General features: G+C 46.7%; 3 protein-coding genes and 1 pseudogene across 5 annotated transcripts; 3 read left to right on the top strand and 1 right to left on the bottom strand.

Annotated features, from left to right (window-relative positions):
• Positions 1-20,876: 20,876 nt before the first annotated feature.
• Positions 20,877-23,520, top strand: LOC125510969 (putative inactive purple acid phosphatase 2). Its single transcript, XM_048676254.2, has 2 exons — positions 20,877-21,623; positions 21,990-23,520. The coding sequence occupies exons 1-2, from the start codon at positions 20,919-20,921 to the stop codon at positions 23,238-23,240; spliced, it is 1,956 nt and encodes a 651-aa protein (XP_048532211.1). The 5' UTR covers positions 20,877-20,918; the 3' UTR covers positions 23,241-23,520.
• Positions 23,521-23,779: 259 nt separating this feature from the next.
• On the bottom strand, positions 23,780-30,514 carry LOC125510968 (DNA-binding protein). 3 transcript variants are annotated; one of them, XM_048676252.2, is made up of 15 exons: positions 30,336-30,514; positions 30,151-30,243; positions 29,975-30,043; positions 29,527-29,616; positions 29,353-29,436; positions 29,037-29,201; positions 27,958-28,145; positions 27,716-27,788; positions 27,210-27,263; positions 26,717-26,974; positions 26,048-26,254; positions 25,847-25,950; positions 25,263-25,407; positions 24,581-24,715; positions 23,780-24,235 (listed from the first exon to the last, which is right to left on the bottom strand). In XM_048676252.2, the coding sequence occupies exons 1-15, from the start codon at positions 30,456-30,458 to the stop codon at positions 24,059-24,061; spliced, it is 1,965 nt and encodes a 654-aa protein (XP_048532209.2). In that variant the 5' UTR covers positions 30,459-30,514; the 3' UTR covers positions 23,780-24,058. The 3 variants fall into 3 exon arrangements, with proteins under 3 accessions (XP_048532209.2, XP_087378121.1, XP_048532210.2); XM_087521995.1 differs by having other exon boundaries at positions 29,353-29,616; XM_048676253.2 differs by lacking the exon at positions 30,336-30,514 and having other exon boundaries at positions 29,975-30,048.
• Positions 30,515-30,663: 149 nt separating this feature from the next.
• Positions 30,664-36,396, top strand: ATKRS-1 (lysyl-tRNA synthetase 1). The gene is made up of 17 exons (XM_048676255.2): positions 30,664-30,867; positions 30,989-31,064; positions 31,198-31,275; positions 31,375-31,540; positions 31,620-31,713; positions 31,832-31,917; positions 32,332-32,414; positions 32,572-32,652; positions 33,470-33,595; positions 33,669-33,951; positions 34,038-34,134; positions 34,358-34,514; positions 34,814-34,957; positions 35,041-35,109; positions 35,421-35,564; positions 35,655-35,715; positions 36,091-36,396. The coding sequence occupies exons 1-16, from the start codon at positions 30,764-30,766 to the stop codon at positions 35,691-35,693; spliced, it is 1,827 nt and encodes a 608-aa protein (XP_048532212.2). The 5' UTR covers positions 30,664-30,763; the 3' UTR covers positions 35,694-35,715; positions 36,091-36,396.
• A 748-nt stretch (positions 36,397-37,144) lies between these two features.
• On the top strand, positions 37,145-39,874 carry LOC147973245 (uncharacterized; annotated as a pseudogene).
• Positions 39,875-71,275: the final 31,401 nt, after the last annotated feature.

Below are 71,275 nucleotides of genomic sequence, written 5' to 3'. Positions count from 1 at the left end.
ATGGACAAGACCCAATCTTAAGCGTAGCACAAGATCGTGAAGTTCGTTCGCTAAAGCTTTTCTAATGTCAAGTATCATTTCCTTAGACCATGAGATTGTGAAACTCCCGGATACCGTAGGAATGCTTTGGGTGTACCAAACGTCACAACGTAACTGGGTGGCTATAAAGGTGCATTACAGGTATCTCTGGAAGTGTCTGTTGGGTTGGCATGAATCGAGACTGGGATTTGTCACTCCGTATGACGGAGAGGTATCTCTGGGCCCACTCGGTAATGCATCATCATAATAAGCTCAATGTGACTAAGGAGTTGGTCACGGGATCATGCGTTACGGAATGAGTAAAGAGACTTGTCGGTAACAAGATTGAACGAGGTATGGGGATACCGACGATCGAATCTTGGGCAAGTAACATACCGATTGACAAAGGGAATTGTATACAGGATTGATTGAATCCCCGACATCGTGGTTCATCCGATGAGATCATCGTGGAACATGTGGGAGCCAATATGGGTATCCAGATCCCGCTATTGGTTATTGGCCGGAGAGATGTCTCGATCATGTCTGCATGGTTCCCGAACACGTAGGGTCTACACACTTAAGGTTCGATGACGCTAGAGTTGTTATGGGAAATAGTATGTGGTTACCGAAGGTTGTTCAAAGTCCCGGATGAGATCCCGGACATGACGAGGAGTTCTGAAATGGTCCGCAGGTGAAGATCGATATATTGGACGAAGGGTATTGGAGTCCGTAATTGTTTCGGGGGTACCGGGTGACGACCAGCGTGTCCGAAAGGGGTTTCGGAGGCCCCGGCAAGCGTTGGGGGCCTTATGGGCCAAGGGAAGGGGGCACATCAGCCCACTAAGGGGCTGAGCGCCCTCCCACCCCATATCACGTAACTTGGAGAGGTGGGGCGCCTCCCCTAGGGCAGCAACCCCTCCCGGCTTGGGGGGCAAGTTTCCTAGGGGTGGGGGCGCCCAAACCCATCTAGGGTTTCCCCTGTGGCCACCGCCCTCCCCTAGGGAACCCTAGGGCGCCTCCTCCACCCCCTTCCCCCTATATATAGTGAGGGAGAGAGAGGGCAGCCGCACCCTTCCCCTGGCGCAGCCCCTCCCCTCTCCTACACTTCCTCCTCCGTAGCGCTTGGCGAAGTCCTGCCGGAGAACCACGAGCTCCATCACCACCACGTCGTCGTGCTGTCGGAGTTCTCCCTCAACTTCTCCTCTCCCCTTGCTGGATCAAGAAGGAGGAGACATCCCCGGGCTGTACGTGTGTTGAACGTGGAGGCGCCGTTGTTCGGCGCTTAAATCAGAATCGACCGCGATCTAAATCGCTGCGTGTACGACTCCACCAACCGCGTTCTTGCAACGCTTCCGCTTAGAGATCTTCAAGGGTGTGAAGATGCACTCCCTCTCTCTTGTTGCTAGCATCTCCTAGATTGATCTTGGTGACACGTAGGAATTTTTTTGAATTATTGCTAAGTTCCCCAACAGTGGCATCATGAGCTAGGTCTATGCGTAGATTCTATGCACGAGTAGAACACAGAGCAATTGTGGGTGTTGCTTTTTTCAATTTTCTTACGTTACTAGTCTTATCTTGATCCGGCGGCGTTGTGGGATGAAGCGGCCCGGACCGACCTTACACGCACGCTTACGTGAGACTGGTTCCACCGACTGACATGCACTTGATGCATAAGGTGGCTGGCGGGCGTCTGTCTCTCCCACTTTAGTCGGATCGGATTCGATGAAAAGGGTCCTTATGAAGGGTAAATAGCAATTGGCATATCACCATTGTGGTTTTGCGTAGGTAAGAAACGTTCTTGCTAGAAACCCATAGCAGCCACGTAAAATATGCAACAACAATTAGAGGACGTCTAACTTGTTTTTGCAGGGTATGCTATGTGATGTGATATGGCCAAAAGGATGTGATGAATGATATATGTGATGTATGAGATTGATCATGTTCTTGTAATAGGAATCATGACTTGCATGTCGATGAGTATGACAACCGGCAGGAGCCATAGGAGTTGTCTTAATTTATTTATGACCTGCATGTCAATGAAAACACCATGTAATTATTTTACTTTATTGCTAACCATTAGCCATAGTAGTAGAAGTAATAGTTGGCGAGGCAACTTCATGAAGACACGATGATGGAGATCATGGTGACATGCCGGTGACGATGGTGTTCATGCCGCGCCTCGAAGATGGAGATCAAAGGCGCAAGATGATATTGGCCATATCATGTCAATTTATGATTTGCATGTGATGTTTGTCATGTTTACATCTTATTTGCTTAGAATGACGGTAGCATAAATAAGATGATCCCTCACTAAAATTTTGAGAAAGTGTTCCCCCTAACTGTGCACCGTTGTGAAGGCTCGTTGTTTCGAAGCACCATGTGATGATCGGGTGTGATAGATTCTAACGTTCGAATACAACGGGTGTAAGCCAGATTTACACATACAAAACACTTAGGTTGACTTGACGAGCCTAGCATGTACAGACATGGCCTCGGAAGACGAGAGACCGAAAGGTCGAACATGAGTCGTATAGTAGATACGATCAACATGGAGATGTTCACCGTTGATGACTAGTCCGTCTCACGTGATGATCGGACACGGCCTAGTCGATTCGGATCGTGTATCACTTAGATGACTAGAGGGATGTCTATCTGAGTGGGAGTTCATTGAATAATTTGATTAGATGAACTTAATTATCATGAACATAGTCTAAATTGTCTTTGCAAATTAAGTCATGGATTAATAGCTCGCGCTTTAGCTCTTTGTTTTAATACGTTCCTAGAGAAAGACTAAGTTGAAATATATTGTAAGCAATTGTGCGGACTAGGGCCGTAGTCTGAGGATTGTCCTCACTGCTACACAGAAGGCTTCTGTCCTTGATGCACCGCTCGGTTTGCCAACCCCTCTGGCGTCGTCTGTGGATGTTGTGAACATCTGGTAGACACGTTCTGATGACTACCTGATAGTTTAGTGCGCCATGCTTTACGGCTTAGAGTCGGGGCTCCAAAAGCGTTTTGAACGCCATAGAACATATGAGATGTTTGAAGAGCTAAAATTGGTATTTCAGGCTCATGCCCGTGTTGAGAGGTTGAGACCTCTGACAAGACCTTTGCCTACAAGATGGAGGAGAATAGCTTAGCTAGTGAGCATGTGACGCCCCCGATTCAATCGTACACTAATCATACACGCAAACGTGTACGATCAAGATCAGAGACTCACGGGAAGACATACAAGCATCATAATACAAGCCAGGGTCCTCGAGGGCTCGAATACAAGTGCTCGATCATAGACTAGTAAGCGGAAGCAACAATATCTAAGTACAGACATAAGTCAAACAAGTTGCCTTAAGAAGGCTAGCACAAACTGGGATACAGATCGAAAGAGGCGCAGGCCTCCTGCCTGGGATCCTCCTAAACTACTCCTGGTCGTCGTCAGCGGGCTGCACGTAGTAGTAGGCACCTCCCGAGTAGTAGTAGTCGTCATCGACAGTGGCGTCTGGCTCCTGGGCTCCATCGTCTGGTCGCAGCAATCGAGTATAGAAAGGGGGAAAAGAGGGAGCAAAGCAACCGTGAGTACTCATCCAAATTACTCGCAAGCAAGGAGCTACACTACATATGTATGCATTGGTATCAAATGGAATAAGGGTATCATATGTGGACTGAACTGCAGAAAGCCGGAATAAGAGGGGGATAGCTAGTCCTATCGAAGACTACGCTTCTGGTAACCTCCATCTTGCAGCATGTAGAAGAGAGTAGATAGTAAGTTCACCAAGTATCATCGCATAGCATAATCCTAACCGATGATCCTCCCCTCGTCGCCCTGTGAGAGAGCGATCACCGGTTGTATCTGGCACTTGGAATGGTGTGTTTTATTAAGTATCCGATTCTGGTTGTCATAAGGTCAAGGTACAACTCCAAGTCGTCATGTTACCGAAGATCACGGCTATTCGAATAGATTAACTTCCCTGCAGGGGTGCACCACATAACCCAACACGCTCGATCCCATTTGGCCGGACACACTTTTCTTGGTCATGCCCGGCCTCGGAAGATCAACACGTCGCAGCCCTACCTAGGCACAACAGAGAGGTCAGCACGCCGGTCTAAATCCTATGGCGCAGGGGTCTGGGCCCATCGCCCATTGCACACCTGCACGTTGCGAACGTGGCCGGTGAGCAGACCTAGCAACCTCCATTACAAAGGAAGTTGCGTTACGCGGTCCAACCCGGCGCGCGCCGCTCAGTCGCTGACGTCACGAAGGCTTCGGCTGAACCATGACGTCGAGTGCCCATAACTGTCCCCGCGTAGATGGTTAGTGCGTATAGGCCAGTAGCCAGACTCAGATCAAATACCAATAACTCGTTAGGTGTGTTAAGTATCCGCGAACGCCGACCAGGGCCAGGCCCACCTCTCTCCTAGGTGGTCTCAACCTGCCCTGTCGCTCCGCCACAAAGTAACAGTCGGGGGCCGTCGGGAACCCAGGCCCACCTCTACCGGGATGGAGCCACCTGCCCCTTCAGCCCCCATCTCCGAACAGTATCACAGGTAATGTAACAGCGTAATGTATATAGCATGCCCGTGATCACCTCCCGAAGTGATCACGGCCCAGTAGTATAGCATGGCAGACGGACAAGAGTGTAGGGCCACTGATGGAACACTAGCATCCTATACTAAGCAGTAGGATAGCAGGTAAGGGTAACAACTGTAGCAACAATGACAGGCTATGCATCAGAATAGGATTAACAGAAAGCAGTAACATGCTACACTACTCTAATGCAAGCAGTATAGAGGAGAGTAGGCGATATCTGGTGATCAAGGGGGGGGCTTGCCTGGTTGCTCTGGCAAGAGAGAGTGGTCGTCAACATCGTAGTCGATCAGGGCAGCAGCGACGTCAGTCTCGTAGTCTACCGGAGAGAAGAGGGGGGAGAAACAGTAAATACATAGCAAGCAAGTGCATAATAGGACAACAGGCAGAGCTAGACGTGTTCTAACGCGGTATGAGGTGATACCGGCGAAGGGGGGAAACATCCAAGAAAGTATCCCCGGTGTTGCGCGTTTTCGGGCAGAGGAGCCGGAGGGGGAAAGTTGCATGTTTGCTATGCTAGGGATGTGTGGCGGACGAACGGCCAGTTGCGAAGACGAGCGAGGCGAGCGGCGGGGCTGCACCGCGGGCGTGGAAGAGGGCGTGGCGGCATGGGGGCGCGGGTTAGGCGTGGCCAGTACGGGGAGGGCGCACGGCGACGGGCAGGGGGTGCGGGCTAAGCAGAGCAGTGGGGGCAGCGGTCCGGGTCGCGAGCGGGGCGAGGTTTGCAGGGGCGGGCACGGACGGCGCGGGGATGGCGCGGTTGCACGCGTGGGACGAGCGAAGCAGCAGGACGGCGCGTCCACGAGCATGTATGAGGCGCATGTGTGCGGTGGCCGCGGCGACGAGCGCGCGCAGAGGGAGGAGGAGAGGTCGGTGCCTCACCGTGGGTTGCAGGGAACGAGGCAACGGGGGGGCGAGGAGAAGGACGGAGATGACGGGGACGGAGAGGAAGCAGTCCGGCGGGGAGGCCTTCGGGCGACGACGAGGTCCAGTGGCGTCGGGGGCGGTCCAGCGGGATCTGGCGAGGCAGCAGGTGACGGTTGTGGTGCTCTAGTGAGGGGCGTCGAGGCGATGGGGTCGGGGTTCGGTTCCCCTCCTCGTTCCAGATCGGATCGGGGGGGTGGGGGCTGATGAGGGGGAGTGGGGGGAGTGAGGTGGGTCGTGGGTTAGGGTTTCCCCCTGGTGGGGATATGGAGAGAGTGGAGGGGCCAGCTGGGCCAAATGGGTCAGCCAGCTGGGCCTTCTGGCCCAGTTGGCCAGGGGGCCTTTTCTTCTTTCTTTTTTTTGTTCTGTTTTCTTTCCTTCTTTTTTTTTATTACTTTTCTGTTTTCTTTTATTTTAGTTTTATAAAATATATTATTAGTTTTACTAATTACACCATGACCACAAAAGTTTAAACCCCAATTAAAATAGTTTATTATTTATAACTAATGAAGGGCATTTATTTAATTGTTCAAGTTGTTGTTTACAATTTTATCCTAGCCTCTGATTTATCTACTATTTATTGAACATTTTAGTTTAATATTTTGAAAACTTTTGTCGTTTGACTTATTTAGGATTTAAATTTGAAACGGTTTCGAATTAACCCGAGATTAACTATAGTGACAGAGGTGACGTGTCACCATTAACGTGAGATTACTATAGCGTGATTATCCGGGCGTTACAGAGCATGTGCTCAGAATGTCTGGGTACTTCCATCACTTGAATCAAGTGGGAGTTAATCTTCCAGATAAGAGAGTGATTGACAAAAGTTCTCCAGTCACTATCACCAAGCTACTAGAGTTTCCTGATGAACTATAACATGCAAGGGAAGATAATCCCAGAGCTGTTCATCGTGCTTAAAACCGTAAAGGTAGAAATCAAGAAGGGGCATCAAGTGTTGATGGTTAACAAGAGCACTAGTTTCAAAGAAGGGCAAGGACAAGAAGGGAAACTTCTTGAATGGCAAGCCAGTTGCCGCTCCAGTGAAGAAACCCAAGAACCCAAACCCGAGACAAAGTGCTTCTATTAGGGGAACGGTCACTGGTAGCGGAACTGCCTCAAATACTTGGTAGATAAGAAGGCTGTCAACTTCAACAAAAGTATATTTGATATATGTGTGTTATTGATGTGTACCTTACTAGTACTCCTAGTAGCACCTGGGTATTAGATACCTGTTCAGTTGCTAATATTGGTAACTCGAAACAAAAGCTACGGAATTAATGGAGACTAGCTAAGGGCGATGTCGGTGTCAAAACCGGCGGATCTCGGGTAGGGGGTCCCGAACTATGCGTCTAGGATCAATGGTAACAGGAGGCAGGGACACGATGTTTTACCCAGGTTCGGGCCCTCTTGATGGAGGTAAAACCCTACGTCCTGCTTGATTTATTCTTGATGATATGAGTATTACAAGAGTTGATCTACCACGAGATCGGAGAGGCTAAACCCTAGAAGCTAGCCTATGGTATGATGTATGTATCTTATCTATTGACTAGCCTGGCCTCGGTTTATTTAATGCACCAGAGGCCTAGGATAACAAGATTCCTAGCCGAATACGCCGGTGGGGGAGGAGTCCTTGTCTTGATCACCAAGTCTTGTGGAATCTTCCTTGTATGCGGCAGCTGTCCGAACCGGCCCATGAGTATACGGCCATGGGGGTCCTCGGCCCAATCTAACAGATTGGGAGATGACGTGGTGAGTACCCCCTAGTCCAGGACACCGTCAGTAGCCCCCTGAACCAGTATTCAAGTTAGGGACGCTCCTCGATTCTTCCGAACTATTCTTCATCTTCGGTTGTCGGTCTTGAAAACTGGTTCAACAAATCTTCTCATCTTCGATCTTGAGGATCGCCGAAATGCATTCGACAAGTTTATACGTCGGGTATCTGAGGAGCCCCTTTAAGTTTTCGGCCTTTATCAATGCCTTGTTATTTTTATGCCACACCTTGGGTTTGAAGTTGTTCCCGGGAGGCAGTGTCCTCTTGCGTCCGAGCTCCAATGCTGGACTGCATTCGAGGTATCTTTTGCAGCCGAGCACCAATGTCGGACTGCTTCTGAGCTCCAACGCCGGACTGTGTCCAAGCTCCAACGCCGGACTATATCCAAGATGTCATAGATCATCTTGGTCCAAAAAAGTTGAAGGAGTTTAGCCGAGCTTAATGTCGGAAATGCCCTCTATGGAGCCAACCACTAGCGCCCGAGCTTTATGCCGGACTGCTTCCGAGGTGGTGCACCACCCCGACTCTGGGCCGATTTTTTGTCAATATTTTTTATTGGTGCAAGTTATTCTCTGCCGAGATATACAACCAGTAGCCCTCAAGGTGTGTATCGTTCTAAAACCCGAGATGCACCTGAAGGATGACATAAGACCGCTGATCCCAGTAGCCGCTGAGACTCAGGTTGATTTGAAAAATCGGCCTGAGGATCAAGTCCTAGCTCGGCAGAATACTTCGGGACACAAAAGCGGCGTGCTCAGTCCTCGAGACTCAGGTTGGGTGCGGCCGACCAACCTGAGGATCAAAATCTCCTCGGAAACTATATTGCACATAAAATTTTCTGCATTGGACAGGCAATGCAGTAGCCCCCGAGACACTGGTCGGGTGGCAACACCAGATCAGGGGATCGATGTGCCCCTTGAATATTTGTAAATAATAAGCCCAAAGCCCAGTAGCCCCCGAGCCTTAATGCAGGCACGGGTGGCCGAATTAAGGATCGATATCCATAGTAAAATCACAAATTATGTGTAATGACTATGTATCCAAGTACTTTACATCATTAATGCTCGGATCCGCATTGCACAAAACTTTGTTGACCGACCATCGGCTTCCACCTCCTCGGCTAGTAGCCGAGGAGTGTTTGTCCTACTTTATAAAGCCTTTATGAAGGCAAAGACTTATGACAAACAAGGCAATCTGGCCATACAGTTTTATAAACAAAGGTACGCAGAGAGATATGTTATATTACTGTTTAACATAAGAAATGTCTTCCAAAGAAAATAGTCCCGCTACCGGTTCCTTTCTTTGGGTTGTCATGCTAAGCATGATCATGAAACCTCAGCTCTAATGTAAGAGAAAAATATTGAGGATTTAGTTTGGGAGGCCAGTTAATAGCCGCCGGTAGTGTTCGGCGACAGTCGAGGTCAAGCCGTAAACACTTCAGCCATTGTTATGAATGGCCCGTCATTTAACACAATCATCGGATCGCTGACCACTTTACACTTATTGTGACAGTCAGTTTTCGGCTTTCTCCACTGAGATGCTTAACCATGTGAGCTGGAAGCACAATCGCAGTGGTTCTCCCTTTGTACACCTAGCCGAACAAAGCGGAACGTAGGAAGCAAGTGCAGGAGCCGGGCAACCCAACTATTAACTGAAGACACAATTCGAAACCGATGCATATATAGCAATATCTGAGAATGTTTTTGCCGAATCTCTAAAGGTCTCCGGCGTTGCACTGCGAGACTTCTGCTGAAAACACACAAATAGTTTAAAAGTGCCAAAAGCTTGGAAAACCAAAAAACGTCAGTAAAAACTAGACGTATGAACAAGATCAAGTGTTCGGTGCCAATCCGAAAATTGGTCTTTAGAAAAAAAAAGTGCTTCTGTCGTGCTTTAACATGACACATCCTATCTCAAGACTTCAAGCGGGTCAGCCTAGGGCTTCAACCTCCTATCCCGAAGGCGGAGTACTTCTCATTAAGCCAGTTTAGCAAACTAAACTCTAGCGGCTTTGAGAGAGAAATTAGGCTCCCCGGCTAGTGACCACACACTCGTGTCGAAAAAAGGAGTGATGAATAATAATAGTAATAAAAACTTTGCAACAACTAAGAAGAAGAACACTTATTATAAAACGGCTCATATAAATTTAGGAGCCCCCAAGTGACTTGGGTAAAAGAATTTTATGTATAATGACTGTATGTACCAAAGTACTAATATCATATCTTTGTTCACCCGAACTTTAAACGCGTCTTAACTGACTGTTGGCTTCTCCCTCTTCGGTCAAGGACCGAAAAGTGTTATGTACTCCACCTATCAAAAATATTGACAGTGTTTCTGATAACTAGGCAATCGGGCCATAAGGCTGTAACAGACAAAGCGCGCTCAGGGAACTTATGCTATATTACAGACGAAGTGTAAGAAGCATATTCGAAGAAAATAGTTCCCCCACCGATACCTTTCTTCGGTGCTCATTATTACTATGAGACTTGTGCAATAGATTTTTTGTACTCATGAGTTCCGTTGTGTGCCGACCATGATTGAAAACAATAAGAGTGCTAGCTTTCGGCTTCACCCAGTCTGAGGTCAGAGCTCGGAGGACCTGGTCGTGACAATCGCAGAGGTGCTCCCTTTACTCCCTAGCCGAACAATCGGGAACGTAGGGGTAAGCACAGGAGCCAGGCAACCCAGCTTGCAAATCGCTTAAGTCAATATAGTGCATATTGTGACGTAATACACGAACAAGGAACGAAGCCGTACAAGTGTAATCATATGCAAGAGGAAAAGCTTCATAAAGGAAGCCCCCAAATAAACGGGGTATTTGAATTTGTGCGTCACAAACAAAGTTTGGACAAGGAAAATTTTTACAAGCAACTTTTTTCCAAAAAAGTATAATGCTTGGTCGAACCGAACACAAGTTAAAAATTTAAAACTTTGAGCATGAAGGCAACTTAGCTGGTTAATGTGTTCGGTATTGATGACGCGGTCCGAGCTTGATGCGGGACAAGGTTCCATCCCCCAAGCTGGTCCCGAGGTGGCGGAGCAAAGGGCTCGGCACTCCGAAGTGGTGACATAGCACGGTCAATGCAGGCCGGCACAGTGATGCCGAAGTCCCCAGCATGGGGTAATGAAGTGTTGACGAAGCCCCCCGTCCAACCGAGGTGACGTGGTATGTCAGTACGCCGAGTTGACGATACTGCTCAACCCAGATCATTTTCCTATGCACAAAAAATAGTGCAAACCGGAGATAATAGTAATGATAAAAAATGTTGCATAATAAATAATTTATGCAAAGTGAGTAATAAAAGAAATATGGCCTAGCGCCGAAGTCAATGTCGATGCAGGGCGTCGGCGTGATGCAGTAAAGGTGTGGCAAAGCCTGAATTCACAGGTCGGTCCGAGTTCGGATGCGGCGTTCGCTGGACTATGTACGGAAACTGACCGAACCACCATGTGATCGTCGTTAGTGCGGACATCATTCGATAGACCTGTGTACAGGAACAAACCAGAGTAATAATTTCTTGGGAAAAATAAACCCCAACAAGCAAAAATTACTAGGATTAATAGCACCTTATTTATTTGTTGTAGCAATCCGAAGAAAGGTGACTCCCAAAATTGGGACTCGATCCGCACACCCATTGCCTGATGGGCGATAAAGCGACGGTATGGCGATGCTGGCAAAGGTTGGCTCGCCAAGGCAAAGCCCTCGGTCCAGCTAACGTGACGGAGCTGGTCGGCTAGTGACGCCGAAGTCTCCGGAGTAGGTTGATGAGGAGATGGCGAAGCCCCCGGTCTAGCCGAGATGTCGAAGCCTCGATGTCAGCCGATGAGTCGAAGTAGGTCGGCGTGATGGACACCAGCTTGAAGAAGCAATAGTGCGGCCCTGCCGATGAAGATCGTGACATGGTCGATGCCGGCTTGATGAAGTGACCGTGCGGCGATGCCGGTATGCCCGCTCCGTGTAATCCGTGGAGCGGCGATGTTGGTGATGATTTATCCTTCGCGATGCCGGACTCTTGTTCGGCTTGCCGAGATGATGATCCGAAGAAGTTGAGCTCGGCTCAACAAAGTGACGACATGTCTAGCGCAGGTCGGCAGCCTTGGAGCAACATTGCCGGACTGGTTTGACACCAGCATGATGATGAAGATGACCTCAGGGGAGGCTTAAAACTTTACGGTCACGTGTTTGAAAACAACGTACAATACCCTAGAAGAGAATTCCTCTAAAAAGGCTGTCCAATATCACGTTCATAAAGAAACATGAATTCGGGTCGGATTCGTATTAGCGCAGAAAACGGATCCGAAAATTGGTCCACTCATCGGAAGGTTCCCGGAGTTTGAACGGTCGGATTGAGCTGAAATTTTGAGGGGTGGTAGATATAGGAATTCCGCAGCAGATCAGCGGTTGGATCTTCCAAAGGACGTCCGAGCTAGAAGCCGAACACCACACCCGAAACTTGTCCAGATTTGACAAGGCTCCGGTATATTGTAGATTGTCAGAGATTCCTCCATCAGAACTCGATGAAATTTTGCGTGGTTGTTGTAGAATTAATTCCACACAATTTCATCAAAGGGATCGTCAAAGTGATGCTCAAAGAGGTGGTGGCAACGAATACAAGTTTGCTGTTCGGAAAAATAGCACGGTCGCCCGAGGGCAATGTTGACGTTGAGCCCCTGAGCTCCATGGATGATTCCTCCATGATCTTGATAGAGATTGGAGTTGATGTTCATGAAGGCCCCCATCCGAACATGACGATCGGAGATGAAGCACGGTCCTCGGTCGAGCCAAGGTAACCAATCGAGCCGGCGACGAAGATGTCGGCGTCGCAGTTGACCTGCGGGCGAGCCATTGATCCTTTTGTCGATCACACAGCGAAACTCTCAATGAAAGCACCAATGTCGGTGTCAAAACCGGCGGATCTCGGGTAGGGGGTCCCGAACTGTGCGTCTAGGATCGATGGTAACAGGAGGCAGGGGACACGATGTTTTACCCAGGTTTGGGGCCTCTTGATGGAGGTAAAACCCTACGTCCTGCTTGATTTATTCTTAATGATATGAGTATTACAAGAGTTGATCTACCACGAGATCGGAGAGGCTAACCCCTAGAAGCTAGCCTATAGTATGACGTATGTATCTTATATATCGACTAGCCTGGCCTCAGTTTATATAATGCACCAGAGGCCTAGGATAACAAGAGTCCTAGCCGAATACGCCGGTGGGCGAGGAGTCCTTGTCTTGATCACCAAGTCTTGTGGAATCTTCCTTGTATGCGGCAGCTGTCCGAACTGGCCCATGAGTATACGACCATGGGGGTCCTCGGCCCAATCTAACAGATCGGGAGATGACGTGGTGAGTACCCCCTAGTTCAGGACACCGTCAGGCGAGGTGACGATGTGTGTTGGAAGTGTTTCCAAGGTTGATGTGATCACCATCGCACGCTCCCTCTACCTTCGGGATTAGTGTTGAACCTACATAAATGTTGTTTGCATTGGTGTCTGCGTTGAGCATGAACATGATTAGATCATGTTTATTGCAATAGGGTTATTCATTTAAGTCAGGGAATAATGGTTATTCTGTTTACATGAATAATACCTTCTATGGTCATTCACCCAATGTGAATGGTTTATTGAATCCCGGTCATAGTTATACACATGTTCATAACATTGATGCCAAAAGATGTAAAGCTGATAATGATAATACCACTTTCATGTGGCACCGCCGCTTAGGTCATATTGGTGTAAAGCGCATGAAAGAACCTCCATGCTAATGGACTTTTGAAGTCAATTAATTTTGAATCACTTACACATGCGAACCATGCCTCTGTGGCAAGATGACTAAAACCCCGTTCTTTGGAACAATGGAACAGGCAAGTGACTTGTTGGAAATCATACATGCTGATGTGTGCGGTCCGATGAGTGTTAACACACGCGGTGGATATTGTTATTTTCTCACCTTCACCGGTGAATTGAGTAGATATGGGTATATTTACTCAATGAAGCATAAGTCTGAAATGTTTGAAAAGTTCAAGCAATTTCATAGTTAAGTTGAGAATCATCGTAACAAGAAGATCAAGGTCCTTCTATCTGATCAAAGGGAAAGTAGCTGAGTTATGAGTTTGGCAATCACTAAAGACAAGGTGGAATCGTTTCACAGTTGACGCCGCCTGGAACATCATAGCATGATGGTGTGTCCGAACGTCGTAATCGAACCTTATTGGATATGGTGTATGATGTCTCTTACCAATCTACCGCTATTTTTGGGGGTTGTGCATTAAAGACAATTACATTCACTTTAAATAGGGCACCATCTAAGTCCGTGGAGACGACACCGCATGAACTATGGTTTGGCAAGAAACCAAAGTTGTTGTTTCTTAAGGTTTGGGGCTACGATGCTTATGTCGATAGGCTTCGGTCAGAAAAGCTCAAACCCAAAGCAGAAAATTGTATCTTCATAGAATACCCAAAAAAGACGATTGGGTATACCTTCTATCTCAGATCTGAGGGTAAAGCGTTTGTCGCTAAGAACAGGTCCTTTCTCAAGAAAGAGTTTCTCTCGAAAGAATTGAGTGGGAGGAAGATAGAACTTGATGAGGTTGTTGAACCTTCACTTCAACCAGAGAGTAGCGCAGCACAGAAATATGTTTCTGTGGCAACTACGTCAGTTGAAGAGAAAGCTAATGATGCTGATCATGAAGCTTCAGATCAAATTACTATCGAACCTCGTAGGTCGACAAGGGTGTGTACAACTTCTCAGTGGTAACCCTGTCTTAAAGGTCATGTTGTTGGACAACGATGAACCTATGAGCTATGAAGAAGCGATGGTGGGCCCGGATTCCAACAAATGGCTAGAAGCCATGAAATCCGAGATAGGATCCATGTATGAGAACAAAGTATGGACTTTGGTGGACTTGCCCGATGAACGACAAGCCATTGAGAATAAATGGATCTTTAAGAAGAAGACAGACGCTGATGGTAATGTCACCATTTGTGAAGCTCGACTTGTCTCAAAGAAGTTTCTGACAAGTTCAAGGAGTTGACTATGATGAGACTCACTCAATCATAGCGATGCTAAAGTCTGTTAGAACTATGTTAGCAGTTGCTGCACTTTCATTTACGAAATCAGGCAGATGGATGTCAAAAAACAAAGTTTCCTTGACGGTTTCCGTGAGGAAAGGTTGTATGTGATACAACCAAAAGGTTTTTGTCAATCCTAAGGATGCTAAAAGGTATGCAAACTCCAGCGATCCTTCTATGGACTGGAGCAAGCATCTCGGAGTTGGAACATACGCTTTGATGAGGCTATCAAAGCATTTGGGTTTATACAAAGTTTGCAAGAAACTTGTATTTGCAAGAAAGTGAGTGGGAGCACTACAACATTTCTGATAGGTATATATGGATGACATATTGTTGATCGAAAATGATGTAGAATTTCTAGAAAGCATAAAGGGTTGTTTGAATGGAGTTTTTCAAAGGAAGACCTGTGTAAAACTGCTTACATATTGGGTATCAAGATCTATAGAGATAGATCAAGACGCCTGATAAGACTTTCACAGAGAACATACCTTGACATGATCTTGAAGGAGTTCAAGATGGATCCTTCAAAGAAGGGGTTCTTTCCTGAGTTATGAGGTGTGAAGTTAAGACTTGAAGCTCGACCACGGCAGAAGAAAGAGAAAGGACGAAAGTCATCCCCCATGCCCTAGCCATAGGCTCTATACGATATGCCATGCTGTGTACCGCGATGTGCCTTGCCACATGTCTGGCAATGGGGTACAAGGGTGATCCAGGAGTGGATCATTGGACAGCGGTCAAAATTGTCCTTAGGAATAAGGAAATGTTTCTCGAGGTGATAAAGAGTTCGGCGTAAAGGGTTACATCGATGCAATCTTTAACACCTATCCGGATGACTCTGAGTACCAAACCGGATACGTATAGTGGAGCAACCATTTGGAATAGCTCCAAGTGGAGCATAGTAGCAACATCTAAAATATGAAATCGAGATTTGCGAAGAACACACGGATCTGAATGTTGCAGACCCGTTGACTAAAACTTCTCTCGTAAGCATAACATGATCAAACCCTAGAACTCATTGAGTGTTAATCACATGGTGATGTGAACTAGATTATTGACTCTAGTAAACTCTTGGGTGTTAATCACATGGCGATGTGAACTAGATTATTGTCTCTAGTAAACTCTTCGGGTGTTAGTCACATGGCGATGTGAACTATGAGTGTTAATCACATAACGATGTGAACTAGATTATTGACTCTAGTGCAAGTGGGAGACTGTTGGAAATATGCCCTAGAGGCAATAATAAAATGGTTATTATTATATTTCCTTGTTCATGATAATCATTTATTATCCATGCTATAATTGTATTAACCGGAAACCGTAATACATGTGTGAATACATAGACCACAACATGTCCCTAGTAAGCCTCTAGTTGACTAGCTCATTGATCAATAGATGGTTATGGTTTCCTGACCATGGACATTGGATGTCATTGATAACGGGGTCACATCATTAGGAGAATGATGTGATGGACAAGACCCAATCTTAAGCGTAGCACGAGATCGTGAAGTTCGTTCGCTAAAGATTTTCTAATGTCAAGTATCATTTCCTTAGACCATGAGATTGTGCAACTCCCGGATACCGTAGGAATGCTTTGGGTGTACCAAACATCACAACGTAACTGGATGGCTATAAAGGTGCGTTATAGGTATCTCCGAAAATGTCTATTGGGTTGGCACGAATCGAGACTGGGATTTGTCACTCCGTATGACGGAGAGGTATCTCTGGGCCCACTCGGTAATGCATCATCATAATGAGCTCAATGTGACTAAGGAGTTGGTCACGGGATCATGTGTTATGGAATGAGTAAAGAGACTTGTCGGTAACGAGATTGAACGAGGTATGGGGATACCGACGATCGAATCTCGGGCAAGTAACATACCGATTGACAAAGGGAATTGTATACGGGATTGATTGAATCCCCGACATCGTGGTTCATCCGATGAGATCATCATGGAACATGTGGGAGCCAATATGGGTATCCTGATCCCGCTATTGGTTATTGGCCGGAGAGATGTCTCGGTCATGTCTGCATGGTTCCCGAACCCGTAGGGTCTACACACTTAAGGTTCGGTGACGCTAGAGTTGTTATGGGAAATAGTATGTGGTTACCGAAGGTTGTTCGGAGTCCCGGATGAGATCCCGGACATGACAAGGAGTTCCGGAATGGTCCGGAGGTGAAGATCGATATATTGGACGAAGGGTATTGGAGTCCGGAATTGTTCCGGGGGTACCGGGTGACGAACAATGTGTCCGAAAGGGGTTTCGGAGGCCCCGGCAAGCGTTGGGGGGCCTTATGGGCCAAGGGGAGGGGGCACATCAGCCCACTAAGGGGCTGAGCGCCCCTCCCACCCTATCTCACGTAACTTGGAGAGGTGGGGGCGCCTCCCCTAGGGCAGCCACCCCTCCTGGCTTGGGGGCCAAGTTTCCTAGGGGTGGGGGCGCCCAAACCCATCTAGGGTTTCCCCTGTGGCCGCCGCCCCTCCCCTAGGGAACCCTAGGGCGCCTCCTCCACCCCCTTTCCCCTATATATAGTGAGGGAGAGAGAGAGGGCAGTTGCACCCTTCCCCTGGTGCAGCCCCTCCCCTCTCCTACACTTCCTCCTCCTCCTCTATAGCGCTTGGCGAAGTCCTGCCGGAGAACCACGAGCTCCATCACCACCACGTCGTCGTGCTGTCGGAGTTCTCCCTCAACTTCTCCTCTCCCCTTGCTGGATCAAGAAGGAGGAGACGTCCCCGGGCTGTACGTGTGTTGAACGTGGAGGCGCCGTTGTTCGGCGCTTAAATCGGAATCGACCGCGATCTAAATCGCTGCGTGTACGACTCCACCAACCGTGTTCTTGCAATGCTTCCGCTTAGAGATCTTCAAGGGTATGAAGATGCACTCCCTCTCTCTTGTTGCTAGCATCTCCTAGATTGATCTTGGTGACACGTAGGAATTTTTTTTGAATTATTGCTACGTTCCCCAACACTGAGTCTGGCCACTGGCCTATACGCACTAACCAACTACGCGGAAACAGTTATGGGCACTCGACGTCGTGGTATCAGCTGAAGCCTTCGTGACGTTAGCGACTGAGCGGCGCGCGCCGAGTTGGACCGCGTAACGCAACTTCCTTTGTAATGGAGGTTGCTAGGTCTGCTCACTGGCCGCGTACGCTACGTGCAGGTGTGCAATGGGCGATGGGCCCAGACCCCTGCGCGCATAGGAGTTAGACCGACGTGTTGACCTCTCTGTTGTGCCCAGGTAGGGCTGCGACGTGTTGATCTTCCGAGGCCGGACATGACACAGAAAAGTGTGTCCGGCCAAATGGGATCGAGCATGTTGGGAAATGTGGTGCACCCCTGCAGGGAAGTTTATCTATTCGAATAGTTGTGTCCCTCGATAAAAGGACGACTCGGAGTTGTACCTTGACCTTATGACAACTAGAACCGGATACTTAATAAAATACACCCTTCCAAGTGCCAGATACAACCCGGTGATCGCGCTCTCACAGGGCGACGAGGGGAGGATCCCCGGGTAGGATTATGCTATGCGATGATACTTGGTGAACTTACCATCTACTCTCTTCTACATGCTTCAAGATGGAGGCTGCCAGAAGCGTAGTCTTTGACAGGACTAGCTATCCCCCTCTTATTCTGGCATTCTGCAGTTCAGTCCACAGATACTACCCATTTCATTGATACCAATGCATAAGTAGTGTAGATCCTTGCTTGCGAGTACTTTGGATGAGTACTCATGGTTGCTTTGCTCCCCCCTTTTCCCCTTTCTATACCCTGTTGTTGCAACCAAACGTTGGAGTCCAGGAGCCAGACGCCACCGTCGACGACGACTCCTACTACACTGGAGGTGCCTACTACTACGTGCAGGCCGCTGACGACGACCAGGAGTAGTTTAGGAGGATCCCAGGCAGGAGGCCTGCGCCTCTTTCGATATGTATCCCAGTTTGTGCTAGCCATCTTATGGCAACTTGTTTACTTATGTCTGTACTCAGATATTATTGCTTCCGCTGACTCTTGTGTATTTGAGCTTATGTATTCGAGCCCTCGAGGCCCCTGGCTTGTAATATAAAGCTTGTATTATTTTAATTTGTGTCTAGAGTTGTGTTGTGATATCTTCTCGTGAGTCCTTGATCTTGATCGTACACATTTGCGTGTATGACTAGTGTACGGTCAAATCGGGAGCGTCACACCTGGTTGGCAGGGCCCATTTGGCCAGCTATAATACGAGCCTTGTTGCGAAGGCCGACGATGCGTCACCCAATTTTAGAGTGAAAAAGGGAGCGAACTTCGTTGCGATAGAACAGGGAGCGAACCACCTCCTTTTTGCTGACGATAGCCTGTTGTTTTTCAAGTCAAGTGCTGAGGGGGCTGCGAGGGTTTCAGTTTTATTGGAGACATATTGTAATGCTTCAGGTCAGAGGATAAACAATGAAAAATCTTCAATATTTTTCAGTAAGAGATGCCCACAAACGGTGAAAGATGAGGTCAAACAGATTTTGAATGTGACAAATGAGTCTTCGAGTGAAAGGTACTTGGGGATGCCCACGGAAGTTGGTCAATCTAAAATGGGTACCTTCAAATACTTGAGGGGCAGAATTTGGGATAAGGTAAGAGGATGGATGGAGAAACTTCTTTCAGTTGGAGGAAAAGAAGTGCTCATCAAATCAGTGGCGCAAGCCATTCCGTTTTACTCAATGGCATGCTTCCGATTACCAAGAGGTCTGTGTGAAAACACCGCTTCCATAATCCGGCAGTTCTGGTGGGGGAGTAAACAAGGAAAGAGGAAGCTAGCCTGGGTATCTTGGGATGTTATGACAAAGCCAAAGTTTCTTGGTGGCATGGGCTTTAGGGTCATGGAGATATTTAATCTTGCACTGTTGGCTCGCCAGGCATGGAGGTTGCTGAACGAACCAAGCTCTCTCAGTGCAAGAATCTTAAAATCGGCATACTTCCCAGATACAGACTTCCTCGAAGCAGAACTAGGCAATCATCCATCACAAATATGGAGAGTTGTTCTAGATGGGAGACATTTTAAGACAAGGCATTGTTAGACGGATTGGCAACGGGCAAACAACAGATATTTGGAGAGACAACTGGTTGCAGAGGCAGGGACCTTTAAGACCGATAACTTCTCTCACCCCCAATCCGCCCCAGTTCGTGTCTGAGCTCATAGACACGACCACAACACCATGGCAGGAGGAGCTAATCCGTACTACCTTTGTGCCGTTTGATGCTGAAGCCATTCTGTCCATACCTATATGCACTAGGGTTGTGGAAGATTTTTGGGCCTGGTCAGCCGAGAGGAATGACAGGTTTTCAGTGAGCTCTGCATACCAAATGATTATGACCAAAAAGGAGGACCGAGGGAACTGGCACAACCTTGGGGGCTCGACACTGAGTTCGAACCGCGGGGATTGGACGATGCTATGGCATATCAAGGTACCTTCTAAACTCAGGGTTTTTCTATGGCGGTTGGCGAGGCACTCCATGCCGATGGCGGACCTATTACACCATCGGCACATGTCAGAATCTCATCTGTGCTCGTTGTGCGGGAGGGAAGACTCATGGAGGCATGCTCTCCTAGAATGTACTATGTCAAGATGCATATGGGCGCTCTCGGAAGATGAGGTGGTACAACAGTTAAGTATGAACACGAATCCTAACGCAAAAAACTGGCTAATGGAGATGCATGACCAACTATCCCAAGAGCATTTTGTCCGGATGGTGGTGACACTTTGGGCTACATGGAGAGCTCGGCGCAAGGCTATCTACGAGGGAGTTTTTCAGAGCCCCCAAGGAACGAATCAATTCATTGAAGCCTATATAGCAGACCTGCAGATCATTGCAGGTGTGGAGAGCTGCCAGGTAAAACAGCAACCAGTGAGACCTCATCACTGGATAGCGCCACCCAACCGATGTGCTAAGATCAACGTAGATGCGGCGGTCAGAGCCAACCAAGGACGTGGAGTTGCTGCTGCAATATGTCGTGATCAAGCTGGCACTTTTCAGGGAGCTTCTGCTCTTGTTGTCGGGGGAATTAAGGAACCAGCAACGCTCGAAGCATTAGCAGTCGGGGAGGCTTTAGCGCTTGCTGAAGATCTCAACATACGCAGGATTCACGTTGCCTCTGACTGTAAAGTTGTAGTGGACGACATCAAAAGCAAAATGCCAGCTACATATGGAGCTATTCTACATGAAATCATAGAGCACAGTTCCTCGTCTATTTCTTGCATTTTTGTGCATGAGTTTAGGAGCTCGAATGTCGAGGCTTACAATCTAGCGAAGCATAGTTTAAAGTTGGGGGTTGGCCGCCATGTGTGGTTAAGCAACCCTGGTAATCTCTCTTTTGTACCTTTAAACATTGGCACAAGTTAATAAAGCTTCGCGTGATTGTCTAAAAAAAAGGTAGGGTGAATGTGTGATGAAGCTTGAAACCGGAGGTTAAGGTGTCAACTGAACTCAAATGAAGCGCGATCGTGAAATATTTGTTTAAGCTGATCTGAGCTGCCCGAGCACAGTCATTAAGTTAAGCTCCATCCATAAACAAATGCATTACAATGTCGCCTTCGGCCTTGCTCTTCCTGCTCGCCGCCCACCTCGCCGCCGGCGAGGCCACGGCCACCTCCACCACGACCCTCACAGCCACCCCGGCGACGCTGACCAAACCAGACCACCACGCAGTGACCCTGCAATGGTCCAACCTCCCCAACCCGGGCCCGCTCGACTACGTGGCCGTCTACTCCCCGCCGACCTCCGGCGACCTCGATTACCTCGGCTTCCTCCTCCTCAACTCCTCCGCCTCCTGGGCCACGGGCGCCGGCAGCCTTGCGCTCCCGCGCCTGCCCGACCTGCGCGCCCCCTACCAGTTCCGCCTCTTCCGGGGCTCGCCGGGCCAGAACCCGCGCGTTGACCAGGACGGCGACCCGCTCCCGGACGCCAGCCGCCGCGCCGCCGTCTCGGGCGACGTGGCCCGCGAGGGATCCGGTGCCCGGCCCGCCCAGCTGCACCTGGCGTTCACCGACGAGGCGGACGAGATGAGGGTGCTGTTCGTGTGCGGCGACGGCGGGAGGAGGTCCGTCAGGTACGGGCCCGCCGGCCGGCGCGAGGAGGAGTGGGAGGAGGCGCCGGCGGTGGCGAGCACGTACGAGCGGCGCCACATGTGCGGCCACCCGGCGAACCACAGCGTCGGGTGGCGCCACCCCGGGTTCGTCTTCGACGGCGTCATGAAGGCGCTGCGGCCTGGGACACGGTATTCCTACAAGGTAGTGACATGGTGAACTGTGCCTACTCATACTAATTTTGTGCTGACATTGTTATCTAAGAGTTTGATTTCCGGATAAACAGGGCTCATTGTCAGAAATCCAAGTTTATGATGCGCAAAATCATTTTCCATTTTAGATGGGATCATCTCAAAGTTGTGTAAAGTTTAGTCTTAGAACACTAACTTCAGTTTGATATACAGTCTAGTTTTTGTGATGCAATCATGGAATAGATATCTTTCATAGCTCATGGTTTCAAGTTCCAACAACACAATGAGCATCCAACATCATCAGCATTTGGTATAATTAAACACTCATTCTACGCCACATTTCACCTAATCTTTTGAAGTTTGGACTGTCATTTGATAGGTTGGCAACGATTCAGGGGGTTGGAGTGAGACACACAGCTTCATCTCACGCGACGCCGAGGCCAACGAGACCATCGCATTCCTCTTCGGCGATCTGGGCACCTACGTCCCTTACAACACCTACTTCCGAACACCTCAAGAAAGTCTGTCAACCGTGAAATGGATCCTCCGCGATCTCCAAGTTCTCAACGACAAACCGGCAATCATTTCCCACATCGGCGACATCAGCTACGCCAAAGGTTACGCATGGTTATGGGATCATTTCTTCGAGCAGATCGAGCCCATCGCTGCCAGCACACCATACCACGTCTGCATTGGAAACCACGAGTATGACTGGCCTTCCCAGCCCTGGAAACCCTCCTGGGCAGCAAACGTGTACAACGGGAAGGACGGCGGCGGCGAATGCGGAGTGCCATACAGCATCAAGTTCAGAATGCCCGGGAATTCATCCCTCCCTACCGGCACCGGCGCCCCCGACACCCGGAACCTCTACTACTCCATTGATGCAGGTGTTGTGCATTTCGTCTACATGTCTACCGAAACAGATTTTACCCGTGGCAGTGATCAGTACAACTACATAAAGGCTGACCTCGAGCGCGTGAACCGGAGCCGAACGCCGTTCGTCGTGTTCCAGGGCCACCGGCCGATGTACACCTCGAGCAATGAGACGAAGGACACGGTTCACAGGGAGCAGATGATCCAGCACCTGGAGCCCCTCTTTGTGGATCACGGCGTGACGCTCGCTCTGTGGGGGCACATTCACAGGTATGAGAGGTTCTGCCCCATGAAGAAGTATCAGTGCCTCAACACGTCGTCGAGCTTCGTGTACCCTGGTGCCCCTGTGCATGTCGTGATCGGGATGGCCGGGCAGGACTTCCAGCCGAGCTGGGAGCCGAGGCCTGACCACCCTGACGTCCCCATATTCCCTCAGCCGCAGCGGTCCATGTACCGTGGCAGCGAGTTCGGGTACGCGAAGCTTGTGGCCACAAGGGAGAGGTTGACACTGATGTACGTTGGGAACCATGATGGGCAAGTCCATGATATGGTCGAAATACTGTCGCCGCAAGTCGGTACCCCCGGCGGTGCGCCTGGTAAGTTGGTCGGTGCGATGCCGGAGAAGATGAGGTACTTGGGAGTTGCCGGCGGCGTGGTGCTTGCGATGCTGCTCGGTTTCATGGCTGGCTTTGCTGTTAGAAAGAAGAAGAAGGCGGAGTCTGCAGGATGGAGTCGTGTCCAAGAAGAGGAGTCCTAGTTACTTCACTCTGCTTGCTCGTTTGTGTTGGTAATTGCTCTTCCTTTTTCACTGTAACATATCTAGACACCAATTGAATGTCTAGACACGACAGCAACTAAATACAGTACTTGGTCTTCAGATTCACTGGCATCAGTGTGTCTGAATGAAGTAATACGATCTCGACACGCGGTTGATGTATTACCGATGAGTGGTTCCCAGCGCTTACTGATGTACAGTACTACGATGGTTGATGTATTGCTGATGAATTCATCCATGTAATATTTGTTCATCTTGTTCATTGTGGTGTGTTGATTGTCGATGTGATTCTTCTAGTCCAGTGCTCATGTGTCTTGAGCTGAATACAAGCCAGTAGGTTTCCCTACCTTTCTTGTCGAAGCACGTTGTTGGTGCGTACCATGCTTGTAAAAGAATATATTTGGTGTGAGAATCATTTGAACATTTGATTATTACCATGTCAATATATTACTGCTGCCCAAAGGCACAAAGGTTGGAGATTTTCTTCGCATTCAGAGAAATTTATGACAATTGGATCAATCTCATAATAAATCCATAGTACTGTACTTCATATAGTCTCCGAAAAATAATAATAACAACAAACTCACACCAAGAGCAGGAGTCGACAAAGTGGCTATAACTGCTATACCACACACAACACGGTGAACAATTTAACCAGATTGTAGTATTCTGTGGCAAATGTATGCATCAGTTGGGGTTTGCACCAACCTGTCCACTTGTGTTGTCGCCAGTTGCTTGTTTCCGGTACCTCTGCCGTGGTCGCGCAGCGGGCACAAGAGCAGCGTATCATGCTATGATGGTCAGCTGCTCTGGTACTCAGACGCACTCAGGTACTCGCCGTTCTCCTCAAAGTACTCCACCAAGCGTTTCAGGAATCTGTCGCTGCTTACGGTCTCAGCATCGCACACTATGCAGCACTGCCGCCTGGCTCGTGTCACGGCGACGTTCATCCGCCTATGGTCGCTCAAGAACCCGACCTGAGGAAGCAAATGAATATAGGTTTTAGTTTTACAACTAGACAAGAGCTCGCTCGAGCATCCAAGCTGCCCGCATAGTGGACATGAATCTCCACCTTTTATGTCCAAACATAATCAAGAACAAAACAGATTTTCTGTTCATCGCACATACTTAGGGCCGCAGACACCCGATATTTGCAGATCAGTCATGCCATATCTAAAATGCTCACTCTTTTTTTTATTAGATAGACATTTAATCGTATGGAACTTCCCCTCTCCTTTTTTCTATCAACTATGCAATGCAAAATCAACATCAATGCCTAGAGGATAATTTTCAACCTAGGAAGATCACACAAGGAAGCTTACCTCTTTCTTTGGGTTGGATCTGACCATTGTAATGATTATGGCCTCTTTCTCCCTACCCTGAAATCCATCAACCGTTGATATTTCCAAGTCCTTCAATTTAGCATCTTTATTTCTCAGCATTTTCAGGCAGGTTACCTGTTGCACCATCCAAGGAACCAAAAATCAATTTCTAACAGATAAATGAATTGCAAGCCAAAAGCTATAACGATGAAATGTAACAGAAAGAGAAGAACAGAGTCTTTCAAACAACGCACAACCAACCAATATGTGCAGACTCGAGCAGAACAGCAAAAAGAACATGCAGCAACGTGATACTCCCTCCATTCCTAAATATAAGTCTTTTTAGAGATTTCAATATGGACTATATACGGATGTATATAGACATATTTTGGAGTGTAGATTCACTCACTTTGCTCCGTATGTAGTCCATATTGAAATCTCTAAAAAGACTTATACTCCCTCCGTCCCATAATATAAGAGCGTTTTTGACAGTAGTGAGTATTTAGGAACAGAGGGAGTACTAAACATGATACTACTGAATACATACGTATGAAGACAACTAGCGAGTGTAAACAACTAAACATGATACTACTGAATACATAGGCATGAAGAACGCATGGCTAATAATTATCTACTACCTATAAATTTTGATGAATACAGAGAGCATATGATAAAAAAAAACCTGTGCAGAATATGGAGTAATAATGCCAATATCAATTGCACGGACACCACTCTCAACAAGTAACTTGGCATGGGCAATGGATACTGCAGCCTCGCCCTCATTCATGGTGCTCTCCTCTTCATCTTTCACTTCTTCCATATCACACCTAAAAAGTACTTCAGACATGTTAGAAGTACTTTACATATCATTTTAAGAACATTATTATAAAAGACACATTTAAAAAACATTCATATTGTTCATCATTCAGAAAATATAAATGTTTTTAGTATCAGTCAAAGGATGGTCTACACTTGAAATAATAATCGAACCTGTCAAATTATTGTATTAGCATATGGAATATCTCTCTTCAGTCAAGCCACCAGCTAGTGCTACTTTTGTACAAGAGTATCTTAACTACAACTCGAGGCAGAGAGTGGGAAAACATAAAAATAGCCAAGGTTTCACTGCATGCACACAGTTTGCTACTCCCTGCGACCCAAATTCTTGTCTTAGATTTGTCTACATACAGATGTATCTAGTTGGGACGAAAATATGTGTGAGTACTCCAACAAGCCACTGAGGGGGAAGCACCAGAGAATACAGACCCTGTAGTGTCAACAAGTATAATAGTTGGTTCTGTTGAAGAAGATTTATTCACTCCTTCAAGATCATAGAGCATATGCCCAGCAACACTAGAATGCGCTTTGATCTGAGAATACAAAAGGAAAAACAACATGAGAAAATAGTAGCGTAAAGAGAAAGAGAGATTGAAATACAAGTAGCACAATAATGTAGAGAAAGCACACCTTATTATTGTAAAGTTCTTTTGATGACCAGTTCATAATTAGCTCGTGCATCCTGTACTGGATAGTGAGCATGCATGTGATTTCCTCTCCATAACCTTCAGTAAGGCGTTCAAAGAGTGTCTTTCCCATACCCTTCTTCTCAGCCTCAACACTTTGGATCGTTGGAGGAAGTTGAAGATGGTCTCCAGCAAGCACGCACCTTTGACCCTGAATACGACAAGAATATAGAACTGATAAACACATAAATGAGAAGCTCCATAACACAAATGCTACCTTAACAAGAACATAAGAGTAACCATTTATCCAAATCATTATGCATGCCAATCATGTCAAACAGAGAAACAACTGCATTGCTAATGGCATAGTCAGCTAAGACCATTTGAAAATCCCGAAACTAATCAACCACCAGAAGCAGGGTGCCTTGACTGTAAAGCTAAAAACTATATTCCCAACGATCTGTCTACCGGTGACACTTATGCAAATTACAGCAGATTAACATTACATCCTTACAGAGTTTTATCATATATTCATACCGATGTGCCACAATTTACACCAATACAAAAACCAGCCTCAAACATACACAGACCTATTTAACTGTTAACAATTTATCCTCTTTTGGAAGACAAGTTGCTATCTCAACTTGTATCGTAACTGTAAGTTACAACTTACCTTCAGTAAGGCTATCCAACAGGCCACCTCGAGTGCCTGAGCAGCCTCATCAATAATTACCAGATCAAATGTAATGCCAGCTATCTTTTTGGAAGATGCACCTGTCAAAGTTGACAGCACAACATCTGCATTTTTTATGACATCAGCGACTGCAAGCTGCTGCCGTTTTCGCTCCTCTTTGGCAAGGGTTTTAAGCTCTTTCCTGATGTCCCTTTTCGTGTTTCTATCTTTAGCTTTCAGCAATTTGCTATTAAGCACCTGACAGAAGAACAGAACATATCAACAAATATCAAACTACGTCAGCCAAAGAGGACTGAGAAGGTATGCCATACTAATAGACTGGGCAAGAAAAGCAAGGCACACGAATGAAAATGCAACCATTGGTACTATCTAAATAGGACATCTTCCACACTAGACCGCTCCTTAATAGTTGTGGATAGACATGCTGTCCTAGAATTACAAAAAAGTTAGGAATTTGGAAATTAATGGTTACCTTCATTTCCTTGCGAATGTCTCCGGCCAAGCTGCTATTATCTGCTCGCAGTACCTGGTCCCAGAAGGTTAATCAGGCCAACTATCATCAGGTTAACAGGGACACATTAAGGCATCACAGATAATACATCTGCCAAATTTAGCCCACCCATTTTAAATTGAATGGGACATACAAACTAATCAATTAAGTTGCTTAAGTCAATAAGTAATAACAAAAACATAGTAGAATTTCTTATGTTAGAAAAAAAGGCATAAGCAAATAGGAAAAACTATCCAACCAAAATCTTTATTTGAATCATAAGTTGCATGTATGGTAGAGTGAAATAAAACATAACATGAATTCCCATAAAATCTCATATGAAGGCAAAGGTGGGTACACTTAACCATGTAGTGGATGAGTATTGAAGTTAAATGTGATCGAAAGCATAACTTATGAGCTAAAAAGGAATGTATCTTCATGGTTCCCCAGTACAAAAGCAAATTTTACAACTTAAACAGGGGTTTCACCTGTGCATCAAGAGCACTGTCCAACACTTGCGGTAGTAAACGGGCAGGATGCCCTAACCTCACCAATTTTGTTCTACAGAAAGAAATAATAAGGATATTTAAGTAACTTAGGGTTCAGATGATTAGGTCACTAGAATCCACTTTTTGTAAGGGCTACATATATGATTATAACATTTTCCCCACAGAAACTATGGGAAGAATGATGGAAGCAAAAAATATATGTTACACTTTTTTTTAGCAACCTGTACTGTGAGAGTCGCTCAACAATGTTATCGACAGCAATGTTGGAAGCAGCACAAGCAAGAATTTTCGCTCCACGCTTGACCTCCTGCAATATTATCTCAATGATGGTTGTTGTCTTCCCAGTTCCAGGAGGTCCATGAAGCAAAAAAGCATCCCTTGATCTGAGGGCCTTCGAGATAGCATCTTTCTACACAAGAAATATGTTACATTTCTCTATATTTCATAGAACAATTGACTTTGCATGCCTACAGTTGTAAATTTATAACAGATGTTTAATTTTATAATGCTTGCTGACACTGGTACATGAAGACAAGTGTAAAAAAATCAAAGGCATGTCATAAAAAGCAAAAAACATTCATTGCAATATTTTTGATTTAGTGTTAAACAAACGTGCCTACCCCAACTTGTTTGGGACTAAAGGCCCTGTTGTTGTTGTAGTGTTAAACAAATGTAACTACAGATCCAAACAAGGATGTTGAAAAAATTATATACTAGAACTAGATTGACCTGTGCGCTGCTTCAAGAGCACAAACAAACTATGTAAGAGAACCTATCAAGATGAGTTATCCAGTTTGCCCATCAGGAGGCATCAGCTACTTTAGTTCTCAAGTATAGCATAGATGTACAATAGTATTTCAATACTCCAACAATCAATTCACTAAAAGCTTTCTCTCTGGCACTCCTACAAGGCAGGTACCAAAGCCTAACAGCATTCTTTGTGGTGTTATGATGTGGAACATTACGAAATGCATCCCAGAGTTGCAAGTTGGGTCCCATTTGGGTGTGGGTCAGTTTGCAGCTTTCACCACAAGATTGATTATACAAAAAAACAGATTCCCTTCTTTATAATGATAAGGAACCAAATCATTGCCTCATATATGATTTACTTCATGTAATGCAATTAAGCATATGATAGCAACATTAGCAAATTAGATGTTAAACCTAACTGTTCTAGACTTCTCATGAACACCAGTAGGTCCTAATAGCATATTCTTTTTTATCTACTCAAATTGGGTGGACCAGAACTGAAATGGAACATAGGCAGCAACACAGAAGATTTTTTTTTTTAAAGTCTAACCTGCGAGTCGTCCAAATTCTTATTAAATGGACTGAACTTCACGGCATCCTTGGAACGCATAGGTGAGTTCTCTCCAAATAACACAGGAACAAGGTTTGCGGAAGGTCCTGCTTGGATGCCCTTGCTAAGTTGAATTAATGCATCCTTCATCCTGCGGTAAGTAACCTACAAGAGGGATTAATAAACGGTATGATAATGCTGGTGTGCAAGTAAAAAATAATGGATCATGGATTAAAAAACAAAGAGGTGCTAGGTGAAAAATATGCTGTGCTTGTGAAATTCTAGACAGAAACCATGCGGATTTTTTTTGGAGTACCTCATTCGCAAGCTTCTCAAGACGGAGAGGGCTATTTAATCCATCTTCAGGAATATCATCAAAAACGACGGTAATGGAAGAATCCTGTTTGTTCAGACACAACACTGCAATCAGTATGCCTACTACAATGCAAAGACTTAGATAGCCAACAACCCTTGGTTCAGAGCAAGATACCTTCAAGCGATAAACTACACCTTGCCCAAGTGCAGGGGATCCAGCATCTGCTTTGTTTGGCTTGAGGGCAACCACGTCGTGCGTCCCAAACTAGAACAGCGGAGGGGAGGGGACATAAACAAGCAAGATCAGTGCAGCTAGCAAAAGAAACAGAGTGCTAACCCCAAAAAAGTCCCGGAGATGTGATTCGTAATGAACTTGACAAGTGCAACTATGCAAGTATTTGATTAGACATTTCAGCGATTAATAACATTGCATGCTCATGCATAGATAGATTACACTACTCAAGTGGCATAATAAAGGCATATAAGAGACGATTTGCACAGCATATGTACGACGGTAAGCGATCCAGACCACATTTTCAGCAATAGTTTCTAACCAGAGTTGCAGAAATCGTACCCTCGCAAGCAGCCAAACTGAGAAGAGGGGAAAGTACAAGCAAGCTCACCTTGTGAGGTGGAAGCACGTCGCCCTTGTTGGGCTGGAACTCCAGGAGCGTCTTCCCCATCAGCCCCGTCTACTCTACCCACGAAAGGTAACACAGAGCAAGCAAGATTAGCGCCAACCAAACCTGCGCACCACTCGAGTCAGCAATGGAGCCAGCCAAATTAACCTCCGACCTACCTGGGCGTCGGTGCACTTGAGGTTGGGCATGACGGACCCCCGCCTCTCCTTCCTCTTGGAGCTCGCCTCCGACTCCGCCGATATCTCCGCCGCCTGCGCACCAAGCCGCAGCAGCAGCTCATCATCGCAGCCCATTCCAACATCGAAACAACAGGGAGGGGAAGGGCCGGAGCCGGGGAGCAAACCTTCTCCAGGTCGATGAGGGGCGCCATGGAGGAGACGAACTCGTTGAGCGACATCATCTTCCCCGCCGCCGGCCCCTTGCCGGAGCCCCGGCCCCCGCCGCCGCCTCCTCTCCGCTCCTCCATGGCCGCCGCTCCTCGGATGACTTCGCCTAAGCCCAGCCGCCTCCGGTCCCACCCCACAGCAGGAGGAAAAGAGAGAGAAGCGACGGAACGTGGGCTCGGCCCGCTTACACCAGCCCGGCCCGTCAGAAAAACTTACGCGCACCAGGCCCATGCGGGCCCACCGCAGCAGCAGCGCAGGAGCCAAGCAACAACCCTAGCTAAAACCCCCTCGGCCCCCTCCGCCGCGCCTCCGCTTTGCTCTGCACTCCGCAATCCCATCCGTGTCTCCCCCTCCCCCTCGGCGAAACCCTAGCACCCGGCGCGGCATGGCGGACGGCGAGGGCGGCGCCGACGGCCTGGCGGAGAGGCTCGCGGGGGCGGAGATCGCCGCGGACGGTGGCGGCGGCGAGGAGCCGAGGGTCTCGAAGAAGTGCGCCCCCTTCCTCGCTTCTTCTTATTATCCTCCGTTTCGCGCGCGTCGTCGTCTGCTCTTGCTTGCTTGTTTGTTGTGCTCCGGCTCTTGATTGTTGGCTGTTGTTGTTGGCTTGCAGCGCCCAGAAGAAAGAGGAGAAGAGGAGGAAGCAGGAGGAGCAGCGCCGGCTCAAGGAGGAAGAGAAGAAGAACAAGGTGTGATGCTGACCCTTTTTTCTCTCGTGCTACTTTTCTGATGCAGTTCTGCGGCTGGGCTCTGAGAGAGAGCTCCCTTCTTGTTTGCTGAAACACTAATATCTTCGTGTGTTGTGTCTTTTAATTGTTGTAGGCGGCTGCTGCGGCGGCGGCCGGTGGAGCGCCCCAGCAGGCGGCTGCGGCGGCCGATGATGAGGACATGGATCCTACTGTATGTCATACTGGTGCCGCTTTCTTGCTGGCGTACTATTAGCTGAATTGCGTTCTTTCCCTTTGCGGGATGTTCTGACCAATGTGTTTCTTGCTGCAGCAATATTACGAGAACAGGCTCAGGACCCTTGATGCACTCAAGGCCGGGGGTGCCAACCCCTATCCGCATAAGTTCCTAGCTAGCATCTCTGTGCCTGGATATATTGAGAAATACAAGGGCCTTAATGAGGGGGAGAAGCTTGCTGATGTTACAGAGTGTCTAGCAGGTATATATTGTTCCATTGCCCTGGGGAGTATTATTTGAGATTAGACATGGTTTTGATCTGTGGCTTTTGTTTTTCAAAGGGAGGATCATGAACAAGAGAACATCATCTTCTAAGCTCTTATTTTATGATCTTTATGGTGATGGCGTGAAGGTTCAAGTAATGGCTGATGCCAGGTAAACTTTGTGGTGTCTGTTTGGATGGCTTGCCACTTTTCAGCCTGTCTATTTTGCTATCAGTACCGATCTCATGAAATGTATAGACTTCCATTCTCACATTTTTACCCATTAATAGGACCTCGGAGTTGGAAGATACTGAATTCTCTAGTTTCCATTCTGGTGTGAAGCGAGGGGATATTGTTGGTATATGTGGAATTCCAGGTATGTTAGCTTTGCTTGCAACTTAATTGATTATAACATCCACATCCAAATTTTAACTTTGAAAGAACCATACCAGTTCTTGGCTTTTGAGTTTTCATGGTTGCTACTTAATCAGCTACTTAAACACGTTGCTGCATCGCCAGTCCAGTCATTTGTGTTTGAGTCTGATTTCATACTTGGTTGGACAAACCTTGTTTTATCAGACAGAGTGGTTTTAATTTATTTTTCTTTATAAAATAGTAAATAAGTGTGTATTTTTTATGATTGATAGTTTTTTTTGTAATTTGTATATATAGCTTATATCTGTAGCTGGTTTGTTTAACTTTTTCTTTAACAAAATTATACATGTAGGTTGTTTCTTTTTGCTGTTGAACTGTGTCTGATGACTTGGAATTCTCACTTGTTAATCATCAGGAAAAAGCAATAGAGGGGAGCTCAGTGTATTCCCACGGAAATTTGTTGTGCTCTCTCCTTGTCTTCATATGATGCCCCGGCAGGTACAAAGCAGAATCTGTTCGAAAGTTGGTTCTTGAAATTACTGTTTTTCCATCCATGCATTACTTATTTTTCAGTCTGCAGTCTTCTGGTTTCTTAAGTCTTAGTTGGGTTGTTAGCTTAATTGAACTATTTACATAAGTAGTATATATTTTACAGAAGAGTGAAGGAAGTGCGGTGCCTACGCAATGGGCCCCAGGAATGTGTAGGAATATCGAAAAGTATGTTTTGAGGGACCAGGTTTGTTCTCATTCTGACTCTTACTTTTCTTGCACTAAATTCTTTCTGCGATGTGGAGTAGCGGTCAAGCAAGTAGTAACTGTTAGGGATATTGCATACGGTGTTATATGCATATTTTCCTTCTTATTTACATGTAGGGAACTTGGCCTTTTGGCCCATGGAATAGATTAAGGTCCATTTCTAACTTGGTGTCATAAGCTTAGGCTTTCGTCTCCCAACTCGAGAGACCCTGGGAAACCCAACATCGACCAACCGTCACCATAGATTAAGGCCCATTCCCAATAGTAACATTGTTTTTTGTAGCATAGAATTTTGTATATTTAATCTTCCTTGTTGGTTTATCTCCTTCTGTGCGTGGTCTGTAATCAGTTTTAGCACATTTTTGCAGTTTACTTTCACATGTAACATAATCTTAGGCAGTAAAATGCTTGCCATTGAGGACATAAATATATAACAAATCACTAGGCAGGTCTTTGAAGGCTTTATGAGCACCCTTAGGCATGTGATATGATAAGGAATAGATCTTATGTCCACTTCCTCTTTGCTAAATCTCACCCATTTGTTTGCATTGTTGTGGGTGTGGAGGATAGTACAATGCCAGTTTCTTTACGAACTTACTTTGCTGAGTCGCTCCTGGTATTTCTAATTTGCATGACCAAGTTATAGTGTTGATGGATGTGACTTTCAGTTATCTCTTTGTGTCAACGGGCTGTCAATTCTGAAAAATCCAGCATGCCACCTTTGGCCACATGTTCAAATGTTAATCATTTCCATTGGTGGTGCTTTGATTCTTGAACTGCTTGTTTTGTGATACCAGGAAACTCGTTATCGTCAACGATACCTTGATCTTATGGTAAACCATGAAGTGAGACATATCTTCAAGACCCGATCCAAGATTGTCTCGTTTATTCGAAGGTTTCTTGATGGACTTGATTTTTTGGAGGTAGGATTCTTCAAATATATTTTCTTGTACTTCTGATGATGCTCGGATGTTTGAACTATCTACATGTCTCTAGGTGGAGACTCCAATGATGAACATGATTGCCGGTGGAGCCGCTGCAAGGCCTTTTGTCACACACCATAATGATCTAAACATGAAGCTTTATATGCGTATTGCACCTGAGCTTTATCTGAAGGAATTGGTTGTTGGTGGATTGGACCGTGTCTATGAAATTGGGAAGCAGTTCAGGAATGAAGGGATTGATTTAACACATAATCCTGAATTCACAACAGTCGAGTTTTATATGGCGTATGCAGATTACAATGACTTGATGGAGCTTACTGAAGCCATGATATCTGGTGAGAATCTATGTCATCCATATTTTCCTTCTTCCTTTGTAACTTTCTTCTTTTTCTGTCAATAATTTTTATTTTGATGTTGACAGGTATGGTTAAGGAGCTGACAGGTGGGTATAAGATAAAATATCATGCCAATGGAGTTGATAATCCACCGATAGAGATTGATTTCACGCCTCCCTTTAGGTAATAAGTAGGCATAATTAAGATGTACTCCCTCTGTCCCAAAAAAGCTTGTCTTACACTTGTCTAGATATAGATGTATCTAGACACGTTTTATTGTTAGATACATCCCTATCTAGATAAATCTAAGACCAGCCTTTTGGGACGGAGGTAATATTTGGTTAGTAGCATTTAAATTGCTTTTTGTGCTTTTTAACTGATCACCCAATTTATTGCCTTATTGCAGAAGGATAGACATGATTGAAGGACTGGAGGCTATGGCCAAACTGGAGATACCAAAAGATATATCCAGTGATGAAACAAACAAGTATCTGATAGATGCATGTGCCAAGTATGATGTTAAATGTCCACCTCCCCAGACAACAACACGGCTGCTTGACAAGGTTTTACTTTTGACTTTTGGGGACTGCATCTGATGCTGTGTCTTCATTCTTTTTGTTGGGTAGTTTTGGCCATACTTTTTAGCTTATATGACAAGTGCTTGGTGAAGAAAGTTGCATTCCCATAGAACCCCTTATTTGTCGTCATATTTTGCAACTTGCATTGTGTTATGAAAACTAAACTCACAATCTCAGTGGTATTATTTGTTGTCATGATCTAAATTACCGTTGGGTTTGTGCCTTTGTGCTTAAGTTTCTTGATGATTTGTTAGCTAATTTTACAAGCCATGTTCTTTTAACAGCTAGTGGGCCATTTCTTGGAGGAAACATGTGTGAACCCAACATTTATTATCAACCACCCAGAGATAATGAGTCCATTGGCAAAGTGGCATAGGTCCCGACCTGGGTTGACAGAAAGGTTTGAGCTCTTTGTTAACAAACACGAGGTATGTCCTATTCTTCATATAGGTTCTTTGATACCTGATCTCATTTATGCTGGCTTACACTCTGATCTGCAAATGTCTTCTAGGTGTGCAATGCCTACACTGAGTTGAACGATCCTGTTGTGCAAAGGCAACGGTTTGAGGAACAATTAAAGGTACGTGTTTGAATCTGCCTGAGAGCTAAATATAACCTTGTGAATTGTAATTCTTGCTGTAACCACCCCACTCTGTATGCTTTGAACTTGGCGAACGCCCAAGTAACCTCATTATATTTTTTCATGTTGATAATTAGACTATGTATGCTGGGAAACTTGAATGTTGTGCATATATTTTGTGTGAACTTATAAGAACAGTGAAGCTATGGAAGGGGGTACACTTATGGGATACTAATGGAGCCCGCATTGCTCTACTTCCATGAGTTGCTTGTTGAGAAGTTAAATATTTTTATGGTCTTACAATATTCCAGGATCGTCAATCTGGTGATGATGAAGCTATGGCTTTGGACGAAACATTCTGCACTGCCCTCGAGTATGGACTGCCTCCGACAGGTGGTTGGGGTTTGGGAATTGATCGCCTTACAATGATGCTGACAGATTCCCAGAACATCAAGGTTAGGTTATTTCCATTATTTGTGCTCTTTCATGCAGTGCAACACTTTTTGACTTGCATTACGGAACTCATCTTTCTGATGCATTTTCAGGAAGTTCTCCTGTTCCCGGCCATGAAGCCCCAAGAGTAGCTGTTTGCAAACCCATCAACAGGTCTGTGAACAGACTACTTTATCTAGTACTTCCTCTTTAAAAAAATATATAAGAGCGTTTAGATCACTCTTTAGTGATCTAAACGCTCTTATATTTCTTTAGAGAGGGGATAACTCTTTGTGTGCGACATCAAAATGCAAACCCGCTGGGTTTATGAAAGATGGGAAGTTGGCTTTATCTCCATCTTAGTTACTTGTCTAATCTTGCATAACCTAGTCTTGCGGATCATGAAGTGTCTTGGGTGTTGACAAAACGAAAGAGAAATAGTGCTCAGATTTCTTGTTGCACCTGAAAAATGCAATAGCAGTATTTTGATCTGTTATACCATGTATCAGTTTGTCGATCTGACTTGGTGTGTCTATGCTGTTTCTGCAGAAGTAATTTTGTTTGCTGTGCTGAGGTTGGAGGATTATGACATGACAATACAAGGAGGTTTAGGTATAAGCTACTTTTGCGTGGAAGGGTTGTTGAAAATTTGAACTCCGGTTAGGAGGAGCAGTGAGGCATATGAAGCAAGAGTCAGGAGGAGCCAAAGCGTGCTACATGTTTGCTTGTTTTCTTTTTGATGAAAAATCAAAATTTAGTGCTTGGTATTGTTATACACTTTGTTGGATCTCCGTGTAACACTTGCCTTGCGTCTTATTTGTATGGACCGCTAGAGCTAGAGGTGCCCTTTCCTCTTATGCTTGTAGCCAGGGTATTTGTTTTGAAAGATGGGTAGGATGAAAGGTCCCGGAAGTTGGCATTCGAATCAAATTTTCTACAATACCGACTAGAGGACCCTAAAGAAAACTAAAATTAACTAAATACAAGATGCCATGGCCCATACAAGTGATGATGGAGAAGCCAGCTTGCTTTTACCCTGAGCAACTCCAGATTGGTGCTCCTGGTGGCAGTGGAGATATTTTAAGCTCTAATTCGTTCCAAGACAAACTTCTGTAAGTTTGGCCAAGTTCATATAAATATCAACATCTGCAACACCAAATTAGCTTTGTTGGAATATATTTCATGCTACATATAGCAAATTTTTCTATAAAGTTGGCTGAACTTAAAAAGTTTGACCAAGGACAAATCTAGAACTTGAAATATTTTGGGACGTAGAGAGACGTCGAGATTAGTGTTGCAACAGCAAAATATTAAACATCTTAGCTTTTCTGGATCGTTGGAACGCCCACGGGGCTGGATCCTCTTAACATACGAAGGGAAGTCACGTTTGCTACAGTGACCCGACTTCCCTTTCCTTGAACAGTGCTCATTTTAATTTTCAAAAGACTGGTTTCATTTTCTAAAAGATCAATTTCAGATCATGACTCCCCAAATTTCAAAAGATTTATTTCAATTTTATAATCTATGTGACTTCCTTTCTCTCTTTTTTAAAAAAATTTAAAAGCACGTTAGAGGATCGAGGCATCGAGCACGCCACGGTGCTTGACGGAATTCGACCGACGCTTTTGAACCTTTCAAGCACCCGAGAATTAGCAAAAAGCGAAACTGTACAAGCGCTCGCTGCGCTCCCTCTCCCGATAAAAGGATGCCCTTCCCAGTCCCCGCCGACGTGGCTACGTGTGGGGCCCAACGTTACGCGCCGTCCACACGTGACGTCTTCTCGGCCGTCGCCGCGCGGTCTGCTGCCCTCCGCCTGCGGCTAACTTTGGCGTCGGCCCTCTGGCAGCCTCCTCCACCGGTCGCGCCGCCGGCGTCGAAGAAGGCGGCCCGGCCCAGATCTGGGTTTTCATCTTCTTCTCTTCCTTTTTGCATTCTCCTTCTTCGTATGCTACTAAAGTTGAAATTTGTTCTAACTTTCTTAGATCAAATATTTCAGTTGAAAGCTGGGTTCTCGGTCGATTCTTCATCCGAATCTGGCTGAAAGTTGACAAAGCATTAATCTTCTTGGGCGTGCGGACTTTCGTGTGCAGACTCCACATCACCAAAAGCTTGTGTCCAATCAGTTGAATCCCATAGCTCTATCTACCGTTAGCCCAAAACTACGGACTAGTCAGTAGTACCAGACTGGAGAAAGAGCAGAGTATCTGGACGAGGATCACTAGCACGAGCACTAGCAAGCACACACACTCACGTACTAGCCAGGAGACACGGTGGCACCACTAGTGGAAGCTGAATGATTTGCTTCTCAACTGGCTTGTTACAATCCAAGGACCTGGGGTCCTTTCATAGGGCTGGATGTGCACAGCTCACACACACACAATGCACAGCACCTTCCAAGAAACTGCTGCTTACTTGCATGCTTGCACTGGTCTACTTCCGGTCAACTTGCTTACCACCTAAGCTTTCCTTCCATTGCTTGGAGACAGGGGTGAAGCCCACATCTGCCACTCCAACCAAAACGGCTGCTCTGCTTGCAGGAGAGGAAGAGAGAGAGGATGAAGATGAAATGGCCTGTCAAGAAGACTGATGCTAATATTTTTCCCCGCAAAAAAAAAAAGAGGCCGCAGAGTCGTCGCAACTGCCATGATCTTGCTCCTGTTTGCCTCCGGAGCACCGTCGGCCTCCTCCGCCGATGCAAAGGGCCGATCAGCCCGGTGCTGCGTCGCAAGGGAACGGGAGGCGCCCAACATCTCGGGATTGCTGCCTTGATGCTATCGAGTGGTGAGCTGAGCTCCTCCATCACTGCTTTGCAATACTTGAGGTACCTTGATCTGAGCTACAACGTGGCTGAGATCAGTGGCGTGCTGTCGACGGAACATTTTGCAAACCTGGTGAGCTTAGAATATCTTGACCTTTCACACAACTCTCTGACATTGGATCTAAACGGCAACTGGGTTCCACCGTTTAGACTGGATACAGGATACTTCAGATCATGTAACTTGGGCCCTCGATTCCCGACGTGGCTGAGATGGCAAGCTGGCATAACTCAGCTTGATATTTCCAACGCAAGCATAAGTGATGTCTTGCCTGAATGGTTCTGGACTGTTTCTTCTCATGCTTCAGTGTTGTACTTACTTGTCAAGGAATGAACTGAGTGGGGCCTTTCCAGCACAGTTGGATCTACCATCGATTCAATTAATGGATCTCTCAAAAAATTCCCTGTCAGGGAAGCTCCCAGCAAATCTCACAGCTCCGGTACTCGTTCAGTTGCATCTTTCGAGCAATCATATCGAAGGTACCATCCCACCATATGTGTGTCAATTGAATCATTTGTTGGAACTGGATCTGTCGAGCAATCAACTGACAGGGGATTTTCCAAGATGCCCAGAAAATATTACATGGAGTCCCGATTTCACATATTGTGTTCAATTCGGTTGTTCCTTGTCGATTCTAGACTTGAAGAATAACAGGTTGTCAGGCAAATTCCCAGACTTCCTCCAAAATGCCTCATGGTTAAGTTTTCTTGACCTTTCGCGCAATGTATTCGCTGGTAGTTTGCCAACATGGATAGATGAGAAAATGCCAAGCCTAGAAGTGTTGGTTCTACGATCAAACATGTTCTCTGGACACCTTCCTAGGCAGTTTGCAAATCTGCCCAGTCTTCATTACTTGGATGTGGCACATAACAACATATCAGGAAGGATACCTTCTTCTCTTGGGAGGCTGAAAGCTATGACAGGTGAATCCGAAGGAAGCAAAAATAATTACAGCCACGACAGCATAATGAATGTCACGAAAGACCAGGAGCGTCAATACACCCTTGATTTCGCAAACCCCATTGTGCTGATTGACCTGTCATGTAACAGTCTAACTGGACATATTCCGGAGGAACTATCTTTTCTCAAGGGACTTCAGACGCTGAATCTCTCCGGCAACCAACTAGATGGAAGAATCGTGGATGGTATCGGCGCCTTAAGGAAATTGGAATCTCTGGACCTATCCTACAACAGTTTGGCCGGCGAAATCCCGTCAGGTTTATCTGACCTCACATTTCTGAGCTGGCTAAACTTGTCCTACAATGATCTATCAGGAAGAATCCCCTCGGGGAGGCAGCTACAGACACTCAATGATCCATATATATACGTCGGCAACCATGGGCTCTGTGGGCCTCCTCTCGCCAACAATTGTTCAAATGGAGCAAACCCAAGTGCCCATGAAGAACATGAAGGTGCACCTAATGATACAACATATTTGTTCCTTGGCATAAGCACCTAATGATACATATTTGGTAAGAAACATCGAACACCAGGCATTGTGTCAAGGTTTTCTTACACTGCACAACCCCTGGATACATGGTCTTGTGTTCTTAAGTGTTCTCTTGTGTGTACTAATATGATCAATAGAGAAGTTGTTTAATGCGCATGTATCTTTCAACATGGTTTATTTCACAGTCAATTACTTGAGCATTCCATGGCTGCATTCACCAGCTGTATATAATCTCATACAGAGCCGAGCAGAGCACTGGTCCTCTGCCAGTATAACTCTTACAGAAAAGAGGACTCAAATTCTGTTGTCGCCGCCTGTCCTGCCCGATCCAGCAGGTAGCATAGCATAGACCGCACCGTTTGCCTGGATAGCTATATGGTACTCGATCTCATGATGACAAGAAAAGCCATGGCTGAAGCTATCACCGTGGCCCCATCATCTCCATCACGCACGCACGCACACACTCACACCCGGCGTCCCAGCCGCAGTTTCTCATCGCGTGTTGTCGCCAAGCTCTGGCAAGAGGATTCGAGGCCTGGCCTGGCTAGAGCGCGCCAGCGCGGCCGAGCAGGGACGCATGCAGCGCCGGCAGACGATCCACCCAGCGATAACTGCGCCCAGGCGTGCACTGTTACCAATGTAATTACGCGCTCGCCACGGAGCTCTGTCATGGGGGGCCGTTGGCCGACACGGGAGCACACGCACGCACGCGCGGACGTATCCCACGGACAGAAATGGGGGGCAAGGCACGGCACTGTTTGCCGGTGCCTTGGCTCTGTCAAGGCACTAGATCTCAATCCGACGCGGGCGCCGTACGTGCGCCCGCGAGGCTGATGGCGCGAGGTGGGTGCCGGCAACGTCGCGGCCGCGCATTGACGCGCGCGTACGTGTGGGCGTGTTGATTCGGCGAGCGACCGCGGCCCGGCAAGGCCAGTAAAGACGACGTACGTGGGCATGCATGCACACGCCCCAACTAGCCAGAGCTGTACGCCCGTGCGATCGACGTGAATGCATGTCCACCTGCGTACTATGTACTCGCTCCGTTTCTAAATATTTGTATTTTTAGAAATTTTAACAAATGACTACATACAAAGCAAACCGAGTGAATCTACACTTTAAAATATGTCTATATACATCCGTATGTGGTAGTCTATTTAACATCTTTAAAAAGACAAATATTTAGAAACGAAGGAAGTACGTATGTAACTGTATCAGCGCACGTAGTATGTACGTACGGGACTGGTGTACGCCAAATCATCCCTAGCCCCCTTTGACCGCTTGCTTGTATAGGATCGACGTGAATGTCTGGCTACCTGCGCAGTACATATGTAACTGTATTTGTACTAAAACCACGACGAGTGATTTAAAATGAAAAAAGTATGTATGTATGTACGCGCGGGACTTGTTCCGTGCGTGCCTGGCGGAAGGACCACTCACGTATGTACGTGTGCGTGGGCTTCATGCCCATGGAATTAGTCGCGGCCGATGCACGACACGCACACTGCGACTACATACATCACCATCGTAGTGGTACATGGAGAATTTTTGTGGTGTGTCGTCCGTACGGCGCAGGAATTGACATGGTTGTGCCTCGCGATCGGCACAAGTGTGCGTGTGTGTGGATGCTGTTTGTTTCTCTGCCACGCTTTCTTAGACCAGTAGTACTAGTCTCCACTTGCGATCAATTTCTTCGCCACGTCTTTCTAGCATGTCACCCTGGTTAGGACTAAGGGCATCTCTAGCCGCGTCCCCCAAAAGGCTTCTCAGATGTTTTTTCGTTCATCGGCGTCAAAAAATCGGTCCAGTCACGCCCTCAAGAGCTTAGTTTTCGTCGGCTCGGGTCGAAATTGGCGCCGGCGGACCCAACCCAAACCCGGCGCGTTGGGGGTCGCTCGTGGGCGCCGGGCGAATCGTTTTTGGCGCGAAGAGCCGCGGGCCCGCTGTGTCAACGACTCTATCCTTTTCTCGCCCCTTCGTCGTCCACATCGCCTCGTTTCCCGCGGCGAATCAATGCCAAAACTGCCGCGCGCTGCCGCGCCGGTCAGCCTCCATTGATGCCTCATGGGCGGCGCAGTGAAGGCTGGGCGGCGTGTCCCTCGGCCGCCACGCAATCACGCCACGCGTAACGCGCCGGCCAAGCCTACCATGCGGCGCCTCCGCCTATAAAAGCCGACTGCAAGCGCGCCAGAGAGACTCACCCCGATCATTCACCGACGATGCGCTCATTTCTCCCCCTTTCCTCCTCTCGCCGTCACCAGTTGAGAAAGCATGGCCAAGCGTTTCCCAGGCGACGGCGCGGCGGCGAACGGATTCGGGCGCCGTCATCTGCACGAGGACGAGGCTCGCCTCCTTTTAGAGGCCGAGTACCTGGTCCCACCGGACATGCGGGTGCCCGGGGCTTGGAGGATCAGCGCCGGCGGCGTGCAGTGCCACCACCACCCACCGGGGCGACGCGGCGTGCGGAGATCGCACGCATCCGCGCGTCCTTGCCGCGGGCGGCGAGAGAGGGGCCACGGTACGTCCCCGACAGCCCGCTCTGGGAGCCCTACTTCCGCCACCGTCACGCCGAGCAGCTCGAGGCCACCAACGGCGTCGTGCCCTCCGGCAGGCTCAACTCCGATGGCCGGCGCCGGTGTGGGGCGTGCCCGGCCGCACGTTGGAGGCCGTCCTCGAGTACATCGAGGGCGGCAACACGCCGCGCCTCGAGTATCCCGCTCCCCCGTCCTTCTCACGCCGCCGAGGAAGCTCCTGGATGCCGAGGCGCATGGAGACCGGGGCGTCCTCCTCCTCGTCCGGCGGCTCTCCCTGCCTCCACCTCCGCCCCGTCAAGCCGGAGCCCCAGGACACGCCTGTCAGCGCGCGTACCCGCAGCTCCGGCGGCTCTCCCTGCCTCCACCTCCGCCCCGTCAAGCCGGAGCCCCAGGACACGCCTGTCAGCGCGCGTACCCGCAGCTCCGGCGCCCTCATCGAGCCCAAGGTGGAGTCCAGCCTTCCCCCGGAGTACGAGGAGATAGCCCGGCGCGGCTTCTCCGACGAGGACGCCATGCGGTGATCGCGCGACGACTACGTGCGCGAGGAGATGGTCCGGCAGCGCCGGGCCCTGGAGAAGATCGCCGCCCGCAAACGTGGGCGCGAGGACGGGGACGGTGTCATCGTCCTCGATAGCGACGACGATGACGCCCCCGGACCGTCCAACCCGCCGCGCCAACCGGGGGAGGGATGCAGCAGGGACGGCGGAGGCGTAGGCGGGGGCGACGACGACGACGACGACGACGACGGTGACTACACACGGTTCTACAGCCTCCTCGGCATGTAGAACCGCGTGGGTGGGTGGCGAGGGAGACGGCGGGGGTAGCCCGCGGTAGTTTTTTCTTTTTTTTGTAAAATATGTTTAAATTTGAACGAACTTGCCCGTGTTTGCGTTGTGTTTGCGCCGAATTTGAACATTTTAAAAACCCGTGCCGGTGCGCCCCCAGGGGGCGATTTTTTGCCCCTCCTGGGGGGCCAACGCTGGAGATGCCTTAAGATGTTGACCATCGACTAACCATCAAAATGTGAACTGAGCCAAGCTTAGATGGTTAGGTTCACCCACCAGGATGTTAAATGAGGGAGTAGTATATGTTTGATGTTTCACTCACAGCCTAGTGAGCAATGACTCATCGAGACCTTATCTCCCCCTTCACCGCCCTTCGTCAACCTCCGTTGCCTTCCTGATCTCTGCTCGGCTGTCGTCCGACATCTGTCTGAGCCTTCAGCTCGCCGGGATCGGATCGGAAGTCAATGAAGCATCCGCGGTGGCGGGGAGCCCCATGGCTAGAGCTCTCTGATAGCGGTTTGACGCATACAGGGACAAATCGAGGCAGTGAAGGGCCGGATCAGAGTTGCAGTTGTGGCGCGTAGTGTTGTGCTCACGAGAGGGGAGGTGAGAGCTAAAACTTCTTGGCGCAAAGAAAAAAAGAATGATAGAGGGGTCTCTATATTTCGACCTTCCTTTTCCCTAAAAAAGGCAAGTGGATGTTTTTAGACTGATCTTTACAAGATAGAGGGCCAATCATGAAATTTGTTAGAGTGGGTACAAACTTTAAGCTGGTAGTTTCTAAAGGATGAAGGGGTTTTAAGAAGTCTGTTAAAACCACTCTTGCTTGTTCTATTACCATCAGTCTTGTTTACATCCATGATAAATACATATGGACGTCAATGGCGTAGGCGGTTGCGAATTTCAGAAGTTCAGTTGATTTGCCCTACAGATGCTCCACCAATAAATTGTGGTTAATAAGTGAGTCTCGCAGACTTGGTTAAGGGAGTGGATGTACAAACTAGCTTCCCAAATTCCAAAAAGTGGTTGAAACTTCACCTATGTGGCTGAAACTTCAACATGTGTTCGGAATTTCACATATAGTAATCGAAACACAATTGAATGAAGAAAAACAAACTGAACCTTGAAAAAATAGGTGTGTGTGTGTGTGTGTGTTTTAGTAATTCAGATATACAAACACATGCCTGGCTACGCGGGGGATCTTTCCGCTCTCGCAAGGCGACTAGGGCAAAAATTTCCTCCCTCGATCTCCTCTGAAGAGACGGTAGATTTGCCTCACCTCTGCCAGCTCACTACTAGAAAAAAGCATGCTAGTGGTGCACCAGTTTTGCCTACTAATGACGCACTACTGGTGCGCCACTTGCACCACGCTATTAGAATTAAATACTAATGACGCACTACTGATGCACCATTAGTATCTGGTGTACTAATGGCGCACCATGCAGTGCGCCATTAGAATGCCTCCCAGGGGACCATATGTATCCATATGCTTTGGCATACTAATGGCGCACTAGTGGGTGATGCGCCATTAGTGTCATTTTTACAGTGCGCCATTAGTGTCTTGAGTGGTGTGCGGCTAGTATGAACATTAGGGATTTTTTTTCTTTTCTGATATTTTCACAGGTTACAAAATATATTATTGGACATAATTTAGACAATACCACACAACAATAGCAGATTCATCGAATACAATAGAAGATTAGTCCCCGGATACAAATCATCATATTAGTCTCCGAATTCAAAAGACCGAACAAAGATAGAACATTACAAGTCTCGAGGCCGCGAGTAGCGAGTTTGTCGGAAGTAATACTAATCCTAACAAGTCCTACTAATCATCATCATACAACTTCTACTCGTTATTAATAACAAGTCATACGATTATCATCTTGATAGTCATCGAACCAACCATACTTAATTGTTTTTGGCACATGATCATCAGTATTAGGCAAGACCTAAATACCCTATTTAAGGTAAAATAGTATAAAACAATATAGACCCCGACTCTCCGTTATGAAGAATGGAGATCATCCTGTCTTCAATTCTTGCGCTTCGCTTCTTTTTGCTTCCAAGAACCTCCTTACGACTGTCCATACATTTTGTCTATCCTTTGATTTTCATGTCTCCACTTCTTTTAGAAATCTCGTATGGACAGTTGAGATTCGTAGAATGACCTGGCTGTATGTTCAAAACATTAAGACTACCTTTCTAGTACATCAAATGAGGCACACAATTCTCTAGGATTATCTGTTGAAAAACATAGTAATAACTTCATAGTTAGCAATGATGTACTAGTTTTAGAAGTATGCAAAAGATGCACGGATGTCGTAATAGTAAAAAATCTTACCAGCGTATCTCCATGGTAGTTACCGTAGTTGAACACATGCACTAGTGGCACGTATTGACCATAATGTTGAGGAGTTTGATTGTAGATATTGTAATTCTCAATGTCAGTACAAAATCCGATCAGATGATTTTTCTCCTTGTAAGTTGTTAATTCAGAGCCATCAGTGTAGTGGGTTTTGTCTACCATCTTCCGCACATTCTTTGAATAATAAAAATAAGTTGTCAATGGAAATAAGCTGTCAACTATTTTGAAATAAACAATATAAATTAGTTAATAATTAACTATGTTTGAGAAACTCATATAGCGATAGAACTGGAGGCGTATCAACAAGGACCCAAATGTCCATATTGTCTTGGTTGATGTCAGGATCACCAAGATCCATGGTGACAAGCATACCCTCATCAAAACCATACATCTTACAAAATGCTTCCCAATTTTTGCAACCAAAATGGGTTACGCTCCTAGAATTATACAGATTTACTTCAAAATCCACATCGTGATGAGTCCTTAGGTGAATTTTCTTTGTTTCAGAAATTTCATGGTCTTCAAAATCCATCCTCTCTAAGACATAGCGTCTTGCATGGCATGGGATAAGCTATACTCGAATTGTAAAAGATGAAAATTGCACGTTGAAATATTTGAAGTCATGCTTAATTATGAAAATAACACTTGTCGTCGTTGTGTACCGTTTCAACTTCGAAGGTCTCCTCGAGCTTAATGCTGAAGCGCCGATCATCGTCCAGGTGAGGCATGTCGCACAGACCTCGATCGTCGTGGCACCAACCGCACTCCCCCGGGAGACTTTTGTCGTCTGATGATGACATATCCTATGTTCATAATTCAAAACTACATCATCTCTTGCGTTGGGTCCAATAAGATAATTCACAGTATGGTGAAAACACGCCCTTCGAACTGGTTTGAGCTATTGGTGAATGGAGATGGTCTAAGATTTTTAGTAGTAAGAAGTGAAGTGGTAATTTTGAGAGCAAATGGTTAGGATGAGTGGTTCCTCTTTCCTGTTTAGCTTTACAATAGAATATTGTTAGTCATGCACACTTGTGCATTTTCAGTCAGGCCCAGTGGAGTTGGCCTAAAAACATTTCTTTCTTTAAGCCTGCTACATCCATCTCAAGTATTTATGGTCAAGGGTTAGCAGGGCCATCCAAATAGAATATGTATAACACAAGAGATAGTTGATCCTACTTAATTAAGTACTAAGATACCCTGGCCCATGCATTAGTAGCAAGTACCCAATATGTCCGATTTTTAGCAAAGTCATGCTAAAATTCACGGAAAATTTCAGCATGACCTTTGCTGAAAATAGGACATATGGAGTACGCGAATTTTCCGGAACGGAAGTTAATCGACATTCCGGCAAACTCAAGGGCCTCTCGGGGTACCTGCAAAATCATCACGACATGATGGTCGTGTTGGGGAACGTTGCAGAAAACAAAAATTTTCCTACGGTTTCACCAAGATCCATCTATGAGTTCATCTAGCAACGAGTGATCGGATTGCTTCTACATACCTTTGTAGATCACGCGCGGAAGCGTTCAAAGAACGGGGATGAGGAAGTCGTACTCGACGTGATCCAAATCACCGGAGATCCTAGCGCCGAACGGACGGCACCTCCGCGTTCAACACATGTACGGTCAGCGTGACGTCTCCTCCTTCTTGATCCAGCAAGGGGGAAGGAGAGGTTGAGGAAGATGGCTCCAGCAGCAGCACGACGGCGTGGTGGTGGTGGAGCAGCAGTACTCCGGCAGGGCTTCGCCAAGCTCGTGCCGGAGGAGGAGATGTGTTGGGGAGGGGAGGGGTTGCGCCTTGGATGTGCTATGCAGCCCTCCCCTCACCCCTCTATTTATAGGGGAAGGGGGAAGGGGGCCGGCCCCCTCTAGATGAGATCTAGAGGGGGGCGGCGGCCAAGGGGAGGGGGGCTTGCCCCCCAAGCAAGGGGGCGCCCCCCTTTAGGGTTTCCCCCCAACCCAAGGCGCATGGGCCCTAGGGGGAGTGGCGCCCCAGCCCACTTTGGGCTGGATCCCTTCCTCATACAGCCCATAAGGCCCTCCGGGAGAGGTGGCCCCTTCCGGTGGACCCCCAGAACCCCTCCGGTGGCCCCGGTACAATACCGATATGCCCCCGAACCTTTCCGGTGACCGTATGACAACTTCCCATATATAATTCTTTACCTCCGGACTATTCCGGAACTCCTCGTGACGTCCGGGATCTCATCCGGGACTCCGAACAACTTTTGGGTTACTGCATATACATATCTCTACAACCCTAGCGTCACCGAACCTTAAGCGTGTAGACCCTACGGGTTCGGGAGACATGCAGACATGACCGAGATGACTCTCCGATCAATAACCAACAGCGGGATCTGGATACCCATGTTGGCTCCCACATGCTCCTCGATGATCTCATCGGATGAACCACGATGTCGAGGACCTAATCAATCCCGTACTCAATTCCCTTTGTAAAATCGGTACGTTACTTGCCCGAGACTCGATCGTCGGTATCCCAATACCTTGTTCAGTCTCGTTACCGGCAACTCACTTTACTCGTACCGTAATGCATGATCCCGTGATCAACCACTTGATCACATTGAGCTCATTATGATGATGCATTACCGAGTGGGCCCAGAGATACCTCTCCGTCATACGGAGTGACAAATCCCAGTGTCGATTCGTGCCAACCCAACAGACGCTTTCGGAGATACCTGTAATGTACCATTATAGTCACCCAGTTACGTTGTGACGTTTGGCACACCCAAGGCACTCCTACGGTATCCGGGAGTTGCACAATCTCATGGTCTAAGGAAATGATACTTGACATCCAGAAAAGCTACAGCAAACGAACTACACGATCTTTGTGCTATGCTTAGGTTTGGGTCTTGTCCATCACATCATTCTCCTAATGATGTGATCCCGTTATCAATGACATCCCCGTGTCCATAGCCAGGAAACCATGACTATCTGTGGATCAACGAGCTAGTCAACTAGAGGCTCACTAGGGACACATTATGGTCTATGTATTCACACTTGTATTACGATTTCCGGACAATACAATTATAGCGTGAATAATAGACAATTATCATGAACAAGGAAATACAATAATCATTTTATTATTGCCTCTAGGGCATATTTCCAACAGTCTCCCACTTGCACTAGAGTCAATCATCTAGTTACATTGTGATGAATCAAACACCCATGGAATTCTGGTGTTGATCATGTTTTGCTCTAGGGAGAGGTTTAGTCAACGGATCTGCTACATTCAGGTCCGTATGTACTTTACAAATCTCTATGTCTCCATTTTGAACACTTTCACGAATGGAGTTGAAGCGACGCTTGATATGCCTGGTCTTCCTGTGAAACCTGGGCTCCTTGGCAAGGGCAATAGCTCCAGTGTTGTCATAGAAGAGAGTCATCGGGCCCGACGCATTGGGTATGACTCCTAGGTCGGTAATGAACTCCTTCACCCAGACTGCTTCGTGTGCTGTCTCCGAGGCTGCCATGTACTCCGCTTCACATGTAGATCCCGCCACAATGCTTTGCTTGCAACTGCACCAGCTTACTGCCCCACCATTCAAAATATACACGTATCCGGTTTGTGACTTAGAGTCATCCAGATCTGTGTCGAAGCTAGCATCGACGTAACCCTTTACGACAAGCTCTTCGTCACCTCCATAAACGAGAAACGTTTCCTTAGTCCTTTTCAGGTACTTCAGGATATTTTTGACCGCTGTCCAGTGTTCCATGTCGGGATTACTTTGGTACCTTCCTACCAAACTCACGGCAAGGTTTACATCAGGTCTGGTACACAGCATAGCATACATGATAGACCCTATGGCCGAGGCATAGGGGACGACACTCATCTTTTCTCTATCTTCTGCCGTGGTCGGGCATTGAGCCAAGCTCAATCTCGTACCTTGCAATACAGGCAAGAACCCCTTCTTTGACTGATCCATTTTGAACTTCTTCAATATCTTGTCAAGGTACGTACTCTGTGAAAGACCAATGAGGCGTCTCGATCTATCTCTATAGATCTTGATGCCTAATATATAAGCAGCTTCTCCAAGGTCCTTCATTGAAAAACACTTGTTCAAATAGGCCTTTATGCTTTCCAAGAATTCTATATCATTTCCCGTCAACAGTATGTCATCCACATACAATATGAGAAATGCTACAGAGCTCCCACTCACTTTCTTGTAAATGCAGGCTTCTCCATAAGTCTGCATAAACCCAAATGCTTTGATCATCTCATCAAAGCGAATGTTCCAACTCTGAGATGCTTGCACCAGCCCATAAATCAAGCGTTGGAGCTTGCACACCTTGTCAGCATTCTTAGGATCGACAAAACCTTCCGGTTGCATCATATACAATTCTTCCTTAAGGAAACCATTAAGGAATGCCGTTTTGACGTCCATTTGCCATATTTCATAATCATAGAATGCGACAATTGCTAACATGATTCAGACGGACTTCAGCTTCGCTACGGGTGAGAAAGTCTCATCGTAGTCAACCCCTTGAACTTGTCGATAACCCTTAGCGACAAGCCGTGCTTTATAGATGGTCACATTACCATCCGCATCTGTCTTCTTCTTAAAGATCCATTTATTTTCTATGGCTCGCCGATCAACGGGCAAGTCAGTCAAAGTCCACACTTCGTTTTCATACATGGATCCTATCTTGGATTTCATGGCTTCCAGCCATTTGTCGAATCCGGGCCCGCCATCGCTTCTTCATAGTTCGAAGGTTCACCGTTGTCTAACAACATGATTTCCAAGACAGGGTTGCCGAACCACTCTGGTGCGGAACGTGTCCTTGTGGACCTTCGAAGTTCAGTAGGAGCTTGATCAGAAGTATCTTGATCATCATCATTAACTTCCTCTCTAATTGGTGCAGGCACCACAGGAACATTTTCCTGAGTTGTGCCACTTTCCGGTTCAAGAGGCAATACTTCATCAAGTTCTACTTTCCTCCCACTTACTTCTTTCGAGAGAAACTCCTTCTCTAGAAAGGATCCATTCTTGGTAACAAAGATCTTGCCTTCGAATCTAAGGTAGAAGGTATACCCAATAGTTTCTTTAGGGTATCCTATGAAGACGCATTTTTCCGACTTGGGTTCGAGCTTTTCAGGTTGAAGTTTCTTGACATAAGCATCGCATCCCCAAACTTTTAGAAACGACAGCTTAGGCTTCTTCCCAAACCATAATTCATACGGTGTCGTCTCAACGGATTTCGACGGAGCCCTATTTAAAGTGAATGCGGCAGTCTCTAAAGCATAGCCCCAAAATGACAGCGGTAAATCGGTAAGAGACATCATAGATCGCACCATATCTAATAGAGTGCGATTATGACGTTCGGACACACCATTACGCTGAGGTGTTCCAGGCGGCGTGAGTTGTGAAACTATTCCACATTTTCTTAAGTGTGTACCAAATTCGTGACTCAAGTATTCTCCTCCACGATCTGATCGCAAAAACTTGATTTTTCTGTCACGTTGATTCTCAACCTCACTCTGAAATTCCTTGAACTTTTCAAAGGATTCAGACTTGTGTTTCATTAAGTAGATATACCCATATCTACTCAAGTCATCAGTGAGGGTGAGAACATAACGATAGCCACCACGAGCCTCAACACTCATTGGACCGCACACATCAGTATGTATGATTTCCAATAGGTTGGTTGCTCGCTCCATTGTTCCTGAGAACGGAGTCTTGGTCATCTTACCCATGAGGCATGGTTCGCACGTGTCAAATGATTCGTAATCAAGAGACTCTAAAAGTCCATCTGTATGGAGCTTCTTCATGCGTTTGACACCTATGTGACCAAGGCGGCAGTGCCACAAGTATGTGGGACTATCATTATCAACCTTACATCTTTTGGCATTCACACTATGAATATGTGTAGTATTACGCTCGAGATTCATTAAGAATAAACCATTCACCATAGGATCATGACCATAAAACATATCTCTCATATAAATAGAACAATCATTATTCTCAGATTTAAATGAGTAGCCATCTCGTATTAAACGAGATCCTGATACAATGTTCATGCTCAAACTTGGCACTAAATAACAATTATTGAGGTTCAAAACTAATCCCGTAGGTAAATGTAGAGGTAGCGTGCCGACGGCGATCACATCGACCTTGGAACCATTCCCGACGCGCATCGTCACCTCGTCCTTCGCCAATCTCCGCTTATTCCGCAGCTCCTGCTTTGAGTTACAAATGTGAGCAACTGCACCGGTATCAAATACCCAGGAGCTACTACGAGTATTGGTAAGGTACAAATCAATTACATGTATATCACATGTACCTTTCGTTTTGCCGGCCTTCTTGTCCGCTAAGTATTTGGGGCAGTTCCGCTTCCAGTGACCACTTCCCTTGCAATAAAAACACTCAGTCTCGGGCTTGGGTCCATTCTTTGGCTTCTTCCCGGCAGCTTGCTTACCGGGCGCGGCAACTTCCTTGCCGTCCTTCTTGAAGTTCTTCTTACCCTTGCCTTTCTTGAACTTAGTGGTTTTATTCACCATCAACACTTGATGGTCCTTTTTGACTTCTACCTCTGCTGATTTCAGCATTGCAAATACTTCAGGAATGGTCTTTTCCATCCCCTGCATATTGAAGTTCATCACAAAGCTCTTGTAGCTTGGTGGAAGTGACTGGAGGATTCTGTCAATGACCGCGTCATCCGGGAGATTAACTCCCAGCTGAGTCAAGCGGTTATGTAACCCAGACATAGTGAGTATGTGCTCACTGACAGAACTATTTTCCTCCATCTTACAGCTGAAGAACTTGTCGGAGACTTCATATCTCTCAACCCGGGCATGAGCTTGGAAAACCATTTTCAGCTCTTCGAACATCTCATATGCTCCGTGTCGCTCAAAACGCTTTTGGAGCCCCGGTTCTAAGCTGTAAAACATGCCGCACTGAACGAGGGAGTAATCATCAACACGTGTCTGCCAAGCGTTCATAACGTCTTGGTTCTGTGGGACGGGTGCGTCACCTAGCGGTGCTTCTAGGACATAATCTTTCTTGGCAGTTATGAGGATGATCCTCAGGTTCTAGACCCAGTCCGTATAGTTCTTGCCATCGTCTTTCAGCTTGGTTTTCTCTAGGAACGCGTCGAAGTTGAGGACAACGTTGGCCATTTGATCTACAAGACATATTGTAAAGATTTTAGACTAAGTTCATGATAATTAAGTTCATCTAATCAAATTTTTCAATGAACTCCCACTTAGATAGACATCCCTCCAGTCATCTAAGTATAACATGATCCGATTTGACTAGGCCGTGTCCGATCATCACGTGAGACGGACTAGTCAACATCGGTGAACATCTTCATGTTGATCGTATCTTCTATACGACTCATGCTCGACCTTTCGGTCTTCTGTGTTCCGAGGCCATGTCTGTACATGCTAGGCTCGTCAAGTCAACCTAAGTGTATTGCGTGTGTAAATCTGTCTTACACCCGTTGTATGTGAACGTTGGAATCTATCACACCCGATCATCACGTGGTGCTTTGAAACAACGAACTGTCGCAACGGTGCACAGTTAGGGGGAACACTTTCTTAAAATTATTATGAGGGATCATCTTATTTACTACCGTCGTTCTAAGTAAACAAGATGCAAAAACATGATAAACATCACATGCAATCAAATAATAATAGTGACATGATATGGCCAATATCACATAGCTCCTTTGATCTCCATCTTGGGGCTCCATGATCATCTTGTCACCGACATGACACCATGATCTCCATCATCGTGTCTCCATGAAGTTGCTCGTCAACTATTACTTCTACTACTATGGCTAACGCATTTAGCAATAAAGTAAAGTAATTTACATGGCGTTTCTCAATGACACGCAGGTCATACAAAAAATAAAGACAACTCCTATGGCTCCTGCCGGTTGTCATACTCATCGACATGCAAGTCGTGATTCCTATTACAAGAACATGATCTCATACATCACATATATATCATTCATCATTCATCACAACTTTGGCCATATCACATCACAAATCACTTGCTGCAAAAACAAGTTAGACGTCCTCTAATTGTTGTTGCAAGTTTTACGTGGCTGCAAAAGGGTTGTAGAAAGAACGTTTTCTTACCTACGTAATAGCCACAACGTGATTTGTCAACTTCTATTTACCCTTCATAAGGACCCTTTTCATCGAATCCGCTCCAACTAAAGTGGGAGAGACAGACACCCGCTAGCCACCTTATGCAACTATTGCATGTCAGTCGGTGGAACCAGTCTCACATAAGTGTACGTGTAAGGTCGGTCCGGGCCGCTTCATCCCACAATACCGCTGTAGCAAGATAAGACTAGTAGCGGCAAGAAAGTTGACAACATCTACGCCCACAACAAATTGTGTTCTACTCGTGCAAGGAGAACTACGCATAAACCTGGCTCTGATACCACTGTTGGGGAACGTTGCAGAAAACAAAAATTTTCCTACGGTTTCACCAAGATCCATCTATGAGTTCATCTAGCAACGAGTGATCGGATTGCTTCTACATACCTTTGTAGATCACGCGCGGAAGCGTTCAAAGAACGGGGATGAGGAAGTCGTACTCGACATGATCCAAATCACCGGAGATCCTAGCGCCGAATGGACGGCACCTCCACGTTCAACACACGTACGGTCAGTGTGACGTCTCCTCCTTCTTGATCCAGCAAGGGGGAAGGAGAGGTTGAGGAAGATGGCTCCAGCAGCAGCACGATGGCGTGGTGGTGGTGGAGCAGCAGTACTCCGGCAAGGCTTCGCCAAGCTCGTGACGGAGGAGGAGATGTGTTGGGGAGGGGAGGGGCTGCGCCTTGGATGTGCTATGCAGCCCTCCCCTCACCCCTCTATTTATAGGGGAAGGGTGAAGGGGGCCGGCCCCCTCTAGATGAGATCTAGAGGGAGGGCGGCGGCCAAGGGGAGGGGGGCTTACCCCCCAAGCAAGGGGGCGCCCCCCTTTAGGGTTTCCCCCCAACCCTAGGCACATGGGCCCTAGGGGGAGTGGCGCCCCAGCCCACTTTGGGCTGGATCCCTTCCTCATACAGCCCATAAGGCCCTCCGGGAGAGGTGGCCCCTCCCGGTGGACCCCCGGAATCCCTCCGATGGCCCCGGTACAATACCGATATGCCCCCGAACCTTTCCGGTGACCGTATGACAACTTCCCATATATAATTCTTTACCTCCGGACTATTCCGGAACTCCTCGTGATGTCCGGGATCTCATCCGGGACTCCGAACAACTTTCGGGTTACTGCATATACATATCTCTACAACCCTAGCGTCACCGAACCTTAAGTGTGTAGACCCTACGGGTTCGGGAGACATGCAGACACGACCGAGACGACTCTCCGGTCAATAACCAACAGCGGGATCTGGATACCCATGTTGGCTCCCACATGCTCCTCGATGATCTCATCAGATGAATCACGATGTCGAGGACCTAATCAATCCCGTACTCAATTCCCTTTATCAATCGGTACGTTACTTGCCCGAGACTCGATCGTCGGTATCCCAATACCTTGTTCAGTCTCGTTACCGGCAAGTCACTTTACTCGTACCGTAATGCATGATCCCATGATCAACCACTTGATCACATTGAGCTCATTATGATGATGCATTACCGAGTGGGCCCAGAGATACCTCTCCGTCATACGGAGTGAAAAATCCCAGTCTCGATTCGTGCCAACCCAACAGACACTTTCGAAGATACCTGTAATGTACCTTTATAGTCACCCAGTTACGTTGTGACGTTTGGCACACCCAAGGCACTCCTACGGTATCCGGGAGTTGCACAATCTCATGGTCTAAGGAAATGATACTTGACATCCAGAAAAGCTACAGCAAACGAACTACACGATCTTTGTGCTATGCTTAGGTTTGGGTCTTGTCCATCACATCATTCTCCTAATGATGCGATCCCGTTAACAATGACATCCCCATGTACATAGCCAGGAAACCATGAATATCTGTTGATCAACGAGCTAGTCAACTATAGGCTCACTAGGGACACATTATGGTCTATGTATTCACACATGTATTACGATTTCTGGACAATACAATTATAGCATGAATAATAGATAATTATCATGAACAAGGAAATATAATAATCATTTTATTATTGCCTCTAGGGCATATTTCCAACAGGTCGGGGACAAAACCCATCAAACTCAAGGGCCTCTACTTTCATATGGATGAAAAGGCCACAGACCATATGGTCCTCTACTTTCATATGGACAAAAATCAGCTCAACTTATGTGAGCTTCCATTCCAGATCTAATAGGTCACCCAACAAAAAATCATCAATAGTTTTAGCTGGAAAAAATCATGGATTGATGTTAACTGAGAATTAGTGAAAGAAATTGTTGCTGATCATGGATTACTATTAATTAAAAATAGAGCATGTGGCTTGTCTTATCATGTTCACTAAGTCCACAAAAATGAATAGAGCATTTGGCTGTCATCTCCTCTGAATGATTTGATAATTAATACTGACAACTTCAGCATCTATAGACTTTGTGTTGTGGCAGCAGCTAAAAACCCTACATCTTGTCTCTCTGTTTATTAAAGCTGTTGTTTATGTGTCAAGTTTGACATCTACTTGACTGAATATCAACTTGATATATCAAGAGCTGATAGAAATTGACAGGTTTTGAGCATCAAGAGATCTGAATGCAGTTAACTTGTTTTGAAAATCACAGAAGGCTAACGTTGACAGATTGTGACCAGGGCCATACTAGTCTGATTTTACACTAGCACAAGCTCACTACACTACACTACATTACACTACACATGCTTAAACTTTGAACATAAACAAACACCAACAATGCAATATGTAAACAACCTCAGTTTCTAGGCAATAAGAGTTATCATCAATGCTTTTGAGTTTATTAAGTACCTTCAGTTCTGATCTTTAAATGTCAAAAGAGCTTCACAGAATCTTGAATCCTCCAAATCACTCTTAACAATTCTGCATTGCACAAAGGCAGCAATGAGCCAATGATATCAGTAGCAATAATAGGTGCTTACATTCTCAAAGTGAACCTACAGAGTTCTAGTACAGTGAGTAACTCCTAATTCTTTTAATAAAAGCACAATTAATATCAGAACAAAAATAACGAAATAATAGATGTGATTTTAATACAAATAACTGTTGGTGATATTGCCAGACACTTAATTAGTTGGGTAACAACTTCAAAACAAACTAGTTATTAATATTCCTAGACATGAATGGCAGGCTCGGAGTCGTGGACTTGAACATGGAAAAGATGGAGTGGAAGGTCCTTGACAAGCCAGATCAACCGATACGTGGAAGTGACTATGTGTATACAATTCAGGAGTTGAACTATAGCTATCTAGAGGAGTGGAAAGGTGACCTAGTCACCATTATCCGAGAAAACGACAATTTTGGGTTCATCACAGTACTTAAGCTTGATCGGTCTAGGATGCTGCCGTGTTTTGGGACAGAAGCAATGCTCTAATTGCGAGGCCAGCTTCCGAAAGAGATTTATGCAACAAGGTGTACTTTCCGAGTTGTACTAAGACTGATGATGGTGGCCAGGCCTACTACTGCTTAAAAGAGCAAGAATACCACCCTTCCTTTTTTGACAAGGAGCCAACGAATGCCATATGGTTCCAGCCAAACTTTTAGGATTTGCTTTGGTGGCTAGGAGCCTAACAAGGAGTACTTTCAAATTCCTTTTTGCAACCTAAATAGCCAAAGAACAAGAACAGTACATGACCTAATTAAACATGTTATTGTTGGAAATATGCCCTAGAGGCAATAATAAAAGCATTATTATGATATTTCCTTGTTCATGATAATTGTCTTTATTCATGCTATAATTGTATTATCCGGAAATCGTAATACATGTGTGAATAACAGACACCAACATGTCCCTAGTAAGCCTCTAGTTGACTAGCTCGTTGATCAACATATAGTCATGGTTTCCTGACTATGGACATTGGATGTCATTGATAACGAGATCACATCATTAGGAGAATGATGTGATGGACAAGACCCAATCCTAAACATAGCTTAAAGATCGTATAGTTCGTTTGCTAGAGTTTTTCCAATGTCAAGTATCCTTTTCTTAGACCATGAGATCGTGTAACTCCCGGATACCGTAGGAAGTGCTTTGGGTATACCAAACGTCACAACATAACTGGGTGACTATAAAGGTGTGCTACGGGTATCTCCGAAAGTGTCTGTTGGGTTGACACGGATCAAGACTGGGATTTGTCACTCCGTATGACGGAGAGGTATCACTGGGCCCACTCGGTAATGCATCATCATTATGAGCTCAAAGTGACCAAGTGTCTGGTCACGGGATCATGCATTACGGTACGAGTAAAGTGACTTGCTGGTAACGAGATTGAACGAGGTATTGGGATACCGACGATCGAATCTCGGGCAAGTAACATACCGATTGACAAAGGGAATTGTATACGGGGTTGCTTGAATCCTCGACATCGTGGTTCATCCGATGAGATCATCGAGGAGCATGTGGGAGCCAACATGGGTATCCATATCCCGCTGTTGGTTATTGATTGGAGAGTCGTCTCGGTCATGTCTACATGTCTCCCGAACCCGTAGGGTCTACACACTTAAGGTTCGGTGACGCTAGGGTTGTAGGGATATGTATATGCAGTAACCCGAATGTTGTTCGGAGTCCCGGATGAGATCCCGGATGTCACAAGGAGTTCTGGAATGGTCCGGAGGTAAAGATTTATATATGGGAAGTCCTGTTTCGGCCATCGGGACAAGTTTCGGGGTCATCGGTATTGTACCGGGACCACCGGAAGGGTCCCGGGGGTCCACCGGGTGGGGCCACCTGTCCCAGGGGGCCACATGGGCTGTAGGGGGTGCGCCTTGGCCTACATGGGCCAAGGGCACCAGCCCCAAGAGGCCCATGCACCTAGGGTTTCAAGGAGGAAGAGTCCTAGGAGGGGAAGGCACCTCCTAGGTGCCTTGGGGGGGAGGGAAACCTCCCTCGGCCGCCGCCCCCCCTAGGAGATTGGATCTCCTAGGGCCGGTGCCCCCCCTTGGCCCTCCTATATATAGTGGGGGAGGGAGGGCTTTTCATCCACGCCTTTGGTTGCCTCCTTCTCCCTCTCCAACACCTCCTCCTCCTCCATAGTGCTTGGCGAAGCCCTGACGGAGTACTGCAGCTCCATCACCACCACGCCGTCGTGCTGCTGCTGGAGCCATCTTCCTCAACCTCTCCTTCCCTCTTGCTGGATCAAGAAGAAGGAGACGTTACGCTGACAGTACGTGTGTTGAACACGGAGGTGCCGTCCGTTCGGTGCTAGGATCTCCGGTGATTTGGATCACGTCGTGTTCGACTACCTCATCCCCGTTCTTTGAACGCTTCCGCTCTCGATCTACAAAGGTATGTAGATGCATCCGATCACTCGTTGCTAGATGAACTCATAGATGGATCTTGGTGAAACCGTAGAATTTTTTTTGTTTTCTGCAACGTTCCCCAACAGTGGCATCATGAGCTAGGTCTATGCGTAGTTCTTCTTGCGCGAGTAGAACACAATTTGTTGTGGGCGTAGATGTTGTCAACCTTCTTGCCGTTACTAGTCTTATCTTGCTTCAACGGTATTGTGGGATGAAGCGGCCCGGACCAACCTTACACGTACGCTTACGTGAGACCGGTTCCACCGACTAACATGCACAAGTTGCATAAGGTGGCTGGCGGGTGTCTGTCTCTCCTACTTTAGTTGGAGCGGATTCGATGAAAAGGGTCCTTATGAAGGGTAAATAGAAGTTGACAGATCACGTTGTGGCTTTCACGTAGGTAAGAAAACGTTCTTGCTAGAACCCTACTTCAGCCACGTAAAACTTGCAACAACAATTAGAGGACGTCTAACTTGTTTTTGCAGCAAGTGCTTTGTGATATGATATGGCCAAAGTTGTGATGAATGATGAATGATATATATGTGATGTATGAGTTGTTCATGCTATTGTAATAGGAATCACGACTTGCATGTCGATGAGTATGACAACCGGCAGGAGCCATAGGAGTTGTCTTTATTTTTGTATGACATGCGTGTCATTGAGAAACGCCATGTAAATTACTTTACTTTATTGCTAAACGCGTTAGCCATAGTAGTAGAAGTAATAATTGGCGAGCAACTTCATGGAGACACAATGATGGAGATCATGGTGTCATGCCGGTGACAAGATGATCATGGAGCCCCAAGATGGAGATCAAAGGAGCTATGTGATATTGGCCATATCATGTCACTATTATTATTTGATTGCATGTGATGTTTATCATGTTTTTGCATCTTGTTTACTTAGAACGACGGTAGTAAATAAGATGATCCCTCATAATAATTTCAAGAAAGTGTTCCCCCTAATTGTGCACCATTGCGACAGTTCGTTGTTTCGAAGCACCACGTGATGATCGGGTGTGATAGATTCTAACGTTCACATACAACGGGTGTAAGACAGATTTACACATGCAAACACTTAGGTTGACTTGACGAGCCTAGCATGTGTATAGACATGGCCTCGGAACACAGAAGACCGAAAGGTCGAGCATGAGTCGTATAGAAGATACGATCAACATGAAGATGTTCACCGACGTTGACTAGTCCGTCTCACGTGATGATCGGACACGGCCTAGTTGACTCGGATCATGTTATACTTAGATGACTAGAAGAGGGATGTCTATCTAAGTGGGAGTTCATTGAATAATTTGATTAGATGAACTTAATTATCATGAACTTAGTCTAAAATCTTTAAAATTTGTCTTGTAGATCAAATGGCCAACGTAGTCCTCAACTTCAACGCGTTCCTAGAGAAAATCAAGCTGAAAGACGATGGCAGCAACTATACGGACTGGGTTCGGAACCTGAGGATCATCCTCATAGCTGCCAAGAAAGATTATGTCCTACAAGCACCGCTAGGTGATCCACCCGTCCCACAGAACCAAGACGTTATGAACGCTTGGCAGACACGTGCTGATGACTACTCCCTCGTTCAGTGCGGCATGCTTTACAGCTTAGAGCCGGGGCTCCAAAAGCGTTTTGAGAGACATGGAGCATATGAGATGTTCGAAGAGCTGAAAATGGTTTTTCAAGCTCATGCCCGAATCGAGAGATATGAGGTCTCCGACAAATTCTTCAGCTGTAAGATGGAGGAAAATAGTTCTGTCAGTGAGCACATACTCACTATGTCTGGGTTACATAACCGCTTGACACAGCTGGGAGTTAATGTCCCGGATGACGCGGTCATTGACAGAATCCTCCAGTCGCTTCCACCAAGCTACAAGAGCTTTGTGATGAACTTCAATATGCAGGGGATGGAAAAGACCATTCCTGAAGTATTTGCTATGCTGAAATCAGCAGAGGTAGAAGTCAAGAAGGAACATCAAGTGTTGATGGTCAATAAAACCACTAAGTTCAAGAAGGGCAAGTGTAAAAAGAACTCCAAGAAGGACGGCAAGGAAGTTGTCGCGCCTGGCAAGAAAGCTGCCGGGAAGAAGCCAAAGAATGGACCCAAGCCCGAGACTGAGTGCTTTTATTGCAAGGGAAGTGGTCACTGGAAGCGGAACTGCCCCAAATACTTAGCGGACAAGAAGGCCGGCAAAACAAAAGGTATATGTGATATACATGTAATTGATGTGTACCTTACCAGTACTCGTAGTAGCTCTTGGGTATTTGATACCAGTGCAGTTGCTTACATTTGTAACTCAAAGCAGGAGCTGCGGAATAAGCGGAGACTGGCGAAGGACGAGGTGACGATGCGCGTCGGGAATGGTTCCAAGGTCGATGTGATCGCCGTCGGCACGCTGCCTCTACATTTACCTACGGGATTAGTTTTGAACCTCAATAATTGTTATTTAGTGCCAGCTTTGAGCATGAACATTGTATCGGGATATCGTTTAATTCGAGATGGCTACTCATTTAAATCCGAGAATAATGGTTGTTCCATTTATATGAGAGATATGTTTTATGGTCATGCTCCTATGGTGAATGGTTTATTCTTAATGAATCTCGAGCGTAATGCTACACATATGCATAATGTGAGTACCAAAAGATGTAAGGTTGATAATGATAGTCCCACATACTTGTGGCACTGCCGCCTTGGTCACATAGGTGTCAAACGCATGAAGAAGCTCCATGCAGATGGACTGTTAGAGTCTCTTGATTATGAATCATTTGACACGTGCGAACCATGCCTCATGGGTAAAATGACCAAGACTCCGTTCTCAGGAACAATGGAGCGAGCAACCAACTTATTGGAAATCATACATACTGATGTGTGCGGTCCAATGAGTGTTGAGGCTCGCGGTGGCTATCGTTATGTTCTCACCCTCACTGATGACTTGAGTAGATATGGGTATGTCTACTTAATGAAACACAAGTCTGAAACCTTTGAAAAGTTCAAGGAATTTCAGAGTGAAGTTGAGAATCAATGTGACAGGAAAATCAAGTTTCTACGATCAGATCGTGGAGGAGAATACTTGAGTCACGAATTTGGCACACACTTAAGAAAATGTGGAATAGTTTCACAACTCACGCCGCCTGGAACACCTCAGCGTAATGGTGTGTCCGAACATCGTAATCGCACTCTATTAGATATGGTGCGATCTATGATGTCTCTTACCGATTTACCGCTATCTTTTTGGGGCTATGCTTTAGAGACTGCCACATTCACTTTAAATAGGGCTCCGTCGAAATCCATTGAGACGACACCGTTTGAATTATGGTTTGGTAAGAAACCTAAGTTGTCGTTTCTAAAAGTTTGGGGATGCGATGCTTATGTCAAGAAACTTCAACCTGAAAAGTTCGAACCCAAGTCGAAAAAATGCGTCTTCATAGGATACCCTAAAGAAACTGTTGGGTATACCTTCTACCTCAGATCCGAAGGCAAGATCTTTGTTGCCAAGAATGGATCCTTTCTAGAGAAGGAGTTTCTCTCGAAAGAAGTAAGTGGGAGGAAAGTAGAACTTGATGAAGTATTGCCTCTTGAACCAGAAAATGGCGCAACTCAAGAAAATGTTCCTGAGGTGCCTGCACCGACTAGAGAGGAAGTTAATGATAATGATCAAGATACTTCTGATCGAGCTCCTACTGAAATTCGAAGGTCCACAAGGACACGTTCCGCACCAGAGTGGTACGGCAACCCTGTCTTGGAAATCATGTTGTTAGACAATGGTGAACCTTCGAACTATGAAGAAGCGATGGCGGGCCCGGATTCCGACAAATGGCTAGAAGCCATGAAATCCGAGATAGGATCCATGTATGAAAACGAAGTATGGACTTTGACTGACTTGCCCGTTGAACGGCAAGCCATAGAAAATAAATGGATCTTTAAGAAGAAGATGGACGCGGATGGTAATGTGACCATCTATAAAGCTCGGCTTGTCGCTAAGGGTTATCGACAAGTTCAAGGGGTTGACTACAATGAGACTTTCTCACCGGTAGCGAAGCTAAAGTCCGTCCGAATCATGTTAGCAATTGCCGCATTCTACGATTATGAGATATGGCAAATGGACGTCAAAACGGCATTCCTTAATGGTTTCCTTAAGGAAGAATTGTATATGATGCAGCCGGAAGGTTTTGTCGATCCTAAGAATGCTGACAAAGTGTGCAAGCTCCAACGCTTGATTTATGGGCTGGTGCAAGCATCTCGGAGTTGGAACATTCTCTTTGATGAGATGATCAAAGCGTTTGGGTTTACACAGACTTATGGAGAAGCCTGTGTTTACAAGAAAGTGAGTGGGAGCTCTGTAGCATTTCTCATATTATATGTAGATGACATACTTTTGATGGGAAATGATATAGAACTCTTGGACAGCGTCAAGGCCTACTTGAATAAGAGTTTTTCAATGAAGGACCTTGGTGAAGCTGCTTATATATTAGGCATCAAGATCTATAGATATAGATCAAGACTCCTCATAGGTCTTTCACAAAGCACATACCTTGATAAGATATTGAAGAAGTTCAATATGGATCAATCTAAGAAGGGGTTCTTGCCTGTGTTACAAGGTATGAAATTGAGCTCAGCTCAATGTCCGACCACGGCAGAACATATAGAAGAGATGAGTGTCATCCCCTATGCCTCAGCCATAGGTTCTATTATGTATGCCATGCTGTGTACCAGACCTGATGTAAACCTTGTCGTAAGTTTGGTAGGAAGGTACCAAAGTAATCCTGGCAAGGAACACTGGACAGCGGTCAAGAATATCCTGAAGTACCTGAAAAGGACTAAGGAAATGTTTCTCGTTTATGGAGGTGACGAAGAGCTCGTCGTAAAGGGTTACGTCGACGCTAGCTTCGACACAGATCTGGATGACTCTAAGTCACAGACCGGATACGTGTATATTTTGAATGGTGGGGCAGTAAGCTGGTGCAGTTGCAAGCAGAGCGTCGTGGCGGGATCTACATGTGAAGCGGAGTACATGGCAGCCTCGGAGGCAGCACATGAAGCAATATGGGTGAAGGAGTTCATCACCGACCTAGGAGTCATACCCAATGCATCGGAGCCAATCAAACTCTTCTGTGACAACACTGGAGCTATTGCTCTTGCCAAGGAGCCCAGGTTTCACAAGAAGACAAGGCACATCAAGCGTCGCTTCAACTCCATTCGTGAAAATGTTCAAGATGGAGACATAGATATTTGTAAAGTGCATACGGACCTGAATGTAGCAGATCCGTGGACTAAACCTCTCCCTAGGGCAAAACATGATCAACACCAGAATTCCATGGGTGTTCGATTCATCACAATGTAACTAGATTATTGACTCTAGTGAAAGTAGGAGACTGTTGGAAATATTCCCTAGAGGCAATAATAAAAGCATTATTATTATATTTCCTTGTTCATGATAATTGTCTTTATTCATGCTATAATTGTATTATCCGGAAATCGTAATACATGTGTGAATAACAGACACCAACATGTCCCTAGTAAGCCTCTAGTTGACTAGCTCGTTGATCAACAGATAGTCATGGTTTCCTGACTATGGACATTGGATGTCATTGATAACGAGATCACATCATTAGGAGAATGATGTGATGGACAAGACCCAATCCTAAACATACCTTAAAGATCGTATAGTTTGTTTGCTAGAGTTTTTCCAATGTCAAGTATCCTTTCCTTAGACCATGAGATCGTGTAACTCCCGGATACCGTAGGAAGTGCTTTGGGTATACCAAACGTCACAACGTAACTGGGTGACTATAAAGGTATGCTACGGGTATCTCCGAAAGTGTCTGTTGGGTTGACACGGATCAAGACTGGGATTTGTCACTCCGTATGACGGAGAGGTATCACTGGGCCCACTCGGTAATGCATCATCATTATGAGCTCAAAGTGACCAAGTGTCTGGTCACGGGATCATGCATTACGGTACGAGTAAAGTGACTTGCCGGTAACGAGATTGAACGAGGTATTGGGATACCGACGATCGAATCTCGGGCAAGTAACATACCGATTGACAAAGGGAATTGTATACGGGGTTGCTTGAATCCTCGACATCGTGGTTCATCCGATGAGATCATCGAGGAGCATGTGGGAGCCAACATGGGTATCCAGATCCCGCTGTTGGTTATTGACCGGAGAGTCGTCTCGGTCATGTCTACATGTCTCCCGAACCCGTAGGGTCTACACACTTAAGGTTCGGTGACGCTAGGGTTGTAGGGATATGTATATGCAGTAACCCGAATGTTGTTCGGAGTCCCGGATGAGATCCCGGACATCACGAGGAGTTCCGGAATGGTCCGGAGGTAAAGATTTATATATGGGAAGTCCTGTTTCGGCCATCGGGACAAGTTTCGGGGTCATCGGTATTGTACCGGGACCACCGGAAGGGTCCCGGGGGTCCACCGGGTGGGGCCACCTGTCTCGGGGGGCCACATGGGCTGTAGGGGGTGCGCCTTGGCCTACATGGGCCAAGGGCACCAGCCCCAAGAGGCCCATGCACCTAGGGTTTCAAGGAGGAAGAGTCCTAGGAGGGGAAGGCACCTCCTAGGTGCCTTGGGGGGGAGGGAAACCTCCCTTGGCCGCCGCCCCCCTAGGAGATTGGATCTCCTAGGGCCGGCGCCCCCCCTTGGCCCTCCTATATATAGTGGGGGAGGGAGGGCTTTTCATCCACGCCTTTGGTTGCCTCCTTCTCCCTCTCCAACACCTCCTCCTCCTCCATAGTGCTTGGCGAAGCCCTGACGGAGTACTGTAGCTCCATCACCACCACGCCGTTGTGCTGCTGCTGGAGCCATCTTCCTCAACCTCTCCTTCCCTCTTGCTGGATCAAGAAGAAGGAGACGTTACGCTGACCGTACGTGTGTTGAACACGGAGGTGCCGTCCGTTCGGTGCTAGGATCTCCGGTGATTTGGATCACGTCGTGTTCGACTACCTCATCCCCGTTCTTTGAACGCTTCCGCTCTCGATCTACAAAGGTATGTAGATGCATCCGATCACTCGTTGCTAGATGAACTCATAGATGGATCTTGGTGAAACCGTAAATTTTTTTTTGTTTTCTGCAACGTTCCCCAACAGTTATCTTATTTACACATGCAGGCTAATCAAGCTCGTTAATAGTTTGTCTTCCCTCGTCTTAGCAAGTGTCTCAAGCTCGTTAGTAACTACCACATCGTCCTGTCTTGCTTTTTTTTGAAAAGGGTCGTCCTGTCTTGCTTTGACCTACCCTGTGATTTACTCAATCGTGCAAATACATACATTTGGGTGTTAGCAAGTACAAGCTCATACGACCAACTGCTAGCAACAGCTAGGTTGCCAAACGATCGGGGTGCAGGATTTTTGTGTGGCGCTAAAATCATTCAAGGACCAAGCTTGATGTATCATCTACACCCCGCCAACCCACAAGACAAAGCATCTAAACATGAGTAAATGGATTCTTTTAACCATTCATCGTAAAAAACATTTAGTGTTGTTCCTTATGCGCGGGGAACAATATGTGTGGTGTTAAAATCATTCATGGGCAGGGAATGGGGAGGAAGGGTGGAGAGGGAGGAAGGAGGAAGGAGGAGAGGTACCTGAGCGGGCGCAGCCGGTCGCCGGAGGGGTCGGGGTTGGGGTCGGGGTCGGCGGCGGCGGTGTTGAAGGGATGCAGGGATGCCTTGGTTGGTCGTGGGGAGGCCGGCGGCTGCGGTCGTCGTCCTGCACCCCATGCCCGGGCTAAGGTAGAGGCGGCGCAGGGCAAGGGCCGACGCGGGGAGGCTGTCGGCGACGGCGGCGGCGACGCGGGGAGGATGCAGGGATGCCTCGGTTGGTCGTGGGGAGGCTGTCGGCGACGCGGGGAGCTGCAGTGGTGGGGGGCGCGGGGGCGGCGGCGTCGTGGGTCGGGGGTCGGGATAGAGAATGGGGAGGAAGTGGATCTGGCGAGAGGGAGGGAGGAAGGGTTCGGGCGAGTTAGAGCTAGGGGGGAAGATTACTAATGGCGCACTACCCGAGCGGTGCGCCATTAGAATTTTTTTTAGATAGCAATGACGCACTACACGAGCGGTGCGCCATTAGAATGTTTTTTAGATAGAAATGGCGCACTCCCAAGCGGTGCGCCATTAGTATGTTTATTATTATTATTATTTGTTGCTATTTTTAATATATTTTTATAAAAACAGTAATATTTTTTTATAAAAACTGTAATAATTTTTTATGAATATTAAAAAATATTATCAAATTTGTTATTTGAAAATATCATCAAATGGGGGTGCTCGGCGGCGGTGGGTCGTTGGCAGCGGTGGAGCGGAGGAGGGTGCGGGGGGTGCTCGGCGGCGGTGGGGCGGAGGAGGGTGCGGGGGGTGCTCGGCGGCGGTGGAGCGGGCCGGGGAGGGTGCGGTGGGTCGGCGGCGGCGGTGGAGTGGGGGAGGGTGCGGTGGGTCGTCGGCGGCGGTGGAGCTAGCGGGGGAGGGTGCGGGGGGATCGAGATCGAGATGCAACAAAGTAGCTGGTCCCAGATTACTAATGGCGCACCACAGACAAATGTGCCATTAGTAACCCTTGTTACTAATGGTGCATCAGCTTGAGGTGCGCCATTAGTAGTTTTGCAAAAAAGAAAAAAAATAGTGGCGCACTGTGTAGGAGGTGCGCCATTACTAGTTAAACTAGTAATGGCGCACTACCCCCTGATGCGCCATTACTCCCTGGTGCGCCATTAGAATTTTTGGAGAAAAAAATTATTACTAATGGCACACCGTGGGTCTGGTGCGCCATTAGTGTCTACCACACTAATGGCGCACCACATGTCTGGTGCGCCATTAGTGGCCATATCATCTATAGCCCTTTTCCTAGTAGTGGCTGCTCCGCCGACAGGTTGCGGTAAGGGGAATCCTTGTGCCTCGACTCCGACTAGTAGATAGGTTAGGATTTTATTCCTCGCATTGGCGGCGTTCTGATAGATGACGGCGCTTCATCTTCAAGTCAGACCTCCGGGCTTCGATATTTCTCAAGTTTGTTCGTCGGGATGGATTAGACAAAACTCCGGCGTAGATTCCTAACAAATCCTCGAGGCGACTAAGATTGGGGTTTTCTCATCATGCGTACACGATAGCGAATTTTGGTGCCATTTTCTTTAGAGTGACTCAAGTGTTCATTGGCGACGACTGCGGCTTCGGGGCGCTGATTCTTGGGGACCCCTGCATGAAGACTTCTTGGTTGTCATCGACAAGGTCAACCTGGCTCCAGTATGGAAGCGACGATAATAGCACATGGGCGACTCGTTTCGGCACGTTAGTGGTCGTTCTGTGCTACAGGGACTTTGATGTAACTTTTATTATGTTTGGATTGCTTTTGTACTTCCGATGAACCTTTTATAATAGTTCTGAGCCTTATTCAAAAGAATATACAAATGCCCGATTACAAAAACCGGATTAAAACTTGTCACATTGCCTCGGCCAGTGCATCACACACAACCGCCGCCTCCTATCTCAAAAAAGAGATTAGGGTTCCTCTGCCTTTCATCGGCATCGTCGCCAGTCCGTCTCGTCTCTGGTGACTTTAAGGCCATGGGGTGCAGTGGATCCCGACCTTTGGGGGTGGGAGGGCTTTCGTTTTATATATATATATTTAAGTTTTGTTGGGGCTTATGTCTTGCTCAGGAAGACGAGATGGCGACAGCCTTCTGAAGATGGAATAAGGTTCTCTCTGTCTAGCCCCTGTCCTATTGGCGCGTCTAGCTTCATCAGTGAGCATGTGGAGGTGTATCTCCAATAGATCTGTCTCTGATGGATCTGCTCGGATCGGGTCGTCGTTCGTCTATGTTCGCATGTCTTCAGATTGAATCATTTCGATCTACGCTATTCTTCATCGACGACGGTTGCTACTATGGTGCGCTCGTCCTATGGAGCCTTAGCACGACGACATCCTGACTGTCTACTACAACAAGTTTTGTCCGGCTCCGGCGAGGGAGGAGCGATAAACGGCGACGCACCTTCGGCTCGCTTCAGTGTTTGTAGTTATCGCGGGGCGGTCTACGGATCTAAATGTAATGTTTACTTTTTCTGTTGTTCGTTGTACTGACATGATTAAAGATGAATAGACCAGAAAAAATTTGTAAAAAAAAAACTTGTCACATTGCCCAAAGAAAAGAATTAGACCTGCGACTGTCACACTTGCCCTCACTCCCAAGTGCGCACTGGTAGTATGGCCTGCGCCAAGTGGACTCGCGGCCTGGCCTACACGCGCGCGTCGCGACACAGGAGCACACACACATGTCTTCGCACCGCGTGCGCGCTCCACGCCAGAAGCCAGAGCGCGCGCTGCCATGCCAGCGTGGCCAGCTACGCGGCGCTGGCGCAGACGAGAAGACCGAGCGAGGGCCCCGACGGCGGCGGCGCTGGTGGCACGCGACGACGCCGGAATCGCGGCGCCGCTGGTGGCGCGCGCCTATCTTTCCTCGGTGGACTTGAATCTCTCCGGCAACCAGCTAGCTAGATGGAACGCCTACAACAGTTTGTTCCTACAAATAGTCTATCGGGAAGAATCCCCTCGGGGAGGCAGCTACAGACACTCCCTCAACGACCCTCAAATCGAAGTGCCCATGAAGAACATGAAGATGCATCATCCCCTGATGCAACGTCTTTGCTCCTTGGCATAAGCGTGGGGGTATGTGGTGGGCCTGTGGACGTGTTTTGCATCCTTGTGTTCAACAGAACTTGGTCGTTATTAAGGCCGCCATGGCAAGGAACTTCAGAGACGAGGCATTCTGAAAGTTTTCTTGCACTGCACAACCATTGGATTATATGGTCTTGTGTGCACGTATATGGTTTCGTAAATGTTATGTTATGTGCAATAATAGGATACAGAGATAACATGTTTAATGAGTTTGTATCTTTAATGTGGTTTATTTTACGTCAATTACTTAAGCATTCCGTGACTGCATTCACTGTCTATTCTAGCTTGCAGAGCGGAGCACCGCTAGCTGTATAATTGTTAAAAGTGCAAGTTCTGTATCTGGAAGGATGTAATAGCATTTCATATTATGGGACGGAGGGAGTATGTCTTAGGAACTATGTCTAGTTTTGTGCGGTGTTTTGGTGGCACAGCACTCTGGTGCTTTTCAACAGTGGTTCCGTGTATGAAGAAGTAAGCGAATTTTAAGTGCTTTATGTGTGATTTCTGTTAGTTTTGCCTGTCCGAGTCTGTTTTTTCATGTCCTGTTTTTTTTGTGTCCTGTTTTTTCCTGCCCATGTTTTGAATGGTTTGTTCGAATTGGATCTGTAGTTCCGTGTATGAAGAAGTAAGGGAGTTTCAAGTACTTTATGGGTGATTTCTGTTAGTTTTGCATGTCTGAATCTGTTTTTTCATGTCCCTTTTTTGCCTAAAACAAATGAAGGAACAATCATTCACCAACTTTTCGCACATCTACAGACTACAGTGAACTTGTTGTTTCTCTATGTTTCTTCTGTCCTGGTTTTTTTTGGGAGGGGAACATGGGATTTTTTTTTCTTTCATACTCATGTTTTGAATGGATTGTCGGAATTGGATCTGTCCAACAATCAGTTGACATGAGATTTTTCCAAGATGCCCACAGGATAGTACATGGCTATCCATATCACAGAGGGTCCCCATCACATATTGTGTTCGGTTTGGTTGTTTCTTGTCGATTCTAGTATAGAAGAATAACAAGTCGTCATGTAAATACCAAGTTTTCCTCCAAAATGTCTCGTCTTCAAGTTTTCTTGACCTTTCTCGCAACATGCTCTACATGGATGGGTGAGAAAATGCAAAGCCTAGACGTCGGTTCTGCGATCAGAAATGTTTTGATCACCTTCCCAAGCAGTCCACAAGTCTGTCCAGACTCCATTACTTGGGTGTGGCACATAACATCACATCAGGAAGCATATCTACCTCTCTGGCGAGACTGAAAGCTATGACAGTGGAATCCACAGGGAGCAAAAGTAATTTCAGCGAGGACAGCATAATAACCATCACGAAAGACCAGGAGCGTCAATAGTGCCATTGTTCACAAATCGAATTGTGTTGATTGACATATTCCGAAGGAAGTACTTTTGCTCGATGAACTTGAAAGAGCTGTTCAAACGGATCAAATCCAAGTGCCCATGAGGAAGACGAAGATGTATCTCCCAATGATACGATATCTTTCTTCCTTGGGATAAGCAAGGGGTATGATGGGCCTGTTGGACAGTGTTGTGCGTCCTTTTGTTCAGGATAGCTTAGAGGTCTGCAGTGGGCCGACCGGGAGCCAATCGGCCACCAGTAGGATGTCTGGATCCAATCGGCTAGCAGTAGGCCGACTGAGTATTATTTAAAAAATATATAATTACAGCGTAATATTTCTGAAATTTAATAAAAA

The sequence above is a fragment of the Triticum urartu genome, chromosome 5A (assembly GCF_056163025.1).
Source record: "Triticum urartu cultivar PI428250 chromosome 5A, HENAU_Tu73, whole genome shotgun sequence".
NCBI lineage: Eukaryota > Viridiplantae > Streptophyta > Magnoliopsida > Poales > Poaceae > Triticum > Triticum urartu.
The sequence above is the reverse complement of the archived record's forward strand: the minus strand, read 5'-3'. Positions and strand labels throughout refer to the sequence as shown.

Excerpts from the sequence above, each read along its gene's own strand:
- LOC125510969 (XM_048676254.2), top strand. The coding sequence starts at position 20,919 with ATGTCGCCTTCGGCCTTGCTCTTCCTGCTCGCCGCCCACCTCGCCGCC. Across the intron at positions 21,624-21,989 it reads GGACACGGTATTCCTACAAG|GTTGGCAACGATTCAGGGGG; the intron begins GTAGTGACATGG and ends GTCATTTGATAG.
- ATKRS-1 (XM_048676255.2), top strand. The coding sequence starts at position 30,764 with ATGGCGGACGGCGAGGGCGGCGCCGACGGCCTGGCGGAGAGGCTCGCG. Across the intron at positions 30,868-30,988 it reads GAGCCGAGGGTCTCGAAGAA|CGCCCAGAAGAAAGAGGAGA; the intron begins GTGCGCCCCCTT and ends GTTGGCTTGCAG. Across the intron at positions 34,515-34,813 it reads CAACACGGCTGCTTGACAAG|CTAGTGGGCCATTTCTTGGA; the intron begins GTTTTACTTTTG and ends TTCTTTTAACAG.
- LOC125510968 (XM_087521995.1), bottom strand. The coding sequence starts at position 30,458 with ATGGAGGAGCGGAGAGGAGGCGGCGGCGGGGGCCGGGGCTCCGGCAAG. Across the intron at positions 25,951-26,047 it reads AAGAACTTTACAATAATAAG|ATCAAAGCGCATTCTAGTGT; the intron begins GTGTGCTTTCTC and ends TTGTATTCTCAG. Across the intron at positions 24,236-24,580 it reads GATCCAACCCAAAGAAAGAG|GTCGGGTTCTTGAGCGACCA; the intron begins GTAAGCTTCCTT and ends TTGCTTCCTCAG.